At 37.5% G+C, this 72,089-nt stretch overlaps 1 protein-coding gene across 1 annotated transcript; it reads right to left on the reverse strand.

The window, feature by feature from the left end:
• Nucleotides 1-26,055: 26,055 nt before the first annotated feature.
• Nucleotides 26,056-27,653, reverse strand: LOC145109201 (uncharacterized). The gene has a single exon (XM_079046313.1). It carries the CDS (start codon nucleotides 27,453-27,455, stop codon nucleotides 26,244-26,246), a length of 1,212 nt encoding a protein of 403 aa, XP_078902439.1. The 5' UTR covers nucleotides 27,456-27,653; the 3' UTR covers nucleotides 26,056-26,243.
• Nucleotides 27,654-72,089: the final 44,436 nt, after the last annotated feature.

Here is a 72,089-nt window from a genome sequence, read left to right on the forward strand (position 1 = left end):
AACTAAGTGAAACCAAACATTCAACACCCTTAAATGAATTTACGGAGAATCATTGAAAGTTCTAGACTTTAAATCTATGGATTGTACCTCGAAATCTCTTTTTCTTTTTGCGTGATCTTTATGAATTGTCCTATAAACAAGACTTTTCTACCCATAAGATCCAGTTTTATTTTTTTTGAGATTTTAAAGTTTCGCTCAGTCACTAAAATAAATCCAAGCCTACTCGTTCAACTGACCACACTGGTCACACGAGTACTTCATCCAACACTCGAACTTATGTCAAGATTTGTGGTTGGATTGAAGATTTAACCACCCTTTCAGCCTAACTTTAAAAGATGCCTTTCATTGTTTCTTAACAAACATATGATCGTACATCAACGGGAAACCACACAGACACTTCTTAGTCTCTCTTGACTTAGAAGGAAGAGATTTGTGCCCGGGATCTTCAGTTTCGTGTCTCTTTTGACATCACTTTAATCCCACTGATATACTTCGCTTTATTTCTTTATATTTGGCACACTCTTGCACGAAGATCTTTATGATTTTCAAAAAGTCTAGTTCGTGACACTTATAGCATTTTTCAGTTTTGCAGATTCACTTTTGTATGCACTATTGATGTTTGTTTCTTAAAAGCGAAAGGTGCTTATCTTTTACAAGAAATCGAGGATATTGAAACGTTGGAGATAAAGGTTGATGACGCAACAGTTGAGGATAAGATTTTGAAATAAAAAGGCGCGTGGAATTTTAAACGGTTCCACTTCTCACGCCGCCTAAGGTCATGATGACAACTTGTCAGCCGCTACAGTTGCCATATCATGCTTTTCTAGGCGTCCAATCAGTACTCATCACGCAATCGTCGCTTGATTTTCTCTCTCTCTCACTATATATACTCAAATAAATTGAAGATTCAAATTTTATCACTCTCAAAGAAATTTCAAACCCTAAACGGCGCTTTCTCTCTCAACTGTTCATCTCCTTCTTCAGCCTGCAACAATGGCTGATTCGTCATCGATTCAAGAACACACTACTCAATCCTGTCTTCTCACTATCAAGCAAAATCAGAATTTGATTCTGGATTTGGCTCTGTTCAAATACGACGCCTTCATGCTACCAATCGTAGAATGCTTGAAGTATTCACCTTTGGTCATCGCTCTAACCAAGGTTGAATGTGTTCCAATGTCGTTGTTGTCTAAAGCTTACTCCATCGCCGCATATGTCAAGGAGGAAGAAAGGGTCTCTTTTGAAGTATTTAAGAAGGAAACTTAAATTACAAAGGCTAGGTTTTGCTCTCTTCTAGGGCTTGCTCATGATGATATACTGATCAACCCATATTCGATCTCCACTGCACAAATCTTTGATATGTTTTACCAGATGGGGTACACAGATCCTATTCCCTCTATCACTAAGTTTAAGAAATCAAACCTTCCCCCAATATGGAACGGTCTCTTTACCCTTCTCTTCAAGGCGTTTTCAGAAAGGGTCACTGGTTCTGATTGCACGAGCAAATCATTCATGTCAATTATCTATGGTCTCTACCATGGGATTAGCCTCGATTACGGTTCAGTGTTATGGGGTCAACTGGTACAAATCACCAACTCCACAACTCGCCATAGTGAAATCTCTATGGGTCGATTTTGGACTATTATGGTCCAACGTGCTATCTCGAAGCTCAATATTCCAATGATGGTGGATTCGTTGAAGTCTTCGATGGCTACCTTTCACACCACAAAGATCATAGTTACTAATAATTCCAAGTTCGCTTTTGTGGGTTTAATTCCTGAATTCATGTACCGGTGTGTATCAGGGGCGAGCAAGCTGATTGGGGAATACAAAAAGCGTCCAGTCTCCGGTCCTAGAATCCTCACTCTGGAGATGCAACAGACTATTGATGAGGCTGATAAAATCAAGAAAGGGGGCAAACCAAAGCAACCTAAAGAGGGTCCTTCTACTCTACCTTTTCCTACCAAAAAGCGAAAGACGAAAGGTGATTCGTCCAAAGCTGCTCCTTCATCCCCAAAGTGAAGGTGTATGAAGAAAATTGTTCACAAGTTTCACGTCCCTTCCTCAACCTCCTCAGAAAGTGAATCAGAAGAAGCCCATCGAGACGGATCTGATGATGATGTCCACAGAAATGAACAAGAGGTAAATTTCGTTCCATCTCCTCCACCATCACCTCATGCTACTTATGTTCCGATTACAATAGCACCTTGTCCACCACCTGTCACTACTCAATCACCACCAATTACATCTTAACCACCACCTGTTACTTCTAAAACACCCACTTCTACTACACAGCCACCACCCATTTTCACTGAACCACTACAACCACCACCACAGGCGAACCTCTTGTCAATGTCAACACATCTGATGCGGGGGCAAAGACTTCAGGTTTTGTCTTTACTTCTACCACACCTCCTGTTTCCCCTCAGCCTCAACATACTTCTGAAGACCATCTTGGTGCCGATGGACTGGACTTTGATACGTTTCACTATAGTCCATTCTCCATTCAAGACGACAATAATGATGATGCTCCTCTCACTCAAAGGCATCTCAAAGAGTTGAATGATAAGATGGATACTCTTCTCGCATCTGCTACTTCTTCTACGAGCCATGCTTATTCTGAAGCCATAGTTAAGAGTAAGCTCCATACTCTGGTAAAGGAGAATGTAACGAACCTTGCTGAAGCGAACAAAGCGGTTGAAGATTCCACACTTTTAAACCAGCAAGCGACCGAAAAAGTCGATAAACTAATCTCAGAAACGAAGATGCTTATGACAGATCTTAATACTGCAGCTGAAGCGAATGCGGTCAAGGCGAATGAGGCCATTTTGAAGCTTAGCACTTCGCTGAAGTCTGAACGCAAGAAACTGGAAAAGCTTCACTCCGGTATCTCTGATGATAACACCTCTTTTCACTCTTCGATTTCTACGAGGCTCAACAAGTTCCAACATGATTTGGCCGTTGAAAGCAAAATCATGGACGAGCTCGCTCTTCGCACTACTCAAGTTCGTGCTCAAACAATCAAGCACAAGCACGCGAAGTCCAAAATCGATGAGCTTAAGTCTGAACGAGCGGTTATGAAATCATGCATCAGCGACGTTAATTCCTTGTTGTCTAATCTTATTGAAGCGCATGATTCAACTTTGACCATCACCATTCGCAGACACTTAGATGATAAGGTTCGTCCTGCCTTCGCTCTTCTAAATAGGCTTTAAGGTGTTCCTGAGGCCCCTGTCCTTCCGAAACAAGGGGGAGAAGAGAAAACTGCTAAGGCAGGGGAGAAACAAAAGAAACAAGAACCGAAGGTTAATGTAGCTTCGGGTTCAAAAGGAAAAGATCCAATGGGTGTTGATGATGAAGAAGACGTAAGCGAAGAGGATCAAGTAAAACGAAAATCACGCGAACATGAGCTTAATGAAAGTGCTCGCATTGCGAGAGAAATTGAGGAAAAAGAACGAAAAGAGAAAGAAGCTCACGACACCTTGGAATGCAGAAAAACGCTCTTTCCATTGTGGAAGTTGGAGCGACTAATGTATGAAGCCGTTGAATTTCCCAGTGTTCATTGGTTGGAGCCGGTGATTTCGTTTAATCTGACTAACACGAGGGAGAGTCAATTTGATATGCCAATAACGAAAAGCGCCTTCGTTCTTCACTGTTTTGACTCAATTGCAGATATTCCCTCACCAGATGTGAAAGTGGATAAAGCCTTGATTGACTTTTATCTTACTTATCGAAAACCTCAATACCTGACTTGGAGTGCTCAGAAAATAACTACAGTCAAGGTCACAGGGCCGATCGCTACTGGAAGCTTTGTGAATGCCAAGTTCAAGGCGACAAGGGGATCTGAAAACACTTTGCATGAGTTCACGCTTGCAGATTTGCCCAACCTTAATCCACAGGATTGGATTTTTTTGCTCAACCTTCTTTTGACCAAAGAACAAAAATACGAACCTATTCTGGCTCATCAGAAGCGAATGTTGGTTTCGTATATATACGAAGTGGCGAAGCTCGATGTTGAGATTGCTAAAGTTATGAAGCGAAAGCCTACCGTGAATCTGATTGGGAAAGCCAGCAACATAAGCGAAATGAGTATGGGAAAAATCGATACATTTCACTTAACTGTAATGTTTCAATGTGGGACTGATGTTCCCGGAGTTTTTCAAAAATGCCTTTTCGCTATACCTGACAAACACCTGTTCTCCACAATTTGCTTGGAACATATTCTAGAGATTGTTAAATAAGTATACACTGAATGATGATGCTACGAAGAAGAGCTTTAATGATATGATTCGGTGGTACATCTTGTTTCGTAGAACTTTGCTTGCTGTGATTCACAAGCTTTTCAAGACGGTCAAGAAGACACAGCAGTGAAGCATCTCTCGCCTCAATTGACGCAAAGGGGGAGATTGTAAGGGGTTATGTGTTGCGTCATTAGGCTTGTTTAGTTAGTCCATTTTGTATACGGTGTTGGGCATGTCCAAGCCATCTCATTTATTAGGGTTTGAGTATTAATTGTGCATGCATGCACCGTAGATAGTTAACGCTTTTGATATAGATATTCTTGTAAACCCTAGCACGCCTCTACAGTTGAAATTCTTCATCGAGTTCATCTGGGGCGTGACTTTTAATCATTCAACATCAGTTTGATTACATTTGTGTTCTTTGTTTACCTGTTGAATCTATCGATCTTTAAGGATTCATATCCTAACACGGGTTCAAGGAAAACGTCCCAATTGCTATGAAGCAGGACTCGACGAGTTCAAGGATGAACTCGGCGAGTCATGAGCAAAGGTACTGATTCTGTATGAAGGAGAACTGGGCGAGTTCTTGAAAGACTCGACGAGTAGGATCGAAGTTCAAGTATTTTGAGGATTATGGAACCCGACGAGTTGGTAGACCGACTCGGCGAGTTGAGTTAACCAGATGTTGACTTTGACCAAAAGTTGACTTCGACCAGAGTGTTGACCTGGCCTTTGATTTTGACTTGAGTTGACCCTTGAAAGGGTTATGAGTATGAAATTGTAATTAAGGAAAGTTGTTATGTGTAGGAATTTGAAGAGTTTGAGAGGAGTTGATCCTAGTACCGAGGACAGTTCAGATACTACACGACATTGAGGTGAGTTACCTTCCAGTAGAAGTGGGTCTAAGGCACCAAGGCCGACCCACTAGTAAGAGTTATAGTAGAGATAATTGTCTTCGTGATAATTATTTGGTATGTTGTTGTGATTATGTGCTAGCATGATATAATGTTATGTGATAGTAGGTAGTAGGTGGAATAGTCCACGTGTCACGGTCGTAAGGACCGAAGGATAGGTCGGGCACCCCATATATGTCTGACAGTATGTTTATGCTATGTTATTATGTGGTTGTAGTAGGGGTGAAATAGTTCCCGTAGCCGGTTGAGATAAACCGGAGGGTAGGTCGGCACCCCATAATTGCCAGACAGGGTAGATCGGCACCCCAAAATTGCCAGACAGGGTAGGTCGGCACCCCAGAATTGCCAGACATGGTAGGTCGGCACTTTAAAATTGCCAAACAGGGTAGGTCGGGCACCCCAGAATTGTCTGGCAGTATGTTGGTTATGTGGTATGTGGTATGATGGAGGAACTCACTAAGCTTCGTGCTTACAATTTTCAGTTTTGTTTTCAGGTACCTCTTCATCGAAGGGGAGGGATTCGGCGCGCCAGCAGTGCATCACACACACATGATTTTCCGCACATGAGATTCTTGGGATTTGTACTCTGACATTGTTACTAGTTGATGATATGTTTTGATACACGTAATTTATGGTTTTGATGAAATAAATCACTTGATGATGTTTTCTTATAAATGGTTTTATGAATTACTATATTAAAAATGAAATTTTTGGATTTGAAATTTGGGATGTTACAGGATAATACCTTAATCACTATTAATTGTATCTTAAATACAAATAACAACTAATTAGTAGATTAAACACTTTATAAGATTAAGTATGGAAGGGCTCCATCTTCATCTTACTTAATGTTTTATGGATTTGAAGTCGATGCTGGACTAAAGCTTCTAAACCCAAAATCTACTAAATACATATTTGTATAATACTCTTAATGTGACTTAGATTATTATATGCAAACCCGCCAAGAATAAGTTCTTTTATTCTTGTGAAAGCTAAGTTAGTAAAAACCAAGCTTTTAATGACAAAGCAAGTGGGAGGTACATGGAACTTCAAGCAGCTCAAGAACCATAACCTTATGTAGTAATAGTTGGCACTAGTCTTTAACAAGGATTGTTAAGTTTTAATAATAGCTATTCACAAACACAAATTGTGTGCATTAGTGGTAGAAATCATCTATGAATTGACAAATGTGGAATCTCTCATCGATGAGCTTTTATTGATGGTTTCTGTATCCATCAAATACCAAGATGCTATGTTAGATCTCGAATCTGATAAATAACTTAGATTCATGAACATGAGATGTAATCCATGTATGAGAATCAAGTGGGATTGATTAAAATTTATCCCTATAGCAAGGCTAGAAGGAGTAAATTATTCTTCTAGAAAGAATAAATTACATGGATAACAATACACATTTAAAGCAAGACTTGTAGTAAAAGGATTTTCTCATACTCATGTCATTGACTATGATCCTCATCATACTCATGACGTTGACTGTGATCAAACCTTTTTTTACAGGTAGCTATGATTAGATCAACAAAGATATTATTTGTTATAAATTCATATTCTTAATATGAGATATAGCAAATAGATTTCAAGAAAGACCGATTTTCTTAATAGACATCTACTAGAAGATATCTATATAGATTAGCCTGGAGGTTTTCTTAATCCAAGTCATCCTAAAAAAATGTGTAGAGTTTGAGATCCACTTGTGGACATAAAGCAAACATCTCAATGTTACAATCATCATTTCATATATAACCACAAGGTATGTTTTTATATCAAAATGAATAGAACATGTGTGTTTACTAAGAACTAGTGGGAACATAGTGAAATTCCTAATCTTGTATGAATGGGACATACTTAATCATTTGAAATCACATTCGGACTAAGCAAGGCCGTCTTCACCTTGACTCGGAAAATGTTTCTAAAATGAAAGACTTAGGAAATAGAAGATACATTCTTGGAATGTAAAATCTATAAGGGATAGATAAAATGAATGTTAAAAGTTTACATATATTGGCAATATCTTGAAAGGTATCAAGACACAAGATTCTTTTGGAGAATTCTTGGTGTTGTCATATGGCACCATTTTGAGCTAGCCTCAAAAGTACATAGCTCATAGGCTTGAACTAGTTGAAATGATTTATATTCTATTTTCTTGGCAAATGAATTCATCATTTATACCATATTATACATAGGACATGGTATTTGGTCATGTTATAAGTATGTCATAGGATACTACTTGAATACATAGTTAAGTCACTGGATGGCTAAGAAAGCATTCTAAGAGTACTTTAGAAGAATTAAGGGAATGTACATGAGACAATCAGTTTAGAAAGGATCTTTATGGAAGGAGCTACAAAAGATATTAATTTCTAAACAGATATAAATAATTATGAATTATAATTGGATTTTGACTTCACTATGGAATGAAGGGAAAGTTCTGTTGGAATATGGTCCAAGCAAAACATAATGATACAATCTACTACAAAATAAGAATACACTACTTTAGAAGTTGAATTCAAATATGATTGGATGAATGAGATCATTGAAAAACTATGTTGATTTCTGCCATTCAAAGATCACATAGAAGTCTTTGTCACTTAGAGAGTATACTTAATCAAGCTAAGAGACTCTATGTCACGAAAGAACACCAATCATATTCTCCAAGATATTTAACTGTAATTATAGTAAAGTTAAGTATGGAGATGATAGTATTCAATGAATTCACCCAAATTAAAATTTTTCAAATCCATTGATAAAGTTATTCTTTTGAGCTAAGTATGAATGGTCACACTTCAGCTGTAAGACTTTATTATTCTAGAAATGTGTTTTTGATTTGGATTTAGTATTTGGATATTGGAACATTATAACAACAACTATTAGATAATGTTATGACATATTGGGATGTAGTCATCACATTAATACTTGTTGTGTTCTATATTAACATGTTTAATTCATGAATAATGTTATTATTCTAAAAGTTCATAGTCGGTTATAATTATGGGAGCAATTATAAAGTAAGACTAATATGAATTGGATTGGTTGACTCTCACTAGATGAAAGTAGGCAAGTGGTTCTAACCATGTTTCATAGGTATTTGTCAGAGAACTAGTATTGAACTGACCCACATCAAGATCATGATCGCTATCATGAATGATACTTGATTAAAAGGTACTATCTTTGTATCCTTAGCACCTGAGATACATAGTAGGACTTAAGTATAGGGAGTAATATGCTTTGATAATGGTCAAATGATGTTCCTTAACCGGGCAGTTATAAAAGCCATTTTCAGGTATGGTGTGAACTATGCAAGAGGCTTATGTAGTCAAGATGGGATTTGTTCATCTTATGTGTTAAGAGTTAGACATCTAAGGCGCCTTACAAAACGTTGAACAACTAATGAGATTGATCACGATCCGAATATCATGTTCAACATGATGTCTGTAGCAAAGGGATAACTGATAAACTTACCTTATACACCAATTGTAGCTTTGAGCTTTGTGGGAATTGGGCGTTGATAGAATGGCACAAAAAGTCATATGGTCTTGGGAGCAGTGAAATGTTGCTAGACGTTCACCGCTGTCTATATCAGTCTAATATGAGTCTTACGCAAGTGGGAGATTGAAAGGTCTAGTATGCTCAAGAGTCATATTAAAGTGATATTGCTAAATAACATATGATACTAATGGGTCACACTAACAACAACTTGATACAATTGATTATTAATTAGAAATTGATTTTAATAAATATTCAATAAAAACTCTTATAATTAAATTAGAAATTATTTATTTCATGGAAATAATAATTTTCATTAGCAAGTAACATTATATTATTTCATATGGTATGAATTAATAAGTCATGCACAACTTTTTCGACTAGTTGAAAAAAGACAAAGTTTATATTTTTTAAACCTTGAGTTTTTAAAATTTAAACTAACTTTCCTCTTTTTTATGCAATTTTCAAGAATTGCACAAAAAGAAGAAAAAGTATGGGCTTTACATTAGTTTATTCAAAATTAATGAAGCATGGAAGACATGTTTATGACATGGGGACAAGCTTGTCTAAAGTGGAAGTACCTAATGGTTAATACCTTCACTTTAGGCATATAAATAAGAGGGATTGCATTTGGCTAGATTGTTCATTCCTTTCTTGATAAAAATCTAAATCCTTCTTTTCCTCCCTTATTCTCTCTAGTTTTGGTTAGAAAACTTCAAGAATACTAGCATCTTCAAGCCTTCTTTAAGTTCATATTGGTTATGAACTTAAAGCTTAAGGGTTTAAGAGTTTTGGACTAGCATCTACATCATGTTGAGTCATTGTTGGTGTCTCAAAGGTTCCACATTCTTCATCAACTTCCAAGCCTCTGAAATTCCCAAAATTTGTTTGATGTATCAATCAGATCCACTTAATGGTGCGGAATCCCAATCAAGTGGATGATGCAAGATCAAATATGGAAGAAGGAGAAGAAGAAGAAGATGAACTTCATGAATCTTCAATGTTTATATGATTAGAATGAAGCTCCAACACAAGATTCACACACACATATACAAGTTCTCTCTCTAACTTTCTCTCTCTAGAACACCTTGATGTACACACATTTAGCCCCCCTTTTCTTATGACTCTACTGACACTATATATATATATATATATATATATATATATATATATATATATAGGGAACAGTGGATACAAACATGTTTACAGCCGTAAACGTGTTTACAGCCGCAAACGAGTTTGCAGCCGCAAACACACCAAACCGCAAACACCACATGAACCGTAAACCCAAGGCTGTTTTCGGTTCTAGACCAAAAACTATTAAATCCTAGAAAAGCAAAGTATAAACCATATTTTTGACCCAACAATCTCCCCCTTGGTTTATAGCCTTCTTTTCTTTGACCCAACAAACTCCCCTTAAGAATGTAGTTGGCTTTCTTGTCAATCTTCATTTGGAGCTTGGCTTCAGCTTTTTGTCTTCTATTTTTTCACAACTTCAAGATGAACATATGAATCTTCAATAAAAGACTTCATATTGAATAGCTGGGCTTCTCTTCAAAATTTGACATTGAACACATGTTAGGTGTGGAGGCTTCATGTAGAGATTCTTGAAAATCAACACTTTCAGCTTGAGAATCTTCAGAGAGAACAGAGAACGACCTTTTGGATCACTTCAGCAGGTACATATATAGTAGCAAATTGATTGAGGAGGCTTCAATGCAATTCGTCACATAATCTTCAAGTCAGCTTCACCTTGCTTCTGGGGTTGAAAGATTGTATGTTGAAAGAATAATCTTCATTTCATGTTCCTTCAAATGAAAATTCTTCGACAATCACGGATGAAGTCTTGGCTCAGAAAATCTCGATACAGTCTCCATAAGTCCCATCTACATCTGAATTCACTTTTCAAGACAAACAAATCTAAAAATAGAAACAAAAGTAAAAACAAACTTAGCGCACGATAAAAGTAACTAAGAAATAAAAATAAAAGGTAAAATACTTAAAATACTTTTGGATTTTTCATATTTTTCTGAAAAACAAATAAAAACAGAAATAAACATATTTTTGTATTTTTAAATTTTACGATTTTTTTTGTTTGGATTTTCTGATTCTCCCCCTTAAATTTGTGCATAGAGGAAAACTATGAACAAATTTAACAAAAACAAAAATAATAACTAACTTTAAGACTGATTTGGGATCAAAGTTTTTAGACAGCCTTAATTTGTTTTTCGGTACCTCCACCTTCATGAATAGATCTGGTCAATCGCCGGTATTGTGGTCCACTTAAGAATGAAAAATTGTGATAAATTTGGACATGCTATAAACGACAAGACATTTTACATTATGTACCTAAATAGTGCTCCTAGAGAGACCATTCAGCTGACGACGACCAAGGATATTGTTGTCCACTTAAATTTAGCAGCGAGATCTACAGAAAACCTATTAAATGTTCAATTTTATATGTACTAGAACATGTTTCCCGCTTCCTGATATACCCCAATAATCAAGGACTTCCAAAATACTCCTTACTTTAGATGTGAAGACAATTATTATGGGAGAAGTCAGATTTAGAATGCATATGTTGTACACCCAGGTCGGATCTCTTCCAATCACGCAGAGGGATTAACATATGACTAACCAGAGTTAGAGGGTTTGAGAAGTAGAATGGTGCATATGCTGTGTACCAGGTCGAATCTCTTCCAATCACGCAAAGAAGACAGCATATGGCTAACAGATAGAAAGAATTGCATAGATAAGAAGATGCATAGAGATAGAGTTTCATATGTTGCAGTCCAGGTCGGATCTTTTGATCACGCAGAGTAGGCAACATATGACTGACAGAAAGAAAGCAAGAAAATAACCTTCTATAGATCTACTTTATCAGAATTCCCCAGTCGCCCCGTCAGTACCGAAATTAAGGACATGAGTCCGTACATCGAGGAAAAGTTAAGCCACAGTTCTAGATACAGATTATTTAGTGTATCCCGCAGGTTCTCATGAATATCTCACTGCTCAATCTACCCGAGCGTCGTATTGTCTGGCTAAACAGGACTATCTAAGTCAATGATTTTCAAGTCTTTTCTTAGTCCAACTATGCCTAGTCTAGTCCATATAATCTTTCGTGCCTATCAGTGCATTGAACACAGAGCCTAGATAGTTCAGCATTGGTACCTTACACAAATGAAAATTTCATGTTATCACTTGTTGATATCACTTCCCAAATAATACCTACCAAAGAAAAACATATTTTTGTAATTTTTGTTTTTTATATATATATTTTTTAATTTTTTTGTATTTTGATTTCTCCCCCTTAATTTGAGCATAGGGAAGAAATAAAATAAATGCGCAAAATTAAAAGAAATTTGACTTTGAAACGAATCATTTTAAGAAAAACTCAGGAGTATCGAAAGGATTCAAACCAAAAGACATCAATTGAAGAAGCAAGCAGCAACGAATTCAGCCTTAGCTGTGTTTTAATCTCGGAACAGATCCAAAAATTCTTCACATCGTTAAGCACAAACCCCATTTGCGATCCTCTTCTTTCTTCCTTTCCCGTAAAGGACATATACTCTCAATTAAAGTTCTGAGTGTTGTACAGTTGAGAGATGTCCCCTACCATGTACTTGGAACAGCCACTATCAACGAACCAGAGTCTGATGATATTCCTCCATAGCTGCTCCAACACGGTGCAGGATTAGTTGTTCTTTGGAACCCAGTCCATTTTGAAACTGGGTTGACCTTTGGCATCTACACACGGTACTCTCTCCCAAGACATATCCTGCTTATTACAAACAGAAGATGAAGAAATATTAGAATCATTATATGATTTGGGAGAGTGAACCTTTGGTACCCATCTGTAGTTAGGTTTAACCCATTTCTTGTTCGAGCGGATGGGTACCTCGGCACTTGATTTTGGACTTGAAGCCGATCTTCGAGATGACTTTAATCTAACTGATCTTGGTTTCACCGGAGCATCTCTTGGACTGGACTTCTTGGCCGGCATTTCCTTCTTGACTTTGGGATTTTGATTCTTGGCCTTCTGCGTGTTCCAGTCACCATTGTTTGAATGTGGCCTCGAAGGGTTTCTTTTGGAAAAATTCCCTCTTTGAGCGTTCTGCCAGCCTTGTTCATAGTAGGGAACGTATGCGCGATTTGGACAATTTCTGGCAATGTGTCCAGGTGTTCCATAGTGAAAACATGTCTTTTTCTTCACGTAGGAATTGTTTCTGCTTGCCCCTGGTAGCACGTCCTTGCCTTGTCTCTGATTGTTCCCACAAGCACACTTGCAACAGGCACTCTGGTTAGCTTGAATTGGTGGCATGTATTTACCAATAGTAGGTTGATCAGAAGTAACTGAGTTAGAAACAACAGACTCAGAGTTCAAGGAGACATTGGTTTGTTCAATAGTGTTCTCCTTGTTCTCATCTTCCGCTACTTTACCTGCACAGGAAGAAGAATCATTAGAATCTTTCATCTCAACACCCTCACTTGGCCCTGATTGTTCAGTCTTAACTGAAGCTGGAACAGTGGTTTGGCCATACTGAGCAGGTATTTCTTCCTCGTTGGTCTCAAGGGGTGGGTTATAGTTGTCATTGAAAGGAGGTGGAACACTATGATACCCTAGACCCTTAGTTTGATTATCTTTAAATTTCAACTGTTTCTCAATCATAGTCTCAACTTTCTTACTTGACACATCAAACTTTTTGAAGTTAAAATCTGCATTTTCAAATTTGTTTTTCAATGTGTCAAGCTCAGCAGTTAGACTGGCAAGTTGTCCTTTAACATAATCATAATTCACACATTTAATACTGTATTCTTCTTGAAGTTTTCTAAAGTCCTTTGTTTTGGCCTCTAGTTGAGCTTTTAAGGGTTTTTGACCTTTCCTAAGTGTATATCCTTCATATTTAAGGTCCTCATTTTCCCTTTTAAGCAAATCAATTTGTTCATGAATAAACTTAATCGTAGTTTCACAAGATTGAGAGCATGAAACTTCATTGACCGGGATGTTTGCGAAACTCATTATTTACCAAAAATTCCCTTTAACTTGAAACCTCGAAAGTCAACCTTAAAAGTCAAATTTAAAAAGTCAAACTTAAAAAGTCAAACTTAAAAGTCAAATCGAAAAGCTAAAAGTGAAAATTTTTAAGGTTAAACGAGAAAGTCAAAGTTTAATGTCAAAGGTCAAACTTGAAAGTCAAAATCAAATTTTAAGGTCAAATGTCAATTTAGGAAGTTAAAAATTAAAAGTCCAAGTTTTGGGTAGAAAATGGAATTTTAAAATTCAAAAAAAATGATTTTTGGGCTAAAATTGTAAAAAATCTGAAAATAGGAGCGAAATTTCGAAGCTATTTGATTTAATTAGGGAAGATGTTAAACATCTGACTTGTTAGATCAATTGCTAAGGCGTGGGTTGTGTATGCAAGGGACCCGAGTTCGAATCTTGCAACCCCCTGGATTTTTGAATATTTGCTGCTGACCACAAAGGAGGAGCACACGCTCAAGCTCGCTTGGACCGAACACGTGTTGGAGCCTCACACCGAAGACCGGTCTCGGCCGAGAACCGTTTCCGACCGAGAACGAGATGCGCCACCGAAATCAGACCTGCTCCACCGCAAATCCGTCTGACCGAACACGCGTCTCCGGACTGAAAACTCCGTGGGCCGAACGTCTGCTGGGCCGAAAATCCGAGGACCGCAAACAAATTGGGTCGGGAAGCCAAAAACGCCGATGAACCCTAATTCATGATTACGGCCGCCGCCGAGGTCTGACCGAAAACGTGAAACCCTAGCCGTAAATGAGCGTGAAACCCTAGCTGCAAACGCGATTTCGGCCGCAAACTGCTGAACCCCAAATCGTTTCCGGCCGCAAACCCCTCGCAGATTACGAACAAAAACTGCGTGTTTCACCTTTTTAGCTCCAAAACTCGATCAAAAACTCATTTTTATCAAAAACTCGAAAAACAAACCCCCAATATTTCTTCAAAAACTATCCAAAAACGTAAAATCATTCAAGAAAAAGTGCAAAAACGCTCCAGATCTTGTCAAAATGATTAATACAATCCAAGCTCTGATACCAATTATAAGTCCCAAATTTTGCTTGATGTATCAATCAGATCCACTTGATGGTGCGGAATCCCAATCAAGTGCATGATGCAAGATCAAATATGGAAGAAGGAGAAGAAGAAGATGATGAACTTGATGAATCTTCAATGTTTATATGATTAGAATGAAGCTCCAACACAAGATTCACACACACATATACAAGTTCTCTCTCTAACTTTCTCTCTCTAGAACACCTTGATTTACACACACTTAGCCCCCCTTTTCTTATGACTCTACTGACACTATAAATATAAGGAACAGTGGCTGCAAACACATTTACAGACGTAAATGTGTTTACAGCCGCAAACGAGTTTGCAGCCGCAAACACACCTAACCGCAAACACCACATGAATCGTAAACCCAAGGTTGTTTTTGGTTCTAGACCAAAAACTATTAAAGCCCAGAAAAGCAAAGTATAAACCATATTTTTTACCCAACAGCCTCCCAAGAGGACCCAAAGAACTACAAAGGTTGTTATTTCTTCATCCTTCATTTGGTTGGTGTTTAATCTTTCTATAACTTGCAAGAAGATCCTTGGTGGGTATAAAATTGTTTATGTTACTTCAAAAATTAAAGTCTTTCGTTGCGATATTTTTCTACTTTATGAAACTATTTTTTAACTAAATTCCAACTATATATATATATATATATATATATATATATATATATATATATATATATATATATATATATATATATATATATATATATATATATATACCTTTTAGTTCTATTAACATGAAGTCAATAATTAAATTATAATAGTTCTAATCTTATGACTTTTAATTAATCAAATCGACTTTATCTGTTAGTATAAAGGCTAGTTTGTATTTGATTAAACTGAAAGATATGAGCAACCAAGGAGAAAAAAGAATTTAGAAGAATTTGGAACTCCAGGTTCCACGACGTGGGGAAAGATCTGCCACACCGTGGCACACATGAAATGCACGACTTAATTTAAATTATTATTTTAAGTTCTCAGCTGCAAGCCATCATGTAGCCAAGAGGTGACCACGGTGTGGCGACAAAATCAATCGTGATCCATGTAGATGCCACGACATGGTGGAAGACTAGCCATGTCATGGCCAAGAGGAAGATCAACTTAAACGTCGATTTACTGAATCAATTTCAATCAAGGAAAATTTTCCAGACTTTTAAACAAGAAAACTCTACACCTACAAACCCTAACATACTTAAAGGCCAAAGTCTAAGTGCAATAGACTTGAGTTGACCATGCTCTGATACCACAAATTGGTTTTGAGCCTCTTTAGATCAAACAAATGGCAGCAAAAAGGATAAACAATTTTGATCTAAACTCGAAATCTATAGGATCTAAACTCACTAATCTATGCAACTTAATAAAACTCTTAAGAAAACATACATTTGATTTCTTAGTTGGTTTCTTCTTTTGTCATTCCAGTGGATTGAACTAGAGAACCCAAAAGAGAGTTCCTCTCCTGTGATCGTACCCAAGACGCAAACTAGAATCAGATCCAAGCAATCCACGAACTTCAGGTAAAAACGGAATCGAAGTCTCGATTATGTTCTTCAGTCATGTCATAGGGATTAGATGGTCACGATGTGAGAACAACGATTCAGGAATCTTAGGGTTTTTTAGGATTCTGAACTTTGATATCTAAGCGGAATATTTCTCATTTGTCAAAACTAAATTTGGAGCCCTCTATTTATAGGGAGGTGATTTGAAACCATAGAGATAAATACCAAAAATAATAGTAATTATCGAAGTTATTCAAATCATTTTGGCATATTTCATATTCCATTTATTTATTGTTAATTAAATAAACTATTAATTAATTAACAAAACATATCCCTCAAATAAATACATTTTCAGATCTGCTTCATTTTTTTGTTTCATGTAACCCGAAAGGACACTCTTATTTATAGTAATATTATCAAGATTTTTTATGACTATGGGAACTAATCTCCATCACTAGTGGCCTAAGAAATTCATGGCAATCCTCTGAGACAAATACAGGTAGGTGTGGAAAGTTGTATGGACCCGTACTAGCGAAATCATTAGACTCCTACGTGTATCAAGGAATTCACAAGTTCTAAGGGATCAGTGGTTGAGTAGTGATGTTTTAAGGTATAATGTAAATTTGTGATGTGTTTTGGTTTAATTTCAGTATGGTGACTACGAGATGTTCAGGAGAAGGTGTTGATGGCCTGAAGAGGCCATGTTTGAGTGACGACGACATATGTGTGTTATCACTACTCAGGTGACTTTGGTAGTTAGGCAGGCAATCCCGAAGGTGTTTGGGTCTGTCAAGATCACATTGATCGAGATGTTTGACGAGTGTTATGCTGCTATCACCGAGGTTGTAGTCGTTGTAAGCATTGCAGCTTCAGGACTTCAATGAGAGGGATCGATTCAATACTGGGACTTTAGTAATACGAAGCCCCCAAAGTTTGATTAAGTCAAAGACCTGATCGTTTTTATGAGATCGATGCCTGATGTGGAGGGATTTTTCTTTACTTGCTTTATCCATAGAACCATAAGGTCAAGTTTACATTGAACCTTCTATGTTTGGGAGAGAAGGACTGGTGGAAGTTGGTAACCAATGCTTATTCTCATGTGGAGAAGTTTGCGGTGACATGGGAGCAGTTCTCGGAGATGCTCCGGACCGAGTATGTTCTACTGGTAGAGAGAGAAAGTTTGGACCAGGAGTATTTGTCGCGCAAGCAGACGATAGAGTCAGTGACGGAGATCACAAAAATATTCATAGAGAGGTCCTTTTTCCTCCCAGACTATGCTTCTTCCGAGCAGGTTCAGATGTCGTGTAACTTGAGCATGCTCAAGATAGAGATTCGCGAGTTTGTGTCGATGCGAAAGGCATTTAGACGAATGAGAGAAATTCAGATCGAGACACAAACAAAGGAGAAAAAGCATACCCCAGTTCAAACTCAGCCTGCAACAAAGCAGTTGAAGCCCACTGATTCACCATATGTACGCTAGAGGGGCCGCACTTGTGGTAAGTGTGGGAAGGTACATGATTATGTATGTCTTTCGGTAACAGCGTACCAAAAATGTGGCAATGAGGACCACTATATGTCACACCCCAAAACCGGAATGGCGGAAACGTTCTGGGGTGGAGGACGTCATGTCAAGTATCACAACACATGCAGTATAGTAATCAAAGTACAACAACCATTGCATTAATAGTATAAGTTCTTACATAGGTTACATTTAGCAACAACATCAAAAGTAGATATAGAGAATAACATAAGGTGCAGCTCGGTACAAGGCTGACTTCGCAAAAGCTCCCGGAGTGTACCTATCTACTAGCGATGTGAGAATACAAGTTATTTTGAAAGAGAGGATCAGCATTTTAATGTTGGTGAGTTCATAAGTATTTTAATTACATTGATATAAATAGATGTTTTTCCTCAAAATAATCTCATTAGATGATGGTGATAAAATTTTAAAGAGTATTTGAATTCCCTCCAGAAAATCCTATATTTTCTATTAAAAGCAGTCTTCTACCAAGACTCGACTGTTTCATGTTTTAAAAGAATGAGTTTCTTTACTAAAAGCAGTCTTCTACCAAGACTTGATTGTTTTATGTTTAAAGAGAATGAGTTTATTTACTAAAAGAAGTCTTCTACCAAGACTTGACTGTTTTATGTTTAAAGAGAATGAGTTTCTTTACTAAAAGCAGTCTTCTACCAAGACTTGACTGTTTTATGTTTAAAGAGAATGAGTTTCTTTACTAAAATCAGTCTTCTACCAAGACCCGACTGTTTTATGTTTAAAGAGAATGAGTTTCTTTACTAAAAGTAGTCTTCTACCAAGACCCGACTGTTTTATGTTTAAAGAGAATGAGTTTCTTTACTAAAAGCAGTCTTCTACCAAGACCCGACTGTTTTATGTTAAAAGAGCATTTTTCCCAAATGTTACTATCATTATCATAATATAGTTTTACATTATCGTTTTATATCAAAACGTTCTAAGTTAATGTATTAGGGAAAATATTATAGTACCTTAGTTTTATATGTAGAACTACCGTGGTACTACTTACCTTAAGGCCATGAATTATAAGGTAAATGTGGAAATACTCGTAACCATACTGATTGACGGATGTAAACACGACGACCTGCTGGCGTCGAAGTAAATGTGACATTTGTCACCCCTTGGCTTCGTCGGCCGGGACTGTAGCTAGCAGTCAGGATGTGGGATGGTCTGTCCCGTATAGATCTATACACACAATGCCCGCTCTCCCTCCAGGAGACTCTGGTTACCAACTCGACAACGGTGAAATCCGCGTCATGAGGATGTATCTCGTGCTTTGATTTCTATATACGTTTCTTTTTACTAAAAGTACATGTTTTAGAATATTGATATAGCTAGTTTCTCCTCATAAAAGTTATTGTTGATTTCTAAACTATACCTATTATAGTTTACTTGAGAGGTTATCTAGGTACCTTTGCTACCCAAAGGCGCTGAACTGGAGTAAGAGTTTTAATATCTAAACAGATATACATAATATATAACTAGGACTTCAACGACACTCGGACAAATAACCGGATATTCTAAGTCCACAACCAAACAAGGAACAGGAAATAAAGCGGGCTATCAGTCCTAAGTCCTTCAAACCCTACTTATATAACTATATCTATATAGACATGAATCTAACAAGAATATAAGTTTAAAAGACTTTGATAAAAGTTTAGTAATTTAAAAAGAGATTATAGTACTTTAAAAGAGATTTGAAAGTAATATATGAAAACCTTTAGCTGAATAAAACAGTTTAACATGCAAAAATCTATTTGATTGACAGTTATTAATCACATGTGATTGATATAATAACTTAATAGTTCAACTTGTATTCCCCCCCCCCCCATAAAAGCATTTAAAATCATTTCAAAGGTTTATTAAGGGGTATGAACTCACCTGCAGTGAGTGATTTGGATGAAAGTGTCGGATAGGATGCTAAGTGTCAAGTGAAGACTTGAACACACACACGGATCCTATTTAACATGTAATGACACATATATGTATCTAATTAGTGATTTAACAACTAATTAATCAAGTAAGAACACCCTAGAACATGGATAACACTTTGATTCAAGTGCTAGGGCTACCAAAGGGTTGCATCTAAAGAGAGTATGGCCTCACATTGGAGCTTACTACTCATATGGTAACACCACATGAGTTTACGGCCAATGGTCACTTCCCCCATGAGTTTACGGCCGTAAACTCATGGTAATTAGTGCCATCCTGTGTTTTAGGGCCCTGCAAGTCAAGGTTAAGTATCTTATGATCAAGTCCAAGCCTTAGGAAGTAATAGTGGCACAATTGCACCACCTTGTAGAGTTTACGGCCCATGGTCATTTCCCCATGAGTTTACGGCCGTAAACTCATGTGTGCTTGATTCTTTTGCTTTTTTAAGGTCCTATGCTCCTCAAGGAATTTATTTAGACTTGGTTCCAAGGCTTTAGAAGGGACTAGGGCTCATAATGGCCTCCTTATTAGGGTTTACGGGTCATGGACCAACTCCTATGGAGTTTACGGTTTAGGGTTTACGGTCCTAGTGGGTTTACGGTCGTAAACCCATGGTAACTCCTATCATTTCGAGGTTTAAGGTCTTTAGCTCATGCATGCAAGGTTCTAGTTCAATATCCAAGCCCTAGAAGGTAATGGTGGCACATATGCACCACCTAATGGTGTTTACGGTCCAAGGAGATTGACTTGGCCGTAAACCCATGTGTTCTTGGGACTTTTGGTGTTTTTCAATGGTTTAGCAAGTAATCTAAGCACATAACTAGTTAAGAGGGGTGTACTTACTTATAGGAAGCTTGAAAGAGTGTTTAAGATCCAAGAACACTAGTGTGTGTTCTTGGTGTTCTTGGTGAAATGAAGAACACTTGAAGATCTATGAAAAAGAGAAGATTTCATGGATGAAATCATGTATAACTACTAGATGAACTGTTGTATCAACAAATCAAGAGAAGAAACACTTACATTTTTGGAAAATTTGGAAGAAGATCTTATGATACTTGAGAGAGAATGTGGGTGTTCTTGAGCTAGGAAGGTGAAGAATGAGCCAAAACTGACTAAGTATCATATTTATACTCTTTAGAGTTTACGACCGTAAACTCCATGTTTGGGGCCGTAAACTCCAAACTCTTGGAGTTTTGAGACATAAATGATGCACAACAAACTCTAAAGTATACTTCCTATAATTACCTCTTGAAGTATTAGGCTTTAGAACACTCAAAAGGACTCCAAACAGCTTAAAAGTTAGCAAAAACAAATCTAACTTCTAATGAGGTGAATGGTTGTACCAGATAGAAATTTCGAGTTGTCACACTATACGACGGATTGTCATTAGCAAATGCAGGCCCCGCCGCCAAGCATGCAAGTGTCTTACCATTGTGATCAAGTTGTCATTATAAAGGCCAACTGCCTATTGCTTGATGCTAGGTTGGTGCAGGCACCGACACCTACTACCTTTCGGATCACAAACGGATACCAGGGGAGGACTGAAGCCCTGAAGGCCAGTGTTCGTGTGTTTCATTTGACTGTAGAGGAGGCTAGGACGGCACCAGATGTCATTACAATTAAGTATTCATTCATTTTTCTATTAACATATTTTACTGGATGCTTATATTTTTGTCTATGCTAAGTACCTTCTTAGTAAACTCATTACCTGCTTTAGTGCTCTTCGAATGATTTTTCGGGTGTTCCCTGACATGTTCCCGAATGATTTTTCGGGTGTGCCTCCCGAGAGGGAGGTTGTCTTTAGGATTGATTTTATATCAGGTACGGCTCCGATAGCTAAGGTGTTGTATTGCCTTGCACCACCCGAGATGTAGGAGTTATCCTCACAGCTTTAGGAGCTACTGGGTAAGGATTTTATTCATTCGAGTAGCTCATCGTGGGGCACGTCAATTATATTTGTGAATATTAAGGAAAGTTTGCATCGTATGTGTATTGATTATTGGGAGTTGAACAAATTGATGGGTGAAGAACCGTTACCCACTCCTGAGAATTGATAAACTTTTTCGATCAGTTGTGGGGTGCATATTGATTTTCCAATATTGATTTGAGGTCGGGTTACCACCAGATGAGATTCAGAGAGGAGGATGTGGAGAAGACTGCTTTTCGGACTCAATATGGGCACTCTGAGTTCGTGGTGATGTCGTTTGGGCTCATCAATGCACTAGCCACATTCATGGCTTTGAAGAATTGGGTATGCAGGCTGATGCTCGATCGGATAATCATTGTTTTCATTGATGATATTATAATCTAACTCCATTTAGGTAATTGTTGACCGCCTGACCAAGAGTGCCCATTTCCTTGCGATTCATGAGAGTTCTTCGGCCGAGAAATTGGTCGATGTTTATGTGCGCGAGATCGTTGCTTATCATAGTGTGTTGTTTTCCATTATATCTGACCGAGATGTTCGATTCACTTCCCGGTTTTAGCATAGGTTTCATGAGTAGTTGGGTACTAGATTGCATTTCAGCATTGCTTATCACCATTAGACAGATGGGCCGAGTAAGTGGACCACCCAGACGCTCTAGGATATGTTGAGGACTTGCGTCTTTGATTTTAGTGGGAGCTGGTACTCCTACCTCCCTTTAGCTGAGTTTTCGTTCAACAACAACTATCATCCCAGCATTGGTGCACCTTCATATGAGCTTCTATATGGGAGGAAGTGTTGAACTCTAGTTAGTTGGGGAGAGGTCGCCGCAGGGTCATGCGGAGGATCGAGGTGGTACTCCAGATGACAGATCCTATTCAGCAGATCGGGCAGAGGTTACAGACAATATAGAGCCGACAGAAGATTTATACTAATAGGTGATGGTCTGAGTTGGAGTTTCCTGTCGGGGTTGTGGTTTTACTGAAGTTATCACCATAGAAAGGTGTTATACGCTTTAGGAAGGGGTGCAAGTTGGTCCATCATTTCATTGGACACTTTCGATTTGTGGATAGGGAGGCAAGGTGGCTTACCGGTTAGATCTGCATGAGGAGCTGCATCATATTCATAGCACTTTCTAAGTTTCCTAGCTTCGAAATTTCTTGGTGGATGATACAACAATAGTTCCATTAGACGACATCTAGTTCGATGAGTGCCTAATCTTTGTGGAGAGACCAGTGGTGATCCTTAATATAAAGATGAAAACCTTGCAAAACAAGGTCGTACCCTTGGTCAACGTGCAGTGGCAACCCTGGAAGGGCTCAGAGTGGACTTAGGAACCCGAGTCGGAGATGTGTAAGCACTACCCATATCTATTTGCAGTTGAGGATTTCAATGACAAAATCTAGTTCAAGTGGGGGAGAATTGTAACACCAAGTTTTAGGTATAATTCTTTTAAGGTTTTATTTCAATTATAAGAATTTTGTGTTGGCCACGACATGGTAAAGGATGTTCCACGACGTGGCCATGGCCAGAAGAATCACGTATTCATTTAAGATCCCACAACGTGGCATTATGTTGGCCACGACGTGGGGAAGGTCAAATTGCTAAACCCTAATTTTCGGGCTTACGTCCCTACTTAATGGATATGATGGCTAGAGTTTTCTCACCCTCACCCTCCATCACCTCCCCTTCACCCTCAAGATACCCTAGCATTCATTTTGTCATTTGAGAGGTTTTGGTGGCATTTTTGGTGTTTTGAAGAAGAAGAAGGAGCCCGTGGTGCATAAATATAGCAAGCTAACCTCCTCATCACATCTTTGTGCATATTATGGACTTTTGTAAGTCCTCAAGTTCCAAGCTTTATATTTCATGCTTCTAGATCTAGGTTTCTTGTACCTTTTCTCCTTGTGTTTGAGACTTTGAATGGTTAGGTTCATAAAGTTGGCAACTTTTTGGATGCTTGAGGTCCCTTGGTGGTTATAAGTTCTGGATCTAAAGAGTTATAATTGTTATTGATATTCATATATTTTATTCTAAATTTTAATAAACTTGTGATATTTGTTATATATATAATTTTCCTAAAATTAATTTCATATAATTTATCCAATCCAAATACTCTCTGAGTACTCCCCACCTACACTGAATCCTCGTTACTCGCTAGTCGACCTCCCTTGAAACGCATAACGAGTTTTGCAATATTTGTTGTAGTGTCACCGAAAATATGGCAACCGATAACTCATCAGCAAAAGAGAAAATATGGATGAAATCTGGTGAGGTGAATATGATACAGAGAACGAGTAGTGTGGCTGGTAGTAAGAGATGTGTATGGGTGAAACATGTTATTAAAGTAATAATAATCATTTATTTAGATAATAAAACGGCCTAATCAAATATATATAAGGGTAATATCGTCATTATACATGAGGGACAGAAACATTAAAATTTAAGAACTACAAAGATACAACTTATAAAAAAAATTTAAAGAGTGGACCAAATCTGTAACCATGGCCAAACCATACGGACCATTTCTGTAATCTACTCATATTTAATTTATAAGATATCTAAATATATTTTTTCAAAAAACGGGTGGGAAAGCAAAACAAATTGTCAAATGAGGCAAGCAGCTAAAAAACAAAAGGATCTGCTGCTACGTACGGAGAAGTGTGGACTCTCCCCCTTCATCTCACATGCTCTTTAAGCCTTCCTCTCATGTCCCATCATATTCTACTATATCATTTACAATTTTGCAACCAACGGCTTTTTAGCCTAACACATGGCGAAAAGACCTCTTTTTAAAAAGTGTCAGGGGGTTGAAACTAAATTTAAGAAGGTTAGAAAGTGTCGCGCTCAAAAACAATTACCATTTTGCAATACAGTCACAAAAATAAATAAATAAACAACATATGTATTTAACTTTAGTTTAAAACAATAATTAACCCAACTTCAAACAACAAATATGGTTCCAAATTCAATAGTCCGTATGTTTTCAATTCTAATGTATATGCAAAGCTGGCTTTAGAGGTGTTCAAAGTGTTACATCGTATCGTACGGAGTCCCGAAAAAAATAAACATGAAAATCAACATATTTACCGAGTAACATTATATTATATATATATATATAATGTTATTAGCATTTATTAAAAAAAAAAAATCTTTTGTGCACAAGGTTAAGAGCGCCTCATTGATAGTCAATATACTTGTTCGACTGTGTTCGACTCTTTCTGAGCTACACTTTACCACAAGCTCTTTTGTATAATCCTTGAGTGTGTTCGACTCTTCCTGACCTACACTTTTACCTCAAGCTCTTTTGTATAATCATTGATCCAGACCAATTGGATAGAGTACACAGGCTTTTAGGATACCCTCTTACCTTAGTTTGATTCCTAGTAGGCCTCTTTTGTATATGATATTTAGGAAGTTTTTTCTTATCTAAACCTATTTTTATGGGGGCTTTCTCTCGTGTTTTCACCGAGTCTAACGTAACTCAAGGACTATCATATGTATATGAGCGGACATGTTATGATCGATGGGTTCTCATCATATTTGTTTTATCATTTATAACACATCATGATCATGACACTGTTATATACATGATTTACATCTCATAATATTATAAAAAGGTGAGCACTATGTACTTTAGAGGTATGTGACAACTCAAAGATCATTGAATTGAACAATTCCTTTCAAGTAAAAACTTGGCTACAAAGCCACATTGTTTCTCATCGACAAAGATTACATGGTCCCAAGTAGACCCAAATAGATTGTTTTCCGGTTTTCAAAGTTAAACTGCCCAAACAATGACCTTTTTCAGTAGCACACACACCACCTGAAATAAGGTCCCCTACCCCTTGCACACAACACACAAACAACAACAAATAAAGCAAAATTAATTTAAGTGGTTATAAGTTAAAAAAGCAAAGACTTGAGGTGCATTAAGTGTAAACACACAACCCACCCCCAAGATCACACTTTGCTTTTTCCGTCAAAATGTCACAGGTTCCAATGCAACATCATAATTAAACGACATCGTTGCGGTTGTTCCCACTGTTTGCTTTTTTCGATTTCCATACGTTGGAAGAAACCCAATAACGTCTTTTCGTTCAAGAAAAGGCCCCCCACACGTGCATTCCTTTATTAGTATAAATATTTTTCAATATTTTATTAAATTTAAACAAATTTATATCACATATTCACGCATACGACTTCCTTCTTGGCATAAATTATTATCACTAATAAATAGCAAAACAATAATAAATTATAATGCGTATATTATATACAAAAGTCATTATTACATTAATGTTTGAAAGACAGAAAATTTGATTAAAAAGAGCGTTACTTAAAATAAGTAGTAAAGTACAAGTACGATTTATTTGATATCTATATTTTATTTGACGTATAACGACATAGTAAGTATGGGTGGATTGAGCAATTAAAAAATTAGTAGTACACAGTAATAATTTTTTTTCTTTATACGAAATTTATTATACATTTCGCATTAATGTATATTTAAAAAAAAAAAAAAAAAAAAAAAAAAAAAAAAAAAAAAGAACAAAGAATCTAATTTTCTGTCCGTTACCGGTAACTCCGGCGGTGACTCCGTCAAAATTTTGAGACAGAATCAGCAAGTTTTCCGATCTTCTCCACAAGCTCCGGTGATATTTTCTTCGCCGGTTTACGCTCTTTTACCTTTCGGAAATCGAATCCGAAGGCGTCGGAGACCTCTTCGGAGCTCCATCCAGCTTTCTGGAGAGATTCCGATAACCGATTTGCTTTAAGAAGAAGAGCGTCGAGAACGGCTTGGTTGTCTAGTAACACCATCTCGCCGTCGAAGAAGCCGGAAGAAGAAACGTCGACGATCTCCGACACGTCGGAATCAGCCCATCCACCGTCTTTTAAAACAGAACCGATCTCCTGTACATATGTGTCCACCCATTTCGGGATTCCGGATCTTTGGATTTCAAAGTATCTGTCAGGGGAAGAGGATGATGAAGAAGATGAATTTGAGTATGAGTTTGAGTTTCTCTTCCGGCGGTCGACGGCGGCGTCACTCCAAAACTCAATCCATCTCGGAGTTTTTCCGCCGGCAACCGCGTCTAGACTCCTTCGAGAAATATTCGATAACATTCCGCTAGATTTTTCGTTTACAGAACGCTGTTTCATTACTTTATGTAAATCGGACTTCGTGAATAACGTCGATTTTTCCCTGTCGAAGAAATCCGAAAGATCAAATCCACAGCAAAAAATCTGGTTTTCATCGACGTAAAAAATGGGGTTTCCGGCCAACGACGGATTACACGGAATGTAGCAGTGATTAAAAACTGGTACAAGAAGCGGCGCCCGTCTCAAAGCGTTCCTCGCTATCTTCATGGCTTTTTCCGGCTCCGACGGCCGTACACCCCATGACTTCGACCATAAAGCGTTTCTCGCGATGTGAAAAGAGATGGCGGCGATTGGTAGGTCTAGGGTGGCGCGTAGCTGTTGTCGAGCTGATCCAGTAGACCGCCAATCTGGAAAACCAGGACCCACCGGCAAACCAGCGGAAAGAACAGCTTTAAGGTCCGGCGGAAATGCAAACCCAAATTCGGCTTCAGCCCTAGCAAATTCCTTATCTGATAATCCATGTTGAACGATTACACCGGAGTTTTTGAGATGGGTTAAGACTTTATCGGCGAGGGAAGTGAAGGAGATGAGACTGTTACGAGCTGGAAGTGGGGTTGAGGGTGATGATGCGGCGGCTCTGGCGGAAAGGCGACGGAGACCAGCGAGATGAGCAGGGTTTAAGCCAGTCATTCTCCGATCAACATCCACCATCTTTCTTGATCTTTATCAACTTTCAGCAATATAAGAAAGAAAAAGAATCCCAGTTTAAAAAATGAAATCTTTGATCGAAAGATGAAAAAAAGAATTTGTTTTGAGTGTGGGTTTGGGTGTTGTGTTAGCTTCTGAGAAGAGAGAGAGAGAGAGACTAGGAAGTGATAATGGTGAAGTGAAAATAGAGGAAAGAAAGGGGATGATGGGTCGATTGTAAAGGATTGTTGGGTATTTGTAGCCTGCCATAATGGTGGGACCCACTTTTTTTCATTAGATCTTACTTTTTTTTTTTTTTTTTTTTTTTTTTTTTTTTGAAATTTGTTTATTATTTAACCATCAAAGCAAGTTTCCTTTAACAATATACATCTCATTATCATATTTAAAGTCTTTTTTTCTTTACCTATTACCACATAAACCAATACAAAAATCATAATAGAAAACTAAAACTCATATTTGGTTAGGATTCCAAATATAACTTCCACAAATTTGTTAAGAGTGGTGTCAATATTCTAAAAATTAAATAAAAAGAAATTAATATAATATAGACATGTCTTTATTAAGCTACTAGGTTTAAAACCCATGGAAATCACGGTTGAAAAAGAAAAACATTATTGATAATTTCAAATTGTCACGACTATTCACAGTTTGCAAAAAATTATTAATTTAAAAAAGATAGATTTTTATTTATATGTTTATAATAATTAATTAAAATTAATATATACATTGTTATGAATATCGATCTACGTTCTGTATGTTTAAATATCTGATAAAATCATGATTATTTACAATGCAATATAAATTTAAATAGACTATAAAAATTGTAATAATTAATCATGAACTTGCAAACAATTATTTTTATATAAATTCAAATGTTTCGTTCATAAGTCTATCATCATTGTTTTTAATTAATATGTAATATGATTTCAAAACATATTTATTTAGAATTAATAGGTTAGAAACCTCTGTATTTTAAGGATTGATACTTTAAAAAAACATATATAATCCATATGGCGACTTATCATTAAAGGATAGGCAACAAATTCAAATATATGTAGATAAATAAAAACTAAAAACCAGCCATTGAAGACCTTTTACAACCATAAAAATCAAATGTATGAGATAAATTAAAACTAATGAAACATAGGTACATAGGTGAATAGGGTTAATGACATTAATTTTAAGCTTTTTAGAAATAAAAATTGGACAAACTCATGATAACTACCACAAACATGGACCATATTCTTCTAACAGCCCCAAAACATATAATCCAACAAAGTTAAATGTAAGAAAACTACAAAAGATATTCATCTAATTTTTTACAGATTAATAAGTGGCATCGCATAGGTTCTTCAAAATTTCCAAGTGTTGCAATAAATAGTAAAATAAAGCAAGCAGCCAAGGAGTTTAAGATCTTAAAATTTTAAATGCTCAAAATCAGGGATTATAAAAAAATACATTTCATAATTCGAATTCGTGATTATTCAAATATTTGGCAATAAAAAAACCATTATACTCATTTTTTCTAATTATTTGCATTTTTTTTTCTCAATTTCATAAAATTTCTGATTAAGCAATGTTGGGCCGAGAATAAGCATCATCACTGGGCCATTGTCATTTTTCTAGACTGATAAACGTGGGCTGACGAATGTCATTCCGTTGAATCCATTAGGCTTAGAAATTAAGCTTCACACGTACCTTTCTTCTATTAAATTTGTTGTACCCTTTTAAACTATTATTTTCCAATTCTTTTTAATTTATTACTTCATTCATTCTCACCATCTTCTTTTGACTCCAAATCAATCTTGCCTTTCATGCCATCCATTCGTTTATCAGAGCCAAGAATAAGAACCTCATCACCACCATCTTCTTTAACTGCACTTTTTTGTTCTTCCAATGTGATATTTCCACTATCTTCAACATAATCCTTTAAAAATTCACTATTGTTCTCCACATCTTCATGATCATACTCATTAATACTTGCATCTTCATTGGAGGAAAATGCCTATAATTGATCCCATATCCTTCAAGCCTTCATTACTACATAATTTCTTTAGATTTTCAATAGATATCATGTCAATCGCTTTTCCTAACATCACACATGAATAATCTAGCACCAATAAAAGATATGCATTTAAATTGTTAAAACATAGGATTTGAAAAAAGAAAAATAAAAATGTTGGATCTTTTTATGATTGTCAAACATGGTTTACATAAAATGAAAGAAAGATCATTTTTGAACATTCATATAAATTTCTCTTTAAAAACGATTATTAATCCATAAGTAAAATGTTATAATTGAGTAGATTTTTCAAAGTAGAATGTCTTAATAAGAAACATGCATACCTCTCGTTACCAGGGAAGAGATTGAAACCATGGCCTTTACTCAAATGCGAGGCATTAATTGAAAGTAAGTTCATGCAATTCTGCAACCCAATAAATACACATTAAAAAGCTTATTAAAGTTAAATTGATAAATAAAGTCAAAAAGAGTATCGTAGTAATTAATCATTTTTGAAAGAATGAGATCTAGAATTAGTACGTCTTTGAAGCTTTCCCAACCACAACTTATATATGTAAGTGTTTGAGGTAATGAACAAATTTCTTCTTGTGTGGTTCTACTTGGAATTTCAATTGAATATTCTCTTGCTCATAAAATCCAATGTCTTTTTTCATCTTTTGACTTGAAGGTTGGGCTAGAAAAACAAACCACGCTGTAACTTTATATTATTCACTTATTAAAAAAGTTAATTACTAAAAGTCAACTAATTCTTGAGTATTTCTACCTTTCAAGTGTCTGGTTTTACACTCTGCTGATCTAATGGCATGTAAAAGCACTAATCAAATATGGGCCAGGCCCCTTTCTAAAAGGGTCAAGGTCAACCACAAGAACTTCTGACCCCACAAGCCAAGAAAGTGGTCTTGAGAGATATTATACATAAGCAAATTACAGAAATGTTATCTGAGTATTGTTGTATTTACATTTAGTATTTTCCCATAATGTAAACAAATAATAAGAATATGCATATGAAGAATTCGAGACTAACAATTGAAGTGTCAATGGAATTTGGTAATCGGTCAATTTTATTCTCAAAAGCTAGCTTGGATTCCTTACTAATCTCCACACATATAACTGATCTAAAAATATCAAGATTGAAAGATTTAGTTAATGAAATGGAACTTCAAAACAATCAGAACAACATATGAACACTTATTTCTAGCATTTGTTTTGCAAAAGCCAGTGACATAGGTCAGTAACAAATGCACCAAAAGTGACATATTTATGTTTTTTTAAGCAAAGAACCAAAATTCTGAAAAAAAAACATTTATAATAAACAAAATATAAGATTAGTAAGATAAGCACTATGGAGCCAAATATACATCACTTCCTCCACATGCTCCCAGAAATCTCTCTCATAATATATGTCTCCACCTATATTAAAATCAAAACATTAAGCTTATTTCATAGAGACTTTAAGTTAACAATACAATATTTAAAGGAGAGAGAGGTTAAAAACTATTATCGTAGCTAAGTTATTCAACCTTTCTAAACTTGCTCAAGTTTCACTATGTCAGCTCCAAACTATAGAAACTTGTACTTTGCCTGTAAATTTACAAACAGTTATTTCAATTTTGACCTTCAAGATATTTTCAAATAGTCCAACTTGTTATTTAAATATCAGATGAACAACTAAATAATTTTGTATCTCTCATAAGCATGGAGAGGTGTGTTTTATGTGGTGAGAACCATCTCCATATAACTATAAACTTAGCATATAGACATGCCACCTACTCATGACTAATAAATAAGCTTCATTTACACTGAAAACGTGATGCACCTGGACATATCTCAAATAACCAGTCCGTTCATCTTCATCATAAGGATCGATCTTCATATCATTTTCTAATCGTAGTAATCACCGACCACACACACATCAATTTCTGAATCAAGAACCAAAAAACGTATGATTACACCAAATAGAATGAATTCAGGATGTAAAATCATTGTAGTTAACAAAAAGAAAAAAGAAAAAGAAAAAGGAAATAAATAAAAATCACCTATCGTTTTTAGACTTCAATAAATCCCTAAGACGAATAGATGTAAGATATTATTATCCGGGACCAGGAAGTGCCAAATGGTGTTTGCCGAAGGGCGAAAAAACAAAAATGGGTGTGCAAAAGAATCGATTACTGATGTCATTCTTCTAATTACCATTTAGGTTTTGTGTTAACATCGACATAGGGTTTTTCCAGGAGTATAAATCAAGAAAGAGGAGAAGATAAACGTTTTTTGCAATTGCAATGAACTTGAAAGATGAGTTAATTATTTGAACTCAATTACTCGGGTTAATTACTCTGGTTATGAAGATTATATATGGACGGATTGAAGTGAGCATCGTGTTAATCACTCTGCCACTGCCAACAACTTCCCGCCTCCCCGCCAAGATCCCGAAAAACTCAATCACTCTGGTTAATCACCGTGTTAGTGAGCATCGGCATGGTATATTTAGAACAATCAGATCAAATCATCAAACAACTACGTAAACGAACTCTAGAACTGATTTACAGAGCGATCATAAGTGGAATTGTTTACCCGATCTCTGAAATATCATTAGCAGACGTTGTCATCGTTCTGAAATGTGCGGAAAAACAAATCTGAAATCTGAAATGTGAAGTCAGTAAACCACTCGAAATGGAATCTTGAAACGAATGTGCTTCGAGGTGTCTGGCAGTCTTAAAAGAAGTTCCAAAACTTGAGATTTGTATGGTGGCTTCTGTTTCTTCCATAAAATACCAGTGAAGTTAAAAGTGCACAACCATAGTTTATAAGAGTTGATTTGGAGATGATTTTGTTTTAGAACCCTAATTTCCTCCAAAATCGTTGATTTGGAATTACTTGCGAGCTTTGGGGATTTCAAATTTGAATTAGTATTTGGTTTCCAAAATCAAGAAGGCAAAATTAAAGGAAACAGTGAGTAATTTGTGGAATAAACAGACGAGTATTAAATAATCAGGTTTCGTGTACATTGTACAGAGTTGACTTGACCATAGATGGGCAATATAGGAAATTCAGTTAGATGAAATGAGCGGGAAAAAATCGATTGGAGGGGCTAAGAGAAAGCCACGTGTCAAAAATCTTCTTATTTATTATATTAGGGGATACAAATCTATAACTAGACTAGAAGGATGGATTTGATGATGTCTGATGGAACTAGAAGAAGAGGATGTATGTGATAGCAAGAAGGATGGATTTGTTGACATTTGATGGTACAAAAAAAAGGTGTTTATGTATGTTTAACAAACTAGCTTATAAGTTAGATTTTAGTTTATAAGCTATCTCAAATTAGATGATCAATAAGTGCAAATTCAAGTATATAATAAAACTTAGTTATTATCATACAACGAGTGGGATGATAACGGGCAACCAGTTGTGCCGCTAAACCTTTTTGTATGGTAAAAGCAATTTATTTGAAGACTACATCTATAGATCTAAGGGATATAACATTATGCATGATCCGTTGTACTCTATTAAGAAGCTCCACCACATCCGACGCGAGGAAACCAAACCTATCAAATGCAAATGGTACAAACACGTGTTAATTTTCCATGCACGAGTTCTCATGTGTTGGTGGTCTTGCATGTAGCATCTTTTAAAGCAGCATGTCCTACCATAAAACCCCCAACCCTCAAGCCCACGAGAGGGGATACCCCTGTAAGGTCCACATATGCATATTTCCCTCCAACCCATCTAAAAATCAGAACGTCGGTCAGTCTAAGGGTTGACCTTCCTTCTGTCGGTCAGTCAATCAATTCACAGGAGCCTGTTTCTTGGCGGAAACCCCAACACGCTTAAATATGTCAAACAAAACATCCCTAACCATATTGTGTCTGTATTTGAACCCCGGGAGTTCTTTACAATGAACTGCATTCTTTCCAAAAGATTCCAAACATGCATTGCGGCACATCGGACATATCTCGTCAGTTGACAATATTGGGATCATGAGTTGATATTTAAGGATAGTTTGATACTCCATAGGAGACATATATTGGCCAAACCCATCTATAGGGAAATCTAGAAGAAAATCTTGAGCATGTGGTGCGCGTAAACACTGGAAAACTGCTTTCTGTCAAGCCTTAATGTCGAGATGCACTTCCATATCTTGGACAATTTTACTAAAAAAGAGCACTCGCCAGTGTATTATGGGATTTAGGGGGGGGGGTGGTGTCCTTAGTAGTAAAACTGCTAAGGTCAATGTCCGGAAGCTTGTTACGAAGAGAAGCCACGGCACAAGCATAATCAGAATCTACACCATAAATGTCGCTATCCTGTAATATATGGTCTTGCAATACCCAATATTGGGCCCTTGAGGCAACAAATTAAAAAAGTTAGCTCTTTTAAAAAACATGAATAAAAAAAGGAATATGAGCTTAATATTTAGTTAGTGATGTGGCTAGCTCCATTTATGACATTACTTACCATATATGTGTGTCTCATCTATAATTTTTACCCCAAGCATGGATTGGTTCCTTGGACCTTATTATTAGCATATTCTTTCTTATAATGTACTAGTTCTATTTTTCCCATGTATATGTTGCTTCCATTTGATTTCCCACACCTTTGTATATTGTTTCATGTTTAATGTCATTAGTCGAATGTTATTTTTGTGAAAAGAATCATCCTATCATCTGGTGGAGACATGATTCTTAACATTTATCTTTCATTTACTTTATTTTAAAATAATTATAGGGCTTGTTGTTATTGTATTATATAGTTATATATTTACAAAACAAGTACATTTTTATTTGACAAAAGAATGTCAAATAAAAGACTTACCATAATTAATTAGAGGGTATATGTTTAATAAAATAAATTGGATAAATACCATAAAAGCCACAACTTTTTCACACTAAATTGGGAAAAGCCCTCTATTTATTTTTTTCGTTCATTGTGGGCATTTTTGTGTGTATGAGTATATGGCTTAGCCCTGTCAATCGGTTTCAACAGGTCATATGCTTTTAAACATTACTTACGAACGTTGGAGTGTTAGCATCTTCAACTAAACACACTTCCTTCCCTCTCTCCACATCGGTACATCATGGTATCTTTTTTAACTTTTGGGTACTATAGGGCATTGGCATTAATGAATCTGTAGTCTGTAGACCTTAGGTTTGATTGTAACTTTTTCCATCTCCACAACAGATGAAAATCTAGGAAGAAATTTCCCTGGGTGTCCTAACTATCAGGTAAAAGTGACATGATTTTTATGATTTTGTTACTATTGAACTACAAACTAAGTCAAATCCTTTTTCACAATGTGCAGAAAAAAAATGATTTTTTTCTTGTGACTTGATCCACTAACAAACAATCGCTACAAGGACACCATGTAGAAGTTGTATGTTGAGTTGGAACATGAAAATGAAGCTAAAGAATGCCAGAAAATAATGTTGAAACTTTTGAAGGTGGTGATGATCATGAGGGTGCTTCTTCTGGTGATGTGATTTTATTGTTTTTCATGGTTCACAAAATTATGGTTCAAATAAGTTGAAGATGTAGGCATTAATGTTTTAGGAAATATGGTGTTGATCATGATGGTGTTTCTTTTGAGGTGGTGGTGATCTTTTGGTGTTTATGTAGTTTTTTTAGGTGTAAGGGTAAGGGTAGTAGTGTCATTTAGTGTTTTGGTATGTAATTCAGGTAATGTAATGGGAAATGTATCTAATAAATATGATGGTTATTATTTGCACATTTTGCACAAACATGTTTCAATACTAATGATCTGATATGGCATTGTACTTTACATGTTTCAATACTAATGACCTGATATGGCATTGTACTTTACAATGTAAATTAAATTAACAACAACGAAGATAATGAACTTAAACATACAATGTACTTTTAACCAAAGGTAATAGTAAGTGATATTTCATTATTAGTCAACATTAACATCCCACAAAATACAATATACAATGACCAAAGCACCAACATAACTACACAAAGGGGTAATAACAATGAGAACCAAGGTTCTAATTATGCCAAACTTATTGGACATGAATTGGAAACTTGTTGCCAAAAGATATATGTTCAAAAGGGGCATACAAAATACTAATGCCCTTTTTACCCCTATAATATTAAACGTGCTAATCTAAACATTATGAAACCTATTACCAAAATACATGTTTACAAAAAGGATAGACTAAATACTAATGTCCATTTTACCCCTAAAATATGCATGCATGCTAATCCAAACACCAAATCTTGTCCTTCATAGAAGGGCCCTTCCTCTTAGCATACAAAATAGGTTCACTCTTGCTTATCTTTATCTTTAGGATTTCTTCAAAAGGTTTCCTTCATTTCAACAATGAAACAGGTTCATGTTTAGCCCAGTCACTCCCATCTAAACTTTAAGAAAATAAACATCATGATATGAATAATAAGGAGATATAAAAAGGGACAAGTGAATTGCATACCTTCTGCATGGTTAAATAAATTTGATCTTGTGCATATCGAGATTCAACCATGTCTTTTATCATACCCTCATCATCATTATTGTCCTCTGTCACACCCCCAAACCAGAATGGCGGAAACGTTTGGGGGCGGAGGATGTCATGTACAGTATCATAACGATGCACAATAGTAAAACAAGCAACAACGTCATCCATTGCATTAATAATATAATTTGATACAAGTGTTCTAACATCCCAAATTTCGAGTCCAAATATTCTATTTTAATTTACTGATTATAAAAGCATTCATAAGAAAACCACGTAAAATATATCATGTCTGAAAACCCAAGTCATAAAATGGCATCATGTCATAGTACAATCCCAGAATATCTCAAGTGCGGAAAATCAATGCGAGTGTGTATGATGTGCTGCTACCGCGCCAGCTCCTTCCCCTTCGCTGAAGAGGTACCTGAAACCAAAACTAGAAACTGTAAGCACGAAGCTTAGTGAGTTTCCCCCGTCGTACCGCATACCATACAATCATATAGCATACATACTGCCGGGCAATTCTGGGGTGCCGGACCTACCCGGTACGGCCATTCTGGGGTGCCGACCTACCCGTACGGCCATTCAGGATGACGACCTACCCGTGCCAAGCCCTTCTGGGGTGCTGACCTACCCATGTCAAGCCGTTCTGGGGTGCTGACCTACCCATCGGTCCTAACAACCGAACCTCGGGGACTATTCCACCCCTTATTGCTACTATCACATATATCATAACACAAACATACTATCAGACATATATGGGGTGTCCGCACTACCCTTCCGTCCTAACAACCGAACTTGGGGACTATTCCCTTCCTACTACCACTTTCACATATAACATATCATGCCATCATATCAACATATCATCACATACTGTCAGACATATCTGGGGTGCCTGACCTACCCTTCGGTCCTAACAACCGAACTCTACTACTATCACATATAACATATCATGCTAGCATATAACATATCAGGTAGTAGCAACCCTGGATGATATCACGAAGACAATCATCCAACATACAACTCCTACTGGTGGGTCGACATTGTGGCCGTAGACCCACCGCTACTGGAAGGTAACTCACCTCAAACGAGTAGCTGCTGATAATCTGTGCGGGAAGTCTCCGTCTGCTGCTGCTCCAGAAATCCTCCGGCTATAATCCCCACAAAACACTCAGTCAGAATCTGATATCTACTCTTAGGGTAAAATAAGTATTTTACCCCTAACCAAGACCAAGTCAAAGTCAAAGTCAAAGTCAAAGTCAACTTCCAGTTGACCTGACTCGCCGAGTTGGTCCGCCAACTCGTCGAGTCCCTATCCTTTTAACTATCCTCATCCACGACTCTACTCGTCGAGTTTAGAAATGACTCGACGAGTTCCCCTTTTATGCGAACATCGAATGAACCTTCATCCGACTCGCCGAGTTGTATGAACAACTCGTCGAGTTCATCCTCATCTTATGAACCAGTCCTGTCTTCGACTCGCCGAGTTGTATAAACAACTCGTCGAGTTCATCTTCAAGAGTTGGGAGATTGCCTTGGACTCGCCGAGTCTGGTCTAGCACTCGACGAGTCCTATGAACTCCAGGTCTCCCAACACGTCTAAACAGCTATGGGACTCCCTCTTCTAACAACTGACCATCGCAGAAGGGTTTAAGATGGCTGAAAGCGCACCGACTCGCCGAGTCCCAAGAACGACTCGCCGAGTCCAACCTTGATCATTTCTATACAGTCGATCTAAATGGGATTTAACACACCAAAACCATAGATCTGGCCTCCTAATGTCCATTTTATACGTAAAGTTCCAAACTTGATGCACATGCATGGGGTTTTTAGCTCAAAAGTCCATAGAAGGTGCTCTACAATGTGCATGGGGCTCTCATGGCCATAAAGTTGGCATCTTTATGCCATGAAACCCCTCCAATGACTCAGATCTGGAAGTAGAACCCCATGAATCACCTTACAAATCCGAAAATGGCTTAAGAAGCCCTAAATGCACCATGACTCTAGGCCCTAAAGATGAACAACCAAAAAGGAAGACCAAAACAGGGGGCATTTACCTTGATTGAGCTGAAGATGAAGTAAGATCTCTGGATCTACAAGTCCCAACTCGAAATCCCAAGCTTCCTCTTTCCTTCCAAGCTCCACAAACCAACCAATAACACCAAAATGGCCTTAACACACACACAAACGGCTAGGGTTTCGATATCCAGCTCTAAGAGAGTGTTAGGGACAATGAAGGCTGAGTTAAGGTGTTTATATAGGGTGCAAACCCTCAGATCTAGGGTTTTACTCGCACAGCGCCTACTCGCCGAGTCCGTCTTCCGACTCGTCGAGTAGGTCACTTAAGATGTCTGCGGATCTCGACTCTACTCGACGATTGGGTCCTCCGACTCGTCGAGTCCCAGGGAAAAACATAAAAATGCTTGAATTAAATGCGTACCAGGAATTGGGTGCTACAAATCTCCCTCACTTATTTTAGACTTCGTCCTCGAAGTCTGCTGCTCGTTCTTGGAAAAGTTCTGGGTAATGCTCCAACATCTCATCCACTGGCTCCCAAGTCCATTCCGAGCCCTTCTGATGCTGCCATTGCACCTTCACCAGCTCGACCCTCTTGTTCCTCAAATCCTTCGACTTCCGGTCAAGGATTGCTACAGGTCGCTCGATGTAATTCAGGTTGTCATCAACCTGAATATGTTCTAAGGGTACCACTGCTGAGTCGTCCACCAGGCACTTCTGCAGCTGGGAGACGTGGAAAGTGCTGTGGATCTGGTTGAGTTCGGCTGGCAGATCCAACCTGTACGCCACCTTGCCCATCCGGGCTAAAACCCTGAACGGTCCAATGTACCTGGGGCCTAACTTGCCCCGTTTCCTGAATCAGATGATGCCTTTCCATGGCGACACCTTCAGGAGAACCATATCCCCGACCTGGAACTCCAGGTCTGATCGGCGCTTGTCGGCATAACTTTTCTGCCGACTCTGAGCAGTCTGAAGCCTGCTCCGGACCTGCTGAATCCTCTCCGTCGTCTTGAGTACCACTTCGGTGCTCCCCATGACCCTCTGGCCAACCTCACCCCAGCATATCGAGGTCCTGCACTTCCTACCGTACAACATCTCGAAGGGAGGACGATCGATACTCGCGTGATAGCTGTTGTTATACGAGAACTCATCCAATAGGAGGTAAGTATCCCAGCTACCACCGAAGTCTAGCACACATGCCTGCAGCATATCCTCCAAAGTCTGGATGGTCCGCTAGCTCTGACCATCCGTCTGCGGGTGAAATGCAGTGCTAAAGTGCAGACGAGTACCCAACTCATCGTGGAATTTCTTCCAGAACCTGGAATTAAACCGCACATCTCTGTCTGAAATCACGGAGACTGGCACTCCGTGCCGAGCCACTACCTCCCGAATGTAGATGTCGGCTAGCTTCTCGGCCGATATACTCTCCTGGATCGGTATAAAATGGGCACTCTTGGTCAACCGATCCACGATGACCCATATGGAATCCACTCCCCGCGCGGTCCTGGGAAGTTTGGTGATGAAGTCCATAGTGATATCTTCCCACTTCCACAGGGGAATATCCAACGGCTGCATCTTGCCGTGTGGCCTCTGGTACTCGGCCTTGACCTTCCTGCAGGTCAAGCACCGCTCCACATACCATGCTACATCCCGCTTCATGCAGGGCCACCAATAGTCAAGACGAAGGTCTCTATACATCTTCGTCACCCCGAGATGAATGGAGAATCGGGATTTGTGCGCCTCCTCCATCAAAACCAGGCGCACACCCCTGTGGTATGGAACCTACACCCTGCGGTGTAGTGTCAATAACCCTCGGCTATCATATTCGAAGGAGAAAACCTGACCCACTATACGCTCGCTCTTCCGATGTTCCTCCTTCATAGCCTCCTGTTGGGCCTCTCGGATCTGCTCGAGCAGCGGATTCACCACGGTCATCCGCATGCAGATATCTCGGATCGACGCCGCCTTGCGGCTAAGCGCGTCTGCCACCACATTGGCCTTCCCCGGGTGGTAAAGGATCTCGCAATCATAATCCTTCACCACGTCTAACCACCGATGCTGCCTCATGTTCAGATTCGGCTGATCCATGAGGTACCTCAAACTCTTGTGGTCCGTGTAAATGGTACAACGGACCCCATATAGGTAATGACGCCAAATCTTGAGGGCGAACACAACAGCCCCCAACTCTAAATCATGCGTCGGATAATTCGCCTCGTGAGGCTTCAGCTGCCTCAAAGCGTAGGCGATGACATGCCCCCTCTGCATCAATACTGCGCCCAAACCTGAAATAGACGCGTCGCAGTACACAACAAAATCCTCTACGCCCTCTGGCAGGGCTAAGATTGGCGCCTCGCACAACCTCTGTCTCAGCGTCTCGAACGCCGCCTGCTGCTCAGGCCCCCAACGGAAAACTACGACTTTCTTCGTTAACCGTGTCAAAGGTACGACTATCTTGGAGAAGTCCTGGATGAATCTCCGATAATAGCCGGCTAATCCCAGGAAACTCCGAATCTCGGATGGAGACTTCGGAACCTCCCATCTCATCATGGCCTCTACCTTGGCCGGGTCGACCAAAATATCGTTCTGGTTGACAAGGTGCCCAAGGAACTGCACCTCGCGCAACCAGAACTCGCACGTGGAGAACTTGGCGTACAAGCTCTCCCTCCGTAGAGTCTCCAATACCTCTCGCAGATGATCCTCATGCTCCTCCTGCGTCTTGGAGTAAACCAAGATATCATCGATGAAAACTATCACTGACCGATCCAGCATCGGTCTACACACGCGGTTCATGAGGTCCATGAACGCGGCATGAGCATTGGTGAGCCCGAAAGGCATCACCACGAACTCATAGTGGCCATAACGTGTCCGAAACGCAGTCTTCTGCACATCCTCCTCTCTGACCCTCATCTGATGATACCCTGAACGTAAATCAATCTTGGAGAACCAAGATGCTCCCTGTAGCTGGTCAAAGAGGTCATCAATCCTCGGGAGTGGGTAACGGTTCTTCACCGTTACCTTATTCAGCTCCCTATAATCTATACACATCCGATGCGACCCGTCCTACTTTTTCACGAACAGAATCGGGGCTCCCCAGGGTGAACTGCTCGGTCTAATGAATCCCTTGTCTAACAGCTCCTGTAGCTGTGTAGACAACTCCTGCATCTCGGGAGGAGCCAACCGATACGGTGCCCTGGCTATCGGAGCCGCACCAGGGACAAGGTCGATCCTGAACTCCACCTGCCGCTCCGGGGGTATCCCAGGAAGCTCCTCTGGGAACACATCTGCGTAGTCTCGCACCACTGGAACATCGCCCACCGTCACCTTACCCGCCTCCCGCGTATCCATGACATAGGCGACATACCCCGCACAACCCTGCTGAAGGTAGCGCCTAGCCCTTGCTGCTGAACACACGGTGGGTCCACGCTGCGGTCTCTCGCTGTGGATCACCAAATCTCCCCCACCTGGGGTCCTGACCCGCACTAATTGTTGTGCACAATCTATCACCGCCCCATTAGGGCTCAACCAGTCCATGCCTATAATCACCTTGTTCCCATGCAACGGAATGGGAATCAAGTCTACCAGGTATCGCTCCTCGACTAACCTCAGCACACAATCTCGGAAAACTGCGGATGCTCGCACCGATCGATCGTCGGCAATCTCTACCTCTAAAGGGCAATCCAACCTGCCCAAAGACTCAGAAAACCTCTTGCTGAGCGCAAGAGAAATAAAAGATCGAGTGGCACCTGAATCAAACAACACCTGTACCGGAATACCGTTCACATGGAACGATCCTAACATGTACATACAGAGCATATATCAATATCATAAACATCATATAAATAGATCAGAGGGAAGGAATCATACCCGTCACCACATCGTGTGCGGCGCGTGCCTCCTTGGTAGTCAACTGGAAAGCCCGACTCCTCACCACTGGAGCCTCTGCCTTGCCCTGCCGGCCATCAGTAATTCGCAGGGTCGCTGGAGCTGGCACCTTCACTGGCGCTGCTGCTGTCAATTGGGGCAATTGGCCTTCTTGTGGCCCCTCTGGTTGTAGTGGAAACACAGCAACTCAGATGTCAGAATAGTGGGTGCAGGGATGGTACAATCCCTGCTGAAGTGCCCCGTCTTGCCGCACTTGTAGCAGCCCGACGAGCCCAACCTACACGCCCCCTCGTGCGGCCTGCCGCATTTCCTGCAGCGGCCCTGTCCTGACTGGCCTTTCGGTCTACCATTTGATCCCTTGGGCTTCTTCCCCGAAGCCCCAGTCGTCTGTCCCTCCTCTACCTTCCTCTTCCGGATATGCTCCAGATCAATCTCCCTCTCCCTTGCCCTGGCAATCATGGAATCCAAGGTAGGGCAAGCTGAAAAACTAACATGCTCCCGAATGTCATCTCGTAGCATGTCATGGTAGCGGGTCCTCCTCATACCCTCATCTCCCGCATACTGGGGCACCAGTAACGGCCTCTCCAAGAACTTGGCGGTGATCTCCGCCACAGTCTCCGTAGTCTGTCTCATATCCAAAAACTCCCTGGCCAGCTGCTGAAGCTCCACAGCTGGCGCGAACTCACTCCTGAACCGGGTCACAAAGTCCGGCCATGTCATAGCCTCAACTGCCGAGGATCCCAGAGAGTCACCAACTGACTCCCACCAATCCCTGGCCCTATCTCTCAAGCACCCTGCTGCATATCTCACCTTCGACCCCTCGGGGCAGAAGTTGGTCAACTGTGCAGACTCAATGTATGCAATCCACCTTCTGGCCACAATGGGGTCCTTCGCCCCATGGAAATCCGGTGCATCACTGCCCCTGAAGTCCTTAAAGGACAGTGTGCGTGATCCCGACTGGCTGGTCACCATGTCGCTCCTGAACGCCCTGAGGCGATCCTCCATCAGCTCGACAATCCCTTCCTTGATCGACCCAAAGATGACCGGGGCCGCATCAAGGATGCCTCTAGTGATCTCGGACGCGATGAACTCGCATAGCCTCTTATCCACTGGTTCGGAACCTGAGCCCGAACCCGATCCCTCTCCTGAGCTGCCAACTACTGGCCTCGGACGTAGTACCACCATTCTGCAATACATAATGACAACCGTCAGTGATACTGATACATCTAGAGGGATCAAACCCATCACAAGTTCCCTGGTCTTGCCTCAGCCTTCCTCGATTCGAGTACGGATCCTCTACTTTCAGTAGTACGGGCCCATACTACCTTCCACATCTATCCATACTTTCCTCAAGGACCGCCTCGACTCCACCAAGTCCCTTCTACTACTACTGATCTCTGCTACTCTCATCCTAGGCTTGCCCTAGGGAAATCTCTGACTCTACCCAAACCAGTCCTCAGCTGCTGAAGGCCTCCTCGTAATGCCAATTAGTCATCACCTGAATACCATCACATGTGACGAGGCTCAGATAATCCTTCGAGTAAAAGACTCGTCCCTACAACGGTTAGACTCAGACAAGAGCTGCGCAATAGGGCCAAATCCAACACTCTGAGATTATTCAACCCTGATCACATGTGACGTGACGTATCGACCTAATGGCTAACTCCCATCACTCAGAGTCCCACATAGCACAAAGCGTGCAACATTCAGACAAAGGGAACGATCTCAAGCAATCCTATCCTCATAACAGGAAACTGTACTAGCATACAATGCTAAACTTATACTATCAGGTATAACCTAAACAGGCTATCCTACTGCGGTCTACTCAATACTAGCATGCAATTCTCATAAGCTGAAACACATAAAGCAGGCACATAAGGCATCATTCCTAGATCCTTAGTCCTATTCTAGCATGCTATTCTACTGAAGCTGATAAACATAACATAAACTTGTATGGGTACTTTGGGGAATACTTACTTGAGCTAGGCCGGTCGCGCACATCACACACTTCGTTCTTTCTCAAAACTTCTTTAACTTATCTTTTAGAATACCATTTTCTTGTAAAAAGCTTTTAATCCCTTGATTTGAGTCCAGACACCCCCGAGGGTGTGTCCGAATCCCTCAAACCAGGGCTCTGATACCAACTTGTAACATCCCAAATTTCGAGTCCAAAAATTTCATTTTAATTTACTGATTATAAAAGCATTCATAAGAAAAACACGTAAAATATATCATGTCTGAAAACCCAAGTCATAAAATCGCATCATGTCAGAGTACAATCCCAGAATATCTCAAGTGCGGAAAATCAATGCAAGTGTGTATGATGTGCTGCTACCGCGCCAGCTCCTTCCCCTTCGCTGAAGAGGTACCTGAAACCAAAACTATAAACTATAAGCATGAAGCTTAGTGAGTTTCCCCCGTCGTACCACATACCATACAATCTTATAGCATACATACTGCCGGGAAATTCTGGGGTGCCCAACCTACTCGGTACGGCCATTCTGGGGTGCCGACCTACCCGTACGGCCATTCTGGGGTGCCGACCTACTCGTGTCAAGCCATTCTGGGTTTGCTGACCTACCCATGTCAAGCCGTTCTGGGGTACTGACCTACCCATCGGTCCTAACAACCGAACCTCGGGGACTATTCCATCCCTTATTGCTACTATCACATATATCATAACACAAACATACTATCAGACATATCTGGGGTGTCCGCACTACCCTTCGGTCCTAACAACCGAACTTGGGGACTATTCCCTTCCTACTACCACTTTCACATATAACATATCATGCCAGCATATCAACATATCATCACATACTGTCAGACATATCTGGGGTGCCTGACCTACCCTTCGGTCCTAACAACCGAACTCTACTACTATCACATATAATATATCATGCTAGCATATAACATATCAGCTAGTAGCAAACCTGGATGATATCACGAAGACAATCATACAACATACAACTCCTACTGGTGGGCCGGCATTGTGGCCGTAGACCCACCGATACTGGAAGGTAACTCACCTCAAACGAGTAGCTGCTGATAATCTGTGCGGGAAGTCTCCATCTGCTGCTGCTCCAGAAATCCTCCGGCTATAATCCCCACAAAACACTCAGTCAGAATCTGATATCTACTCTTAGGGTAAAATAACTATTTTACCCCTAACCAAGACCAAGTCAAAGTCAAATTCAAAGTCAACTTCCAGTTGACCTGACTCGCCGAGTTGGTCCGCCAACTCGTCGAGTCCCTATCCTTTTAACTATCCTCATCCACGACTCTACTCGTCGAGTTTAGAAATGACTCGACGAGTTCCCCTTTTATGCGAACATCGAATGAACCTTCATCCGACTCGCCGAGTTGTATGAACAACTCGTCGAGTTCATCCTCATCTTATGAACCAGTCCTGTCTTCGACTCGCCGAGTTGTATAAACAACTCGTCGAGTTCATCTTCAAGAGTTGGGAGATTGCCTTGGACTCGCCGAGTCTGGTCTAGCACTCGACGAGTCCTATGAACTCCAGGTCTCCCAACACGTCTAAACAGCTATGGGACTCCCTCTTCTAACAACTGACCATCGCAGAAGGGTTTAAGATGGCTGAAAGCGCACCGACTCGCCGAGTCCCAAGAACGACTCGCCGAGTCCAACCTTGATCATTTCTATACAGTCGATCTAAATGGGATTTAACACACCAAAACCATAGATCTGGCCTCCTAATGTCCATTTTATACGTAAAGTTCCAAACTTGATGCACATGCATGGGGTTTTTAGCTCAAAAGTCCATAGAAGGTGCTCTACAATGTGCATGGGGCTCTCATGGCCATAAAGTTGGCATCTTTATGCCATGAAACCCCTCCAATGACTCAGATTTGGAAGTAGAACCCCATGAATCACCTTACAAATCCGAAAATGGCTTAAGAAGCCCTAAATGCACCATGACTCTAGGCCCTAAAGATGAACAACCAAAAAGGAAGACCAAAACAGGGGGCATTTACCTTGATTGAGCTGAAGATGAAGTAAGATCTCTGGATCTACAAGTCCCAACTCGAAATCCCAAGCTTCCTCTTTCCTTCCAAGCTCCACAAACCAACCAATAACACCAAAATGGCCTTAACACACACACAAACGGCTAGGGTTTCGATATCCAGCTCTAAGAGAGTGTTAGGGACAAGGGAGGCTGAGTTAAGGTGTTTATATAGGGTGCAAACCCTCAGATCTAGGGTTTTACTCGCACAACGCCTACTCGCCGAGTCCGTCTTCCGACTCGTCGAGTAGGTCACTTAAGATGTCTGCGGATCTCGACTCTACTCGGCGAGTGGGTCCTCCGACTCGTCGAGTCCCAGGGAAAAACATAAAAATGCTTGAATTAAATGCGTACCAGGAATTGGGTGCTACAAGTGTGTTCTGTGTGTAGTTTGAAAGACACCAAAAATATGAATCAAAATAAAAGACGAGTCTTGAACATGCTCCGTCTTCTCAAAACCTGGTCATCGGTACCTGTCTACTGGTAACCTGAGAATACAAGTTATTTTGAAAGAGTAGATCAACATTTAAGCTGGCGAGTTCATAAGTATTTTAGTGTCAAATGTTTGTATAAGTTTGATGAAAGTGTTTGTAAGTGTTTGATGTAAATGTTTGTAAGTGTTTGATGTAAATGTTTGTATCTCCTAGAAAATCCTATATTTTCTACTCATAATGCAATGTAGTCTTCTACCAAGACCCGACTGTTCTGTATGTTTATTCGTTTGTAAAAGTGAGTGTTTTTCCCAAGTATGACTATCATTACCAGAAAATAGTTTACATTACCGTTTATGTGAGAAGATCACTATATGAATGTAATGGGAAAATGAAGATGTACATTAGTATTGTATAAAGTAACCACCATTGTACTAACTACCTTAAACCAATTGTTTATTTAAGGTAAAATATGATGAGATTATAGCCATAGTTGATTGACTAGTAAAACACGACGATCAAAACGTCAAAATGGTATGACATTCATCACACGTAGACCTGCAGGTCCCACTGTAGCTAGCAGCAGGGTGTAGGATGGTCAATCCCGTATAGATCTATACACAAATTCACGCTCTCCCTCCAGGAGACTCTGGTTACAAAACGTGACACATCAGTATATTGCCATGCCATGAAGTAGTGGCTCACATTAATGTTATATTGTTCTTGTATTAGTGTAGTATGTTCCTTATGTTCTAGTGTATAGTATGTTCCTTCTGTTCTAGTGTATAGTGTGTTTGAACTGTTCTTGTTATAGTATGTTCCTTCTGTTCTTGTTATAGTATGTTTGAACTGACTCATGTATGAACTGACTCTTGTAAGTTTCATTGTGCTAGAAATAGTGATTAGTAATCCTCTAAACTATACCTATTATAGTTTACTAGTACCGTTGTTTGAATGACTGATCATGTTTGTACACCTTTGCTACCCAAAGGTATTTAACTGATTGGAAGAACTTTTATATCTACATATATATACACAATATATAACTAAGATTTAAACGACACTCGGACAAACAACTGATACCCTAAGTCCACAACCAAACAAGGAACATGAAATAAAGCGAGTTATCAGTCCTAAGCCCTTTCAACCTTATTTATATAACTATATCTATATAGACATGATTTTGACAAAATATAAGTTTAAAAGAGTTTTGTAAAACGATAAAGAGTTTATCATATAAAAGAGTTTTAACCATTTGAATGGTTATTGATGACTTGATGTCAGTTTATAAAATTATTTGAAATAGTTTGTTTGATAACACAGTTTTGAAGTATAAGAAATCCTCTTGTTTGGTAGTTATAAATCACATGTGATTGATACTATAACTATAATGTTTTCTACTTGTATCCCCCCCATAAAAGCATTTAAAATCATTTAAAAGATAAGTTTAGGGGTATGAACTCACCTGTAGTGAGTGATTCGAATGTAAGATCGATATAGGATGATAAGTATGCCAAGTGATTTTCTTGAGCACAACGGATCCTATTAAGCATATCATGACACATATATGTATATAATTAGTGTATATAACAACTAATCATGTAAGCGAACAACCTTAGGTGCTAGGAAACACTTGGAATGAAGTGTTACAATCACATATGATTGTATAAAGGGTGTTCACGGCCACACAAGGATGTGTTCACGGCAAGGAGTGTTCATGGCCAAGGAGTTTACGGCCAGCACATGAGCTTGAAGGGGTTTACGGCCATGGCTTGAAGGGTTCATGGCCACCTCATGAACTAAGAAGGGTTTACGGCCGCATGAAGGGTTTACGGCTGTAAACTCTTGATGTTCATGCATACAATGGTTGATTCTTGGTTGTAATCCAAGAGCTTCTAATGGATAACTAGTATATGGAAATGATACTTATGTTTTGGAAGCTTTATAGAGTGATTACGGCCCAAAGAACTAGTGTGTGTTCTTGGTGTTCTTGATGATTTGGAGATCTAACCAAAAAGAGATGAATTCACGGATGAAATCATAGGGTTGCACTTGAATAAGAAGTATACCAAGAAATAATGGAAGAATCACTTACAACTTTGTAGAGAAATGGAAGTGTTCTTGATGATACTTGAGAGAGAAATGGGTTTTCGGTCTTGAAGATGTGAGAAATGAGGAAGAATGAAGGAATTGTACCCTAGTAGGAAGGGGTTTACGGCCAAGCTTGGGTTTACGGCCGTAAACCCACTTTGGGCCGTAAACATCCCTTGATGGATGAACTTGGCTCAATTTGAAACCAACAAATTCCTTACTCACAATACATAGCATTAAGTCCTATGGGCGCAAGGCTTAAAAACTTCTAGAATAACCCTTAGCAAGGCTAAAAGGTAACAGAAACTAGTCTGACCTTTGATTGAATTGAATGGCTTTACAAGATATAAATTTCGGGTTGTCACATCCTCAACCTCATTCTACATGACCTCAGCCTCAATTTCCTTTACCACAAGCTCAGACTCCATATCTATATCCACAACTTCATTTTCCCTCTCTTCAACCGCAACCTCATTCTCAATAACCTCAACCGCAGTTTCCTTTACCTCAAGCTCAGACTCCATGTCCATATACATAGCCTTATTCTCCTTCTCCTCAACCTCAACCATATTCACCTCAACCACAAGCTCTTTCACCTCAATCTTAGTCATCTTATCATCAACATAAGGTGTATTCATTAAGATGTCATTAATGAATTCTTCACAACTAAGGGAAACGTCTTCTAGACCTCCTCCCACATCAGTTTCCTTCTCATTAACCGTAGTTTCCTCCCCTGTCCTACTTCTTTTCCCCCCCTCCTTGACTTCAACTTTATCCTTTTCTTAGGAGTAACTAAAATCATTTGATTAGCCATAGTTTTTCCCCCTTCATCTTGCATATGTTGACTCCCTATATTCTTCCATTCATCTTGCACATTGGTAGTACCCACATTATCCCCTACATTTTCACCAGTTTTAGTAGCCATATTATCCTCTATATATTGAGTAGTTTGAACATCTTCATGCTGGACATTATTAGTGCTTCTCCCTTTACCATCCATCCTAGTTCCAGACCTTCTAGGTGGGAAGTGGTCAAATTGTGGTTGACCGATTCCATCTTTCCTTGGTCTTCCAATCTTCATTTTGGAATAGGATCTTTGGGAGCTTCATCATTCTTGCAATAACTCTTGTTATGCCCAATTTCTTGAAATCTTCCATATCTTACAGTACTAGGTACATTTTTCCTCTAAGTTGGATATTTAGAGTCTTAATATTCGGATGCATGCTTCCTTCTATTTACTTTAGGTCTCCCAGCCATTCTCCTCACAAGGGGTGGTAGTGGCTTAATGAAATTAGTCCTTTGCCACATATTACTTCCACCAACAGGCAAGGCATTCTCCATATATGTTGCAATCAACTTGTCCTTATGGAACCAGGGAGAAATAAATTCAATTGGATCTCTGTGCATAGGGTTGTCAAATCAGGCAGTCGTGTCGTGTTTTTCTGACACGACAAAGTTTTGTATAACACGAACACGACACGACACAATGTCGTGTTTTTTTTCATTAACACGAAAACGAACCAATTAAAACACGACAACACGACACGACACGACAACTATAATATTACATAACTATTAGTGTATTTCGTTCATACTTAAAGATATATAACACGACAAACACGAAAAACACGACAACCACATGGTTAATCGTGTCAATTTCGTGTCGATTTATGAACAAGAACATGACACGACACGACATCGTGTTTTTTAATCTTGACACGAAAACGACACGAACACGAATTCGAACTTTGATTTCGTCCCGATTTCATTTCGTTTCGTGTCATAAATTGACACCCCTATCTGTGCACATAGTTGATTGCCACTTGACCATGAACACATGGTCTTCCAGACAACATCTACAATTTACATGTGCATGACTGATGATGTAAATCCACTTTGTAACCATCATATCCATACCTTATCTCAAAAAAATGACATCTAGTTGGTATTACCTTCCACAATCTACAAGAAACACAAGTTAATTAGTGACCACTTATAGGTAATCATAGCCAATTAAAGACAATTAATGTGTTAACATTTTACCTCATATCTTTCCCAAATTCTATTAGTTTTTCTAGGATATTTGGGCCATAGTCACCTCTCTCTATTGGTTGTGAAAATCTCCTTGATGATAAAAACCTTTCCATCAGGTAAAACATGATTTCCTCAAGCATTGTAAGTAGTGGTTTCTTCCTCATGTTCCTTATCATAGAATTGAAGCATTCTAGAATGCCATTCTCTACAGCCTCACATGTAAATCATGTAGTAAAGAAGGTTCTGCACCAAGTTTCTGGTTGTATTTCCATGAGATAGTTATAACCTAAAATTATGATGTTCTTGATCTTCTCTATTATAGCTATAGAGTCCCCTTCCAATATACTTTTAGTAGCCTCGCAAAACAGATTCTTTAGTTCCAATCCTATGTATCTTTCCCTAAAATTTGCAAATATATGCCTTGCACATTTTCTGTTTTCAACATATGGAAGGAATTGTAACACAGTCTGCAATAGTCCATGTAATATGATACCAAATTAATAAGTATAAAATTTGTACAACTTTTTACTCAAAGGAATAATAGACATCTTGTGTGTGTTAGTCTGAAATAGTAACTAGCCCATTATCACCACCAAGATCCAAATCATCCACTATTAACTCAATGAACCAAGAGCAATTGGCTTTATTCTCAACTGTAACCACTGCGCATGCTATTGGGTAGACATGATTATATGTATCTCTACGAATAGCAGTCAATAACTCACTCTACCCGCCCCTTCAAGAAACATCCATCCAATCCTATCATTTTTATGCATCCTCTTTTCCATCCATCCTTGAAATCCTGGAAGCATACATAAAACCTCTTGAAATAGTTGATTCCACCATGATTGACATCAACCCCAACCTTGCATGTTCTCCCTAGATTAGACCTGAGGATTTCATATGCATAGTCCCAAACCCTACCATAATGTTCCTCTAACTTCCTTTCTATCATCTCCCTAGCAGGTAGCCTTGTTCTTTGACATTTCCCCTTAGATACATACACTAAAAACCTCCTCAAAACATCTTCTTTCATCTCATCCAATGTCATTTTGGGCTTCCTGATGAAATCCTGCAAGTAATGCTTGGCTAACCAGTTAGAAGTAACTAAGCTGCCAAAGTTGTAATTCCTAGCACCCAGATGAGTCTTAACAATGGATTTAGTCTGGAATGTACTTTCATTATACTTCCAACGAGTTGCTACACTAAAAGGACATGGCATTTCATAATTATAATTGTTGCCATACCTAGCAATAACCCTAAATCTATCAATCTTCTCAATGTGAATTTGGTATCTGTTATTAATTGCATAGTTTATTAATGCAAACCTTAGTTGAGCAGGGGAATCATAAAACTCACCATATTCATGCTTTATTTCGCTCCAAACTTGGTTTGGATCATGGACCCTATACTCCACACCAATTTCTTCATCATTTACCTCTGGTATGTGGCCATGCTTAGCCTCATTGACACCATGTCGATTTTGATCATCCCACAACCATTCTATACCCATATTTAACATAATTTCATCACACAAAAAGTTAAGAAAAGGGTCATTACATAGGTTGGATGGGGGGTTTAAAGGTTTCTTGTGAAAAATCCAAGAAACTGAAGTAAAAAACTGCTAGATTAGGTGTCAAATCCAATAACTAAATTAGTATAATCTTGAGTTATTAGCAAAGTTCCTTTTGGGTTGCCCTCATAACCTGAAATAGCTAGAAATGATATTAGGAGAAAGAGAGATAAATAATCTATTAATATGTTATGTGACTAATATATATTAATAGATAATTGATATGTTAATTTATTATGTGATTAATAAATTAACATACGATCAATTGTTATATAATTGATTTGTTAATTTATATGATTTATAAATTAATAATAAATCAATTAGATTTAATTAATAATTTATTAGAATTAATTTGGAATGGATTTGGGATCAATTGAAATTAATTAATTGTACAAGGGTTGCTTTGTAATTGTTAATTAGTTAAACAAGAGAGAGAGATTCTAGAAACCTCCGTGCTTGAATGGTTTTGATACCCTCTTAGGGTTATCTAGAATGCTCCAAATGGATAATTAGGAAACTAGATAATTACCTATTTATAGGTTGTCATTATCTAGGGTTTCTTAGGGATATCCAACAGCTATATAAAGACCCATTGGGCTAGAATTTTCGTATGCCTCCTTCTAAGAAGCATATGAACGAAAATTCTTAGTCTCTTCTCTCACCCCTCTTCATTCTAGGGTTTCTAGGATTTTGGGTGTGAGCCATTAAAGACACGAGATTTCTGGTGCTTGCTTTCCAAGGATTTCCATAAGGAGTTTGAAGTGATTTGTTTGCTACAACAAATCAAAGGTATGTAACTCTAATTCTAACATTTTATTATACCAAGTATTTCATTAGGGTTCAAATTATTTTGTTGTTCATAGCATGTTACATTCAAAGTGTTGAAGACATAAATCCTTTAGGTTGCATGTGCCCTTAAATGTTAAGTGAAATTCCGCAAGCATATAGTTATTGTAATCTATAAAACATATCAGTGATATCAGAGCCTTGGTATGTCTAACATTGTTTGTACATAGGATGAACTTGAACAAAACATTTTTTTCTGTCAAACTGATCTCACGACGTGAGATTTAATGCTCACGACATGAGCACAGTAAATTCAGAATTTTCAGATTTTCTTGCCTAATTTGATTTATATGGTTGTTATTTAGTAATTATCTCTTATAATATCTGGCAAAACTGAATTTTGCTAATATTAGATAATTAAATAAAACCCTAAATGTTAGGAGATAATCTTAGACTAAATAATGATTGATTATAAGATTAATTAATATTATCCTTATGGATCTTATTATTGATTTAATTAAATGATTAATTAAAAGATAATTAATAAATCCATAAGTCGGTTTAAATTTAATTCAATTAAAAATTTTAATTTATAAAAGATTAAACCTTGTATTTTTTAAATGTTTAAAAATACACCTTATACTATATATATAGTTAAAAGTTTAATATATTATATGTATAAGACAAGTCAGTCAAATCGCTAGTACGCCTCATTCACGAAGCCATACTATAAGGGGAGTTTAAGGAAGCGACATATAATATGACCGCCATTAGGTATCGATTCTTACCCATCGCTCTCTTGTATGGTGGATGGTCGTTAGCCGAACAGATTTGCTAGTACACAATCTCATTAATAAGTATAATGATATAAAAGTAACTAAACATTTCTTTATAAAATCCCACTCATAACTACTTTAGAAAAAATGTGAAAAGTATGCTAATCCATGAAAAACGCAAATCATGCTTTATATGTCGTTAGTGGATCGTGTGTGGTTAACCGGCACAATAATAGGGCCTATAAAGAGATATGATGGGCATCTTGAAAATTATCATTGTTGATGGAGCGTGTGTGGTTAACCGGCACATCAATGTGAGATGATAAATGACATCAAGGTTGTCAAGTGGGTTTACATGGTTATTCACATCTCGTTTGTGATCCTCGGAATCCTAGTCACAAAAGTGAGAGCATAATATGAGATTAAACATGAAACATCCCAAAAATAAAGTCCAAAATTTTTGTTTTAAATCATTATAAAATCATAGTAATCCAATCATCACATAAAAACATAAGTGGTATTATCTCAAAACATGATGTCAAAACACTGTATCCAAATCATATATCAAAACATCAGAGTAAATCCTCCTAGGCTAAAGCGCTGTGGTGTGTGCAATGCAGTCATGCCGAGCTCTTCCCTTTGCTACCGGAAGTACCTGAAACCAAAACTGAAAACTGTAAGTATGAAGCTTAGTAAGTCTCCCCAAACTACCATATACCATACACATAGCATATAGCATACAAATAGGAGATACGAGCCTCTCCCACACTCAAGGAGATACGGGTCCCCACCCATACTCGACTAGCTATGAGTTACGTGCCTCTCCCACACTCAGCTATCTCAGAGATACGGTCCTCACCCACACTATGCTAACTAGGAGATACGGGCCTCACCCATACTCTGCTATTTGGAGGATACTGGCCCCCGCACACACCTCGCTACCTAAACATACATACAAGTATCACACAGACAACAAGTATACCATAATCTACCAATTCATAAACATACTCAGATAATATGAAGATACGGTCCCTGCCCACACTTAGCTACTAATCATAAACAATTCTAAGATACGGGCCCAACCCACACTTAGCTACTAATCATAAAAATTCTAAGATATGGGCCCAACCCACACTTAGCTACTCTACGCGGGCCGACATTGGTTCCTTCGACCTGTTCCTATTGAAGGAAACTCACATCGCAAAGCTGACTGTGAAATCTCACGGTGAGGAATCTCTGACGGCTGCTCCAACGACTCCCCGACTATCATTATCACAATAACAATTAGTCAAAATCTAATAATCTTTCTTAGGGTAAAATGACCATTTTACCCCTGGTCAAAGTCAACATTCTGGTGAAAGTCAACGCTCTGGGTTGAATCAACTCGTCGAGTTCTAAAAAACCTGAAATCGTGATCTAACTCGTCGAGTCATCCCCCTGACTCGCCGAGTTCCTTGGCTACTCATAGTCGCGATTTGGCGAATCAACTCATCGAGTCCCTTCATAGACTGGTCGTGTTCTACCTTAAACTGAATCGGGGAAAAACGACTCAACTCGTCGAGTCCCTCTCTGAACTCGCCGAGTTCCCCAGTGTAATTGAGCCATCTTAACAGATTAAGCTCCTATCCTTCAGATCCAAACTCCCTACTTCATCTACTTACTGGAAATGCCCTTTTATGGGTAAAGTTTCCAACTTTACCCGTTATTAGTCCTTCTTAATGGGTTTAGCTAAAACCCAAGATCTCTAGGACATAGATCTTGGTCCAAAAGCCATAATACTCCAAACTAAAGCATACTAACGTAGATCTAGGCCTTAGATATCGTTTTAACATGTAAAGCTCCTAACTTTCCTTCCATGTATGTCCTTTTGGGGCTTAAAAGGCCATAATAACACCTTGAAGCTTGCATGGGGCTTTCATGGTCATAAAGTTTGCACCTTTGTTCCATGAAACCCTTCTAGACCCACATCTGAATGGTAGATCACTTGGGACGTCCATATCCCAAGTGCTAAGCTTCTTGGACCAAAAACCCCATGAAAGGATAAGAAAGAGATCTAACAAGCTACTAAGCAAGGTTGAGGCTTGCTTACTAGAAAATGAAGAGGATGAGATGTTGCTTCTGGATCTACAATCTTCTCCTGTAATCCTCTAGCTTCTTCTACTTCTACAAGCTTCAAATCACACAAATTTCACTAAAAATGGCTCACAAGCTCACACAAGACTCTCGGGTTTCGTGGATTAGGGTTTGGGACTTGGAGGCTGAAAATGAGGCCATAAAGTGGGGATTAAGATGCTTAAATAGGGTGCAAAACCCCGAAATTAGGGTTTCATCCTGACAGCCCTACTCGTCGAGTCGAGGCTCTCAACTCGTCGAGTAGTCAACTTAAATCCCGCGTCAAATATCGTTTCTACTCGACGAGTCTAGGGTTCCCAACTTGTCGAGTAGCTCTTCAAAAATGAATAAATTATAATTAAATGCATACCGGGAATCGAGCGTTACAATTCTCCCCCACTTGTCTTAGACTTCGTCCTCGAAGTCTGTTGTGTCGGGAAACAACTCTAGCTAGTGCTCCCTCATCTCCTCCTCGGGCTCCTAAGTCCACTATGAACCCTTGTGGTGCTGCCACTGAACCCTCACCAGCTCAACCCTCTTGTTCCTCAGCTCCTTTGTCTTCTTGTCGAGAATAGCTACTGGTTTCTCGATGTAATTCAGGCTGTCATCAACCTGGATGTCCTCTAGAAGTACAACCGCTAAGTCATCCACTTAGAACTTCCACAGCTGAGAAACATGGAAAGTGTTGTGGATCTGGTTGAGCTCTGCTGGAAGATCCAATCGGTACGCCACCTTGCCCACCCAGGCCATAACCCTAAAAGGACTGATGTATCTGGAGCCCAGCTTGCCCCGCTTCCTGAACCATATGACACCTTTCCAAGGTGACACCTTCAGGAGGACCATGTAGCCCACCTGAAACTCCAAGTCTGAACACCGCTTGTCGGCATAGTTCTTTTGTCGACTCTGAGCAATCTGGAGCCTGCTCCGGACCTGCTGGATCCTCTCTGTAGTCTTGAGTACTACCTCAGTACTCCCCATGACTCTCTTACCGACCTAGCCCCAATAAATTGGGGTCCTACACTACCTCCCGTAGAGCATCTCGAAGGGAGGTCGGTCTATGCTGATGTGGTTACTGTTGTTATACGAAAATTCTGCTAACGGAAGATACATATCCCAACTACCACCAAAATCCAAGACACATGCGCGTAGCATGTCCTCGAGAGTCTGTATCGTCCTCTTGCTCTGTCCGTCCGTCTGAGGGTGGAAAGCAGTGCTGAAGTGGAGACGAGTACCCATCTCATCGTGAAACCGCTTCCAGAATCTGGAAGTGAAACGGACATCTCGGTCTGTGTCACACCCCGCTAAAGCGGAAACACGAGGTGTGGCAGTATAAAGGGTTTCATAGCAAAAGTTAAAAGACAACACCAACCATAGTATTAAAAATCATTACAATTTTACAATGGGTTTGAACAACTTTTAAAAGAAATTACAATGTAAATTGAAATACAACACATGCGAATGCTCCTAAAACTGAAGTGTCCCTAAGTGCCACTTACTCGATGATTCCTGAAAAAGCATGTAAAACGAGCGTCAACTATAAAAATAGTTGGTGAGTACTCACAAGTTTAAAAATAATATTGGTTTCATGAATCGAAATCAAATTTTGATATAAGTTTCCATAGATAAAAATATATTGCTAAAATGAGTAAATAAGTTTGTGTAAACAAAGTTCGTTGTCATCATGAGAAATAAAGTATGTTGCCCAAAAGAGATGCAACGTTCAAATCCTCATGGGAAATAAAGTTTGTTACTAAAATGAGTAATCAAGTTTCATTGCTACAAGGAGCAAACAAGTTTGTTACTATAAGAAGCAACCAATTTTGTTGCTAAAACAAGTAAATAAGTATTTAGTAACAAAAGTTCGTTGTTATAATGAGATACAAAGTTTATTGCTATAATAAGAAACAAAGTTGATTGCTATAATTGATAAACGAGTTTATTGCCATAATAAATAACAAGTGTATTGCTATAATGTGTAACGAGTTTGTATGTGTATGAGCAAACAATGAGTCTCAACCAAACCTATGACTGAAGCCCTATCAAGATCTATGCTTATCGTTCCATAGATGAATATGGTATCATGCACTCCAGCAATAGGGCGAGTGAGGAGTTGTCAATTCCTAATAGCGCTATCCATAATGACCATTGGCTCAAAGAGTTAATGGTTAGAGATAAGGGAAGGGCCTTAGTACGATAAGTTCTCATGTTCCGTGTTGCATAGACATACATAGAGAGACATAGCAATAAAATAGCAATCATGTTTGATACAAATCAATTTAAATACAACATTCAAATAATAGTTTTTCGGGACATGCTTTTCCACCCCAAAACATAAAAACTGAAAATAGGGGAGTACGTGAATACTCACAATGCATTGAGATGATGCAAATGATGCCTTGATCTACGCTCCACTCGTACCACTATCGTTTTCCTACAACGATGTTACACACTAATGAGTCTCTAATTGAAATCTAATACTAGTATACTTACTACTACAATAGAATTATGCCAATAATGTGTCAAAATTTAATATTGATAAGTTACAAACATTTTTCTGTGCAAATTAAGTTTCAAAGAATCAATTGTTATATAACAATTTAAGTGGAAAATTTCCATTATTGAAATGTTAATATTTAACATTTTAGAGGTGTTCCAATGATTAAATATTCAAAACGAAATCAATTTAGTTCTAAACTTTCCCAAACTTTGTATTTCATTTTTAATTGAAGTCAAACACCTTAAGATAATTTTTCTTGAAATTTTGATTTGTCTAACTATTTTTCACCATTTAATTCCATGAATAATCATAAAATCATGGAAAAATAGTAAATTATCATGAAAAATTCTTGTAATTTTTGTGTAACTATTTTACAGTGTACATAATCTAGGAAAAATATTAATATGTGTTTTCAAAAAGTTTAACACAATTTTTCTGATTTTTGTACATTTAAGTGTATTAAATCTTGGGAAAATAGAAGAAAAATAGCATACAGAAGACAAAAATCATCAAAAATTTTATGTATCATCCTAACATATTATAAGAGTTTCTGGTAAATTTTCATGAATTTTGGATGAGTAAAACTATTTTTCCTGTTTTTAGTCCATTATAAACACAAAAATTCAAGAAAAATAGATATACATTTTCAAAAATTCCCAAAATATTTTTCGGAGTCTTAAATATAAGGTACAAGCTGCGAAAAATAAGAAATAATATTTTCACATTTCCTAAAGTGGTTTTATGATTTATTAGAGCTAAATAAAAAGAAAATTAAAAACCATACTAAACAGTAACAAAAATCGATGAAACTTAATGAGAGATGTTTATTAACTTAAAGGGTCATCCACAAATATTTCCAGAATTTATTTACAAGTTTAAGTATTTTATATGCTTTAACACTCTATTTTATTATTATTTTCATGTAAAAATAAAGAAAATATATATTGAGCTAAAAATTTCCAGAATGCAACTTCAAACAATTTAATAACAATGAAAAATTGTTTTCTTATTTTTGATGTCGAAAAACAAGCCTAAAGGCTCAAACAATTATAGAGAAAACTTGATTCTTGTGATTTTGGTAAAAATTATTGATGTTACTTTGAGAATTTTTGCAACATGTTCCAAAGACTTTTGAATCAAGATATTTTTATACCTCTTAATACATGATGTTAAGTGCTCAAGTTAATTTTTCCTTGATTTTTAGTGATGAATAAGATCTTTGAACATGCAATACAAAACTAGTATTCACAAAAAGGTGCTGATTGAGCAACAGTTTTGTAAAAATTGCTAAAAATCGAAATATTTGAATTTTCCAGTGAGGTCAGATGGGTTTGAAAGCTAACTCAAAATATTATATTTCAGAAAAAGAATCCCGAATTTTGGTTAAGAAATGAGTGAGATATGACAGTTTAAAGTCAGGTAAAGAAATCTGGCAGATTGCATGCATGGTGATTGGTTAGAAAAATGAGTTTTCATCATTTCTTTGAGTGAATCTTTTGAAATATTTTAAAAGATATCATGATAAACTTATATTCTAGTCATGTTTCCAGAGATCAAAAGATTAAAACTTATCAAAATGTATACATTCATTTATGAACAAAATTTTGTTTCTCAAAAACTCTTAACTTGAGTTTGATGTTTTAATCCTTAAAATCGATTTTTGCACTAAGATCATGAACATGCAACCTTGTTTATCATACAAGCATGGTGTTAAAACACATCCATGATGTTCTAAAAACCATTTTAACAAAAAGAAAACAAGTTTGAAGAAGATGAAGAAGTAGAAGTCGGTTTTTGAAGTAAAATGCACATGCATGGCTTAAATCATTGTTGTGGATCTTCAAGAGATGTATGTTCTTTTCCTTAAATTTATGTGTGGCTTGAAAAACCCTTATGAATCTCCATAATTTCGTGGTTAAGAGGCTGTGGTTGTGGTGTTTGGAGAAAAAAAATTAGAGAGAAGGTAGAGAGAGTTTTCTAGAGAGAGAAAGAAGAGAGATGTGTGTGTATGTTGGAGAATGAGAGTGTGAGAGAGAGATATGGGAAGAGAGGGGTCCGAAATTTTGAGTATAATAACCCTTTCTCATTCATTTTGTTTTATAAAATTTAAGTTATTTTATAAAATATCTAAATTTTATATAAAATGTGCACTAAAATCAAGTTTTTATTCATGAAACTTTGATTTTTGACTTATAAATTAAGGATGAATGTTAATGACTTAAATTTGTATTTTCCTTGATTATATTTCCCTGAATTTAATTGTTTTAAGATAATATTATAAGTTTCATAATTATTTTTATAGAATTCTTGATGTTAAACTTTATAAAATTTAAGTTTTAGGGTTTTTAGGGTTTTTGAGAGTTTGTAAAAATTTGGATATCAAAATAAATACAATATTTGAGACTTTAAATTATCTTATGGTATTATAACTCTTTTATAGTTATAAATAATGTTTGTAATTTATTTTTATCGGTTTATTGGCATTCTATATAGTGATTCCGAGATTCAAGCGAAATTGAGGAATCAAGTATACTAGTCCTAGTCTTCAACTTTGACTTAAGTTTCTATGAGACTTTGACCTATTTCTACTTCTAGGTCAAGTGCATGATGTGTGTATATGATTCATGAAAAGGTGTTCGAGTCAAAGAGTGACCCGAATATGGATAGCCTCTACAGTTAAGTAGTTGTAGAATTCACATATCAATGTGAAATCTAAGTATGTTATCCATTGTTTCTAGTTGCTTCCAAGTTTCTAGTAGGTTATAACTGAGCTTCTAGTCACTAAGTCCAGTATGTGTCGTGCGTATATGTGCAACTAAGTTTATTCAAATCTAGAACCGACTCGAATTTTGACGGTTGTCACATTCTCCCCCGGTTGAAAGAATTTCGCCCCGAAATTCAATTCGTGACGTATTCTATTAGAACTCAGTCGAATACAATTATATAGTTGGAGAGGTGTTGACTTGCAATGTTCTTTGATTATTTCGGGTTTATTTCCTCAAGGGAAAAGCCCAATTCTTCAGCTATAGTCAACTTAATGTTTCCTTAATTCGAGTTCTACAATTTAGATTGCGAGAAATTAGGATCATGGAAATCATGATCCAAACATGGCAACCTAGTCGAAAAAGATCATCTAGTTAGATATTATCTGAATTAAGAGAGCTATAAGTTTTGCTGAAGCACTAACTGCACTGAGCGTTAAATCCGCATTGATCCTTAAGTCGCGTTCTAAATTAGCACTAAGTGTAAATTCGCCGCCTAATAAAGAAGAGATTAGGAACAATTTGTTCACTTCCGGGTTGGCTACTACATCTGGAAAGGATATATTTTGAAATAAGAAGGGGTAGCACGAATGAAAGAGAAGCGATTGAGGGTATGTTCCTAAAAATACGTACTAAGGGTAGGCAACGAAGTTTTGGTACATCTCAAATGTAAAGGCTAATTAAGTGTCGTCGACAAAATAAATTACGAATGATTGAGCATCTCCGAGGCTATAATTACTACTACGGTTACTCTTACAATAATAAAACCTTATTCGAAGAATAAATATATTTAGAGAGTCATTGGTGCAAATGGAGGCGATGAAAATTTATGATAAATTAAATCACATTGTGTATATAGCATTTTAAGTGTTTAGAAGTGATTAAAAATCTCATTGTTATCAAAATGTCTGTTTAGAAATGATAATTAATCTCACTATTATCAAAATGTGTAATAATTCCAAGATAATGAAGATACATGTGTGGCGATCCAACAAAGTAGTAAAATAATATAAAGATTAATTAAAGTTAAAGGTTTAAGTCGTCATTAAGGGAAATTTTTTTTTATTGAAATTATTGATATTACGCTATTTGAAAAATTGACTAATTGTCTAAGTCAGGACAAATCTAAGTTTACGAGGAGTCAAAATACTTATGAAAACAAGCTTGAGAGTTTAGGAACTCACTGAACATTGCAAAGTAAATTACTATTTTAAGAAAGGTGTAAAAATGTCAATCTTCAAAATAGGGCATTCATAGTTTAGTGTTTCTACAAAAACAATCATTTAGAGAATAGATAATCGTAAAATTCAAAATTCTTGATGTATTTAAAGAGAAGAAGAAACATAAGGATACATATCCTTCACATATATTTTCCGGATATAGAAAAATTATAAGCATAAGAGTATTCATCTTGTGTATTAATTATAAGGAAAAATACAATGAAAATTGCATTTTATATCAAGTTTCTGAATTTAGAACGAAAGAGCAAATGTAAATAAGGATCACTTGTTTATAGAGATTTCAAAATAAAAACAAGATGTATATGATAAAAAGGCGTAATTGAATATATCAAAATTGACTAAATAAAAATTATTCCTCACGGCTATACATGTATTAATCGCCCAAAACGAAAGGATAGACTTCTAGTATGTATGTGTACAAACATGATACCAGGAGAAGCAAAATAGACAGAAACAAAGTTAGACAATGTATTATGTTACTATTATGGGTGTGCGAGATCTAAAGTCACAAGGAGAGCAAGAAATCAAGTGCGGGGAAAAGAAAAAGGAAGGTAGCGGCGGCAATGATTGTTATTGTTAAAATTATAAGAACAATACCTATAGGTAGATTAAAACTAGGTTGAGATATATTTCAAACTTTAATATTTGATGTATATTGATGATTAAATAGACATGTGAGAGTCTTAGAATGTTTGCTAATAATCACGAGTTACCTTATTAAGTTAAACTCCATTTGTGAAAAAGAAGAAGCACTACAAACGGTAGTTAAAAATCTGACAATTTGACTTTTTAGAATGGAGTTCAATAATAGTTAAAACATATAAGGTAAAGACTCAATAGATTTAGAAGAGTAATTATACATTGTTGAAGGTGTCACTGGAAATTTAAAAGTGAACACTAAGTTTTGCAATGTTGTAAGTTTTATAAACACAGATTATGAAACTAATTTGAAATAAAATAAACAAATAAGGTGTGTTTTGAAATGTAGGCATCAGTGATGTCTTATAAACACATTTGGATTAGAAAGTTGTAAAAATACCATGTTGGGTTTCAAGAAAACACATTTAAGTAAAGTACGATGCCTAAATGGGGAAGTAGTCAAAAGTCTTAAAACAAAAGTGGTTTGAAGATCCGATGAAGCTTTTACACATAATATGAACTTTAACGTCATATGTTTAAGTTTTATAGTAAAGAGTTTAAACACGATTATAAAAGAAAATGTTTCTAGTTTTTCGAAGACGTGTCAAAATGGTAAGCAATGTTTAAAATGGTTTATATGCCCTTAAAAGCACATCAGTCCATTGAAATGAAATTGAAATGAAATTGAAATAGCAAGGTTAAAACCAATATTGGTTAAATTGAGTTTTGAAGAAAAGTGTTAAGTTAAAGCAAGTTGTCAAAAGATTTTTAGCGAGAATATGGCTTACATTGTTAGGAAATGTCTAGTAAGTTGTATGAAGTGGTTATAAAGTATTTTATCGATGATAAATAAAACCGATGAAACGAAATAATTTTTCGATGGAAGATTAAGAAGTAAGGAATAAGTATATTAGTGTAGCTGATCGTACCTAAATACTAAGGCGAGTACAAGGCGAGTATAAGACGAGTACCGATGTCTTTTTCCCTAAGATAAAGGGCAAGAAAATTTGTTTGAAAAACGTTTTATGGTGTCAATGCAGTTTCGTGGCCTTTTATAGAGGTCAAAGGGATATCCTATGTTAAGTTTTAACCTGAAGGTGGAAACAACCTAAAGCTAAATCGTAGCGTAGTAATAAGGTCTCACGTATTAGTAGCAATATGTTAAACCTTTGTGTCTCCTTGTGAGTCGAATCCGAAATGCCCGCCAATGGTATCCAAGTGATTACTTAGTGGTGACTCATCTACATCCTTACGCGATGCTCCAATTATCATTCGTGTCGGTATCGAAACGCTTTTTCCTAGTTGTAACTCTAGTACGAAGACGATGAAGAGGTATTGAGGGATAATTGGTATTGGTTTCGACTTAAGATTATTACTAGTGTATATCTAACTACTAGCCTTATATTTAAAGTCAATAGCTACCGAGGAATACCCATTATCAGTACTATGTGCATTGCTCTTAGAGTGGCTAGTGATATAACCTAAGTGGTTAACCTAGCACTTGATAAGGGATAAGAATATTTCTAAATAAGGGCATTGATATAACAGTGAACTTAGTTTCTAAGTGTATCTAGATGAATGCCTATAATATGCAATGCCCGTACGCACCCCAAAAATTTTGTTTTTCAAAAGTTTAAGTTGAAAATTGTTTTGAACATAATTCTACTATAACCGTTTCAAGCCTCGCATTAAGTTTCCTTAATTAAGCATAGTTGGCCAGGCTATACTTAGTTAAATTCCAATAATGCGTACTCGAATTAGTTATACTAGTAGTATGTTCGGTATTTTAAAAACATTTTGAAATTTTTTTGGCTATAGTTGTGGTTCTCCAAAGGAAAACCGGTATTCTCTATAACCTTCGGCACTGATACCATTTCCTGTCACACCCCGCTAAAGCGGAAACACGAGGTGTGGCAGTATAAAGGGTTTCATAGCAAAAGTTAAAAGACAACACCAACCATAGTATTAAAAATCATTACAATTTTACAATGGGTTTGAACAACTTTTAAAAGAAATTACAATGTAAATTGAAATACAACACATGCGAATGCTCCTAAAAGTGAAGTGTCCCTAAGTGCCACTTACTCGATGATTCCTAAAAAAGCATGTAAAACGAGCGTCAACTATAAAAATAGTTGGTGAGTACTCACAAGTTTAAAAATAATATTGGTTTCATGAATCGAAATCAAATTTTGATATAAGTTTCCATAGATAAAAATATATTGCTAAAATGAGTAAATAAGTTTGTGTAAACAAAGTTCGTTGTCATCATGAGAAATAAAGTATGTTGCCCAAAAGAGATGCAACGTTCATATCCTCATGAGAAATAAAGTTTGTTACTAAAATGAGTAATCAAGTTTCATTGCTACAAGGAGCAAACAAGTTTGTTACTATAAGAAGCAACCAATTTTGTTGCTAAAACAAGTAAATAAGTATTTAGTAACAAAAGTTCGTTGTTATAATGAGATACAAAGTTTATTGCTATAATAAGAAACAAAGTTGATTGCTATAATTGATAAACGAGTTTATTGCCATAATAAATAACAAGTTTATTGCTATAATGTGTAACGATTTTGTATGTGTATGAGCAAACAATGAGTCTCAACCAAACCTATGACTGAAGCCCTATCAAGATCTATGCTTATCGTTCCATAGATGAATATGGTATCATGCACTCCAGCAATAGGGCGAGTGAGGAGTTGTCAATTCCTAATAGCGCTATCCATAATGACCATTGGCTCAAAGAGTTAATGGTTAGAGATAAGGGAAGGGCCTTAGTACGATAAGTTCTCATGTTCCGTGTTGCATAGACATACATAGAGAGACATAGCAATAAAATAGCAATCATGTTTGATACAAATCAATTTAAATACAACATTCAAATAATAGTTTTTCGGGACATGCTTTTCCACCCCAAAACATAAAAACTGAAAATAGGGGAGTACGTGAATACTCACAATGCATTGAGATGATGCAAATGATGCCTTGATCTACGCTCCACTCGTACCACTATCGTTTTCCTACAACGATGTTACACACTAATGAGTCTCTAATTGAAATCTAATACTAGTATACTTACTACTACAATAGAATTATGCCAATAATGTGTCAAAATTTAATATTGATAAGTTACAAACATTTTTCTGTGCAAATTAAGTTTCAAAGAATCAATTGTTATATAACAATTTAAGTGGAAAATTTCCATTATTGAAATGTTAATATTTAACATTTTAGAGGTGTTCCAATGATTAAATATTCAAAACGAAATCAATTTAGTTCTAAACTTTCCCAAACTTTGTATTTCATTTTTAATTGAAGTCAAACACCTTAAGATAATTTTTCTTGAATTTTGGATTTGTCTAACTATTTTTCACCATTTAATTCCATGAATAATCATAAAATCATGGAAAAATAGTAAATTATCATGAAAAATTCTTGTAATTTTTGTGTAACTATTTTACAGTGTACATAATCTAGGAAAAATATTAATATGTGTTTTCAAAAAGTTTAACACAATTTTTCTGATTTTTGTACATTTAAGTGTATTTAATCTTGGGAAAATAGAAGAAAAATAGCATACAGAAGACAAAAATCATCAAAAATTTTATGTATCATCCTAACATATTATAAGAGTTTCTGGTAAATTTTCATGAATTTTGGATGAGTAAAACTATTTTTCCTGTTTTTAGTCCATTATAAACACAAAAATTCAAGAAAAATAGATATACATTTTCAAAAATTCCCAAAATATTTTTCGGAGTCTTAAATATAAGGTACAAGCTGCGAAAAATAAGAAATAATATTTTCACATTTCCTAAAGTGGTTTTATGATTTATTAGAGCTAAATAAAAAGAAAATTAAAAACCATACTAATCAGTAACAAAAATCGATGAAACTTAATGAGAGATGTTTATTAACTTAAAGGGTCATCCACAAATATTTCCAGAATTTATTTACAAGTTTAAGTATTTTATATGCTTTAACACTCTATTTTATTATTATTTTCATGTAAAAATAAAGAAAATATATATTGAGCTAAAAATTTCCAGAATGCAACTTCAAACAATTTAATAACAATGAAAAATTGTTTTCTTATTTTTGATGTCGAAAAACAAGCCTAAAGGCTCAAACAATTATAGAGAAAACTTGATTCTTGTGATTTTGGTAAAAATTATTGATGTTACTTTGAGAATTTTTGCAACATGTTCCAAAGACTTTTGAATCAAGATATTTTTATACCTCTTAATACATGATGTTAAGTGCTCAAGTTAATTTTTCCTTGATTTTTAGTGATGAATAAGATCTTTGAACATGCAATACAAAACTAGTATTCACAAAAAGGTGCTGATTGAGCAACAGTTTTGTAAAAATTGCTAAAAATCGAAATATTTGAATTTTCCAGTGAGGTCAGATGGGTTTGAAAGCTAACTCAAAATATTATATTTCAGAAAAAGAATCCCGAATTTTGGTTAAGAAATGAGTGAGATATGACAGTTTAAAGTCAGGTAAAGAAATCTGGCAGATTGCATGCATGGTGATTGGTTAGAAAAATGAGTTTTCATCATTTCTTTGAGTAAATCTTTTGAAATATTTTAAAAGATATCATGATAAACTTATATTCTAGTCATGTTTCCAGAGATCAAAAGATTAAAACTTATCAAAATGTATACATTCATTTATGAACAAAATTTTGTTTCTCAAAAACTCTTAACTTGAGTTTGATGTTTTAATCCTTAAAATCGATTTTTGCACTAAGATCATGAACATGCAACCTTGTTTATCATACATGCATGGTGTTAAAACACATCCATGATGTTCTAAAACCCATTTTAACAAAAAGAAAACAAGTTTGAAGAAGATGAAGAAGTAGAAGTCGGTTTTTGAAGTAAAATGCACATGCATGGCTTAAATCATTGTTGTGGATCTTCAAGAGATGTATGTTCTTTTCCTTAAATTTATGTGTGGCTTGAAAAACCCTTATGAATCTCCATAATTTCGTGGTTAAGAGGCTGTGGTTGTGGTGTTTGGAGAAAAAAAATTAGAGAGAAGGTAGAGAGAGTTTTCTAGAGAGAGAAAGAAGAGAGATGTGTGTGTATGTTGGAGAATGAGAGTGTGAGAGAGAGATATGGGAAGAGAGGGGTCCGAAATTTTGAGTATAATAACCCTTTCTCATTCATTTTGTTTTATAAAATTTAAGTTATTTTATAAAATATCTAAATTTTATATAAAATGTGCACTAAAATCAAGTTTTTATTCATGAAACTTTGATTTTTGACTTATAAATTAAGGATGAATGTTAATGACTTAAATTTGTATTTTCCTTGATTATATTTCCCTGAATTTAATTGTTTTAAGATAATATTATAAGTTTCATAATTATTTTTATAGAATTCTTGATGTTAAACTTTATAAAATTTAAGTTTTAGGGTTTTTAGGGTTTTTGAGAGTTTGTAAAAATTTGGATATCAAAATAAATACAATATTTGAGACTTTAAATTATCTTATGGTATTATAACTCTTTTATAGTTATAAATAATGTTTGTAATTTATTTTTATCGGTTTATTGGCATTCTATATAGTGATTCCGAGATTCAAGCGAAATTGAGGAATCAAGTATACTAGTCCTAGTCTTCAACTTTGACTTAAGTTTCTATGAGACTTTGACCTATTTCTACTTCTAGGTCAAGTGCATGATGTGTGTATATGATTCATGAAAAGGTGTTCGAGTCAAAGAGTGACCCGAATATGGATAGCCTCTACAGTTAAGTAGTTGTAGAATTCACATATCAATGTGAAATCTAAGTACGTTATCCATTGTTTCTAGTTGCTTCCAAGTTTCTAGTAGGTTATCACTGAGCTTCTAGTCACTAAGTCCAGTATGTGTCGTGCGTATATGTGCAACTAAGTTTATTCAAATCTAGAACCGACTCGAATTTTGACGGTTGTCACAGTCTGACACCACCGAGACAGGCACTCCATGTCGTGCCATGTGACATCCCCATTTTCACGGCCAGAAAAGACAGATTTTTTGTTTATGCTTTGTTTAAAAATCAGAGTAACATTTTAAATAAAAGTGTTGTGGAATTTGTTCCCAAAATAAAATATGATAAAGATTTATCAAAGCATTTCCGTAGAAATGTATTTCATTAAAAACCTCGGGATGTCATGTTCGATACAGATCAAAAGCATAAACAGTACAATATAAGCCTTACTACATTTATTTATATCTATAGGCCTATATCCGTAATCTCTCATCCCAAACATCATATATATGCTCGTGCCCCACTACCTGTAATACAAGAAACTGAGTGGGTCAGGCTTGGGAGCCTGGTGAGCACATAGGGTTTTCAACCCACAATAAATAAGTTTATTAATTTCATCAACCAACAATAACCCGATTACCCATTCCCGTTATCCTCACTTTACGTCTCTAAACACCTATAATAAGGGACCTAGCCTAAGGATCATCATCGGGATGGACACTACTGCTAAGGGGGTTCCTCAGCAATAAATGTCCTAAAGGCAACCATGAGGGGGATGGAGTACACCGGTGAACACATCGTTCACAAACACCTACAGGTTGCGAGCCTGCTAGCGTTCCACTGGACTGTCTAGAAGAGTCTGTGGTCGTCATCCATACTCCGCTAGATGACAGAATCAACAACAACAACATCGAGGCCTCTCATCATTTTATCACACATTGTCTATTACATCTACCCATGTTTTACCCCAACATTTTTGTAGATATAAAATACATATACAGTTTAAATCATTTAAAACATGTATAAAAATCGTTCATCCAGCATAGATAACAAGTATACAGATAATATGCACACATAGCACGTAATTTATATAAAATACTTCATATCTATGTGTAAGATGAAAGTAACTATGCACTCACTTGTTAAGGTGGTTACTCGGTACTCGGACAACGCTTCGTTACCTCAAAACAATTTTTCCCTTGACAAAACAAGGGGGCTTTAGCTAGGAGCCGAGCTCTGCAGGGGCAGAACTTCGTCGCTGAATCTTTCTAAGAAAGATTCGTGCAGCGCTTCAGCGCTCACCTTACTATACTAAAACTATAGAAAGAGAAGTCGAATCACGAGGGACCGAAATGCTCGGGGGATAAGAAGAGAAAGACTCTTGAATCAAGAGAATGGTGCAAGAATAATGAGAGCTAGAGGCTCTTATTTATACTAATTGAATTTTCAAAAACTACCCTCCATAATTACTTAATGACCTTATAGTTATATAAACAACTAAACACCCCTTTATAATACTATTTTAAATAGATTTAACGATATTTAACTAATGTCGAAAGAACTCAACATTAGTCTTATAATGACCGCATCGTCAATACTTTTCTAATGATATATACATATGTATATATATGTTTACGTATATATGATTTATACTTTATTTTAATACGTAAATATGCTATTATAATTTGTAACTCGTTCATTCGAACTCCGTTTTTGACGTTATTTATATTCACGCATAGGTGGAGACGTACTCTACAACTTTTGTTTAGACTCCGTCAGCTAATTTTGACTTTATTTTTAAAGTTATATTTTTAACAGGCCGGGACAGGATTGGTCCGTTAAAATTTCATAACTTCTTCATCCGATGTCCGTTTTCGTCTGTCTTTTTATCGTTACGCTACTAATAACGAGATCTTTGATTCTCGTTTAGGTTGTGTCGGCTAAAAACCGCTCGATCTAATACTCGAACTTCGGGCTGTACACCGCTAAGCCGAAATTTCGAAAAATCATAACTTCCTCATACAAAGTCAGATTTGGGCGTTCATTTTATGGACGCTCTCGGTTTAACATATTCTACGACTTTCGTTTAGATCGCTAAGGCTAAAAGTCGCTCATCGTAAATTCACTATTTATGCTTCCCGTTGTAGTGTCGGTTCCGTCGTGAAACTTCGACGGGTCATAACTTCTTCGTTATAACTTGGATTTCGGCGTTCTTTATATCCCCGGAATCCTTGTTTCGACCACTACAACTTTATGTAAAGATATCGGGCTTATCTCACACTTTAATTTTGACGCTTATTTTTATTCTTTATTTATTACACATTTATAAATAAGTAATAAGCATATAAATTCACATAATTCACATAATACTCAAATATTTCATCTTTATTATCTCAAAAAGTGTTACAATATTTGACCTAGACTATTACATCGTCTAAAAATGCTTAGCCCCGAAACGCGGGGGTTACAATTCTCTCCCCTTAGGATGATTCCGTCCCGGAATCATGCATCCGCAAACATATGTGGGTAGCGACTCATCATGTCACTCTCTGTTTCCCAAGTGAGATTCGGCCCATTCGAATGTTTCCACCGGACAAGCACTAATTCGACCATCTTGCGTCGTAACTTCTTAGTCTTACGGTCAAAAATTGCCTCGGGCTCTTCGATCAACCTCTTATTCTCATCCATCCTTTACTCTGAGATTGGAATTATGTCGGGAACTTCTCCCGTGAATTTCCTCAGATAACACACATGGAAGGTGTTATGAATACCATCGAGTTCTTCGGGAAATTCCAGCTTGTAAGCTTGGTTCCCAATCTTCTGAAGAGCTTTGAACGGTCCAATAAACCTTGGACTCAACTTTCCTCGTTTTCCGAATCTTATAAGTCCCTTCCATGGTGAGACTTTAAGCAAAACCGAATCCCCAACTTCGAAGGTCATCGGTCGTCTTTTCTTGTTAGAATAGCTCTGCTGACGATCTTGAGCTGCTAACATCCTTTCCCTGATCACCTTCAACTTCTCAGCAGTCTCATGGACTATCTCGGGGCCCATAAACTGCTTTTCTCCAGCCTCAAGCCAACAAGACGGCGTACGACACTTCTGTTCGTACAACGCTTGATAAGGTGCCATCTTGATGCTCGAGTGGAAACTATTGTTGTAGGAAAACTCTACCAGAGGTAAGTGCCCGTCCCAGTTCCCTTGGAACTCCAGGGTGCATGCTCCCAGCATATCTTCCAGTGTTTGAATCGTTCTTTCGCTTTCGCCATCAGTCTGTGGATGGTAAGCCCTACTCAAACACAACTTCGTAGCCAATTCCTATTATAGACTTCTCCAAAACCTTGACGTGAAATGACTATCACGATCCGATACAATTGTTAAAGGAACACCGTGAAGTCTAACCACTTCCTTCACGTAAGCATTTGCAAGCTTATCCATAGACCACCTTTCGTTGGCTGCTATGAAGTGTGCACTCTTAGTGAAACAACCCACGACCACCCAAATCATGTCGTGTCCGTTCT

This window comes from Lactuca virosa, chromosome 4, assembly GCF_052849685.1.
Source record: "Lactuca virosa cultivar CGN04683 chromosome 4, Lactuca_virosa_CGN04683_v6, whole genome shotgun sequence".
In the NCBI taxonomy this organism is placed as follows: Eukaryota; Viridiplantae; Streptophyta; class Magnoliopsida; order Asterales; family Asteraceae; genus Lactuca; species Lactuca virosa.

Bases quoted from the DNA above. Each gene is read 5' to 3' on its own strand.
- LOC145109201 (XM_079046313.1), bottom strand. From the start codon at position 27,455: ATGGTGGATGTTGATCGGAGAATGACTGGCTTAAACCCTGCTCATCTC.